The sequence below is a fragment of the Pygocentrus nattereri genome, chromosome 23, assembly GCF_015220715.1.
Source record: "Pygocentrus nattereri isolate fPygNat1 chromosome 23, fPygNat1.pri, whole genome shotgun sequence".
In the NCBI taxonomy this organism is placed as follows: domain Eukaryota; kingdom Metazoa; phylum Chordata; class Actinopteri; order Characiformes; family Serrasalmidae; genus Pygocentrus; species Pygocentrus nattereri.
The window spans coordinates 11600238-11672326 of record NC_051233.1 but is presented as its reverse complement, the minus strand read 5'-3'; the positions used below and the strand labels follow the sequence as shown (position 1 = coordinate 11672326).

At 39.3% G+C, this 72089-nt stretch overlaps 2 protein-coding genes across 4 annotated transcripts; one reads left to right on the top strand and one right to left on the bottom strand.

Annotated features, from left to right (window-relative positions):
* Window positions 1-6797: 6797 nt before the first annotated feature.
* timm8b (translocase of inner mitochondrial membrane 8 homolog B (yeast)) lies at window positions 6798-8788 on the bottom strand. The gene is made up of 2 exons (XM_017701652.2): window positions 8562-8788; window positions 6798-7521 (listed from the first exon to the last, which is right to left on the bottom strand). The coding sequence occupies exons 1-2, from the start codon at window positions 8676-8678 to the stop codon at window positions 7354-7356; spliced, it is 285 nt and encodes a 94-aa protein (XP_017557141.1). The 5' UTR covers window positions 8679-8788; the 3' UTR covers window positions 6798-7353.
* Window positions 8789-17409: 8621 nt separating this feature from the next.
* bco2a (beta-carotene oxygenase 2a) lies at window positions 17410-42729 on the top strand. Of its 3 annotated transcripts, XM_017701785.2 has the most exons (13): window positions 17410-17562; window positions 23005-23094; window positions 24343-24529; window positions 30926-31137; window positions 37655-37770; window positions 37901-38003; window positions 38138-38266; window positions 39647-39807; window positions 39990-40157; window positions 40595-40732; window positions 41145-41327; window positions 41863-41973; window positions 42142-42729. In XM_017701785.2, the coding sequence occupies exons 1-13, from the start codon at window positions 17556-17558 to the stop codon at window positions 42259-42261; spliced, it is 1725 nt and encodes a 574-aa protein (XP_017557274.1). In that variant the 5' UTR covers window positions 17410-17555; the 3' UTR covers window positions 42262-42729. The 3 variants fall into 3 exon arrangements, with proteins under 3 accessions (XP_017557274.1, XP_037389048.1, XP_017557275.1); XM_037533151.1 differs by lacking the exon at window positions 17410-17562 and having other exon boundaries at window positions 22938-23094; XM_017701786.2 differs by lacking the exons at window positions 17410-17562; window positions 23005-23094 and adding an exon at window positions 25581-25786 and having other exon boundaries at window positions 24393-24529.
* The last annotated feature ends 29360 nt before the right edge of the window (window positions 42730-72089 follow it).

Below are 72089 nucleotides of genomic sequence, written 5' to 3'. Positions count from 1 at the left end.
GTCACGAGAAAATGTAAGAGTGTATGACCATTTCACTTAGGAAAACCACTGACATACAAAAGTACCACTTAAGCCATACTCAAAGGTAATCTTAAGAGGAAATTTAAATCAGGGTATTTTATGCCACCAGGAACTGAGCTGAATCCATATGCTGCTTCTAAATTCCTCTAAAATTTAAGCTGGTGCTCTGAAGGGTTACAGAATCATCTCAGAGAGTTTCTGCTATATGCCCATGAATTCACATTCAAGTTCCTTGAGGATGACTGTAAATCATACCTAGGGGTTACGTAATGACATTCAGAATTATGTGAGCTTAGAAACATCTGCTGAGCATATTTTGCTTGCAGAAGTGTTCTACATTATAATAGTGGAGGCTCCATATTTTTGTGTGTATAATTCGCTGTGTCAGTCACTGTAAGAAAAGATCAAGATGGTCTACCCTGATCAGAAGCACAGAAAGCTCTTACTCAAATTTGGTGTATTAATGTGGGGAAAAAACAAACCACAAAAGGCAATTGTTATTTAAAGCTTGTACCTTTTATTTTATCCTGTCTCCACTCTGCCCATTTTCTTTCCCCTGGCCCCTAGGGGGAAATGGTAATTGTGCAAGCAACTGTTTTCATCTGTATTATAGAATTTAACTTGCCTACGACTGGCTACCAACATCTCAGCTGTAGTGTTTTGTTCATTCAGTAGGTCTAATAACACTGGGATATCTCTCTACTACTCCCACAGTTAACAGTCCTTTGATATTAATCTGCACTTCTGCTGTAGGATAGATATTTTCATCACCATGAACACCTCATCTCTACACTCCCTTTGTGTAGGGTTTGAGTGAAATGCTTGGGCTTGCTCCTGTGTCTACTAATGCCTTAAGACCGCGCTTGCCTATTTTTACTTGAATGACTATCACCATTTATGGCACTTTCAGCATCACTGTTGGGCTTAGGGGTGTAACACAACTGGCTAGTGCTACTTTTGGTCATTCTGCATCCTCTGCTTATGTGCCCTTCTTGTCCACAATTATAACATTTAACGCTTCTTTCTGCATGATGTGTAACGTTGCCACTTTTACCCATAAATTTAGATTATTCTTCTCCCTACTATCACTAAGGGTATCAGGACTTCTCGGAAAAACACCTCTAGACTTCTGTGCTGTCGTCCAGCTTCTACCTACATAGTCTCTGAACTCCCTCTCGGCTTGCCTGGCTGCATTGTACGCCTCTGCAAGTTCAGCCGCCATTGCCGTGGACTGTGGATTGCGTTCTATGATCCGTGTGCGCAGGTCAGGATTCATTAGATTGAGATATTGTTCAAGGATAATTGTGTCCCCAATCTCAGCTTTTGACTTTTCTTCAGGCCTCATCCACTTTTCACAGTCCTTTCAGCTTGCAGTGCAATTCCTTTGGTGTGTCCTCATCCTTGATACTTGCATTTCTGAGTCTATACATTTCTCTGTTGATTTCAGATTTGCTCAATATTGTTACTTTTGCCTTGCTGTACACTTCAATATCTCTGGTGTCTATAGAAACATATGCCTCTCTAGCTCTTGCTTCAAGTGCAGGAACTAGATGAATAGCCCAGTCTTCTTCTGGCCAATCTGCCGTTTGAGCTATTCTCTCAAACGTTAGCCGATAATGGTCTATGTCATCTGACTCTTTCAGTTCAGGCAGCGTTGGAGTTGATCTAGAAGGTCTTTGCATTAATATTACACCCCTCTGTCTTGTTTCAGCATGTGCTGCTGTGAGTGGCTGATCTTACAATTGTTGTGTCTGTTCTTATGTGCTGCACCAACTTTGCTTGCATCGCGGAGACTCCTGAAGTAGCGTGAACTGTTGTTGCAACGCTCTCCATCTTGTTGGCTTGCTGTTGTGCTTTGTCCCGTTCTTGCTGCCTTTGGAGGGAAACTTTGGAACATCGACGCGAGGTACTCCACGCTCATACATGAGGAGCTGGGTTTTCTTCTGAAGCCAGTTCGGGCATGTATCGTTCCTCTACGCAGCCCTCTTCTTCAGCGTAAGTGTCTTCGCTGGTTGCACGCTTCGGTGAAATAATTGAAGTCTTTTCTACTTAACGGTGTGCTTTGTTGTTCTCTCTCTTGGCTCTGTTGTTGATACTTTCTTCTTTACGGCTTCTGCTAGGCTCTGTCACACATTCAGAATGAGCTCCCTTTGCAGGCTCCCTTGGTTTGGTATTGGGGTGCTTTATCGGGTTTAGTAACAGCACTTCATGTATTACTGCTTCCGTTCTTCGTCGTTTTTTACCACTGCCGCCATTTGTGGTAGAGTGGACTCAAAGTGGCCTGGAGTTTACCATGTTGGCATGTTTGGAAGAAGATTGCACACATTATCAAAAATCCAAACAGCACTACAAAAGATCCATCACCATGGTACACACAAAAAATAATAATAAAACTCAAATTCATGACAGGCATTTTGTTATTCTTCCTTGACTATTCTCAATTAATTTCCCTTTCTAGCTCTGGGTGCATATCAGACTGAAGTGGACTGAACCAAAACTAAATTCAGGTGTTCATCTGGTAAAATAGTCACATTCCTATTCACAGTACATACATATTCAGCATAAATTTCAAGTAAACATATGTATAAATGTCATTCATAGCCAGTGTTCAATATTTGCCATTAGTTTACTAACAGTTTTGTCTTTCTTTCTCCCCAGTTAAGTAACTGTCTCTTCACGTTAATTAAAATAATAGGCTTTGTCATGCCTTTGTCCCTTTTAGACCTGTTCATGGCTGTTGGTGATGTGGTAAACCAGCTAGCATCATCACACAGGCTGTAGTCCATTTGTTTCTCTGCATACTTTGTTAGCACCCTTTTATCCTGTTCTTCAGTGGTCAGGACCCTCACAGAGCAGGTATTACTATCAAAACAGCAATAATGCATCACTTAATCTTATCGAACGGCCTACTTTTAAAACATTGATTTAATTGGATCATTGGATTATGGGAGGAAGCGCTTAAAGGAGAAGTAACATTCCAAAATAACAATCCACTTTTAAACTAGCAAAATTGAGAAGAACTGTCAAGAATTGTAGTTATACTGTAAAAACCACATTTTGGTCCATACTGCCAACCTGACCGTTGGTGAATGGGGTAAGAAATATTGAGGAGAAACAGTTGAGCTACAATCTGTGATTGTAGATCTACACAGTGCCCCTTTACAGTAAGTGGACGTGATAAAATGGACAAGACATGACTGTCAACAAAATAACAAAATGACTGGAGATACAAGGTAGCTGTAAGTAATAAAGTGGCCAGTTAGGATATGGAAGTTATGTGGCTATAAGAGATAAGAAATGTAGGCCTATGTGGGATCATGAAGTTTAAAGGGTTAATAGGCTCACGTAATATTTCCCCAAGATTTAATTTATTGGTAAGTTCTAAGCCAAGAGTAAATATAATATCCCTTCCTTTTTTATTAATACACATATGATGTAATTTCCCCATTGCTGAAATCATCTGCATGCCTCTTCTTCTCTAGCAGCCTTGAATTCCAAGCAAAAATACAGGTCGGAGTCACAGCAATGGAATCAGCCAATGGGAAGGCATGTTATAAACACAAACCAGTCTTTTTTTTTTTCCTAAAGAAATAACTTCAAAATAGAGTCCTGATGAGATGGGATTTACTGATTCGGTTCTTTGTGTACAAGTTGTACAATCTGGCTAGCCTCAGAAATGCACTAAAACAGCACTAAATCCAGACAAGGCAGCTGGGATTGATCAAAACCCAACACAGACAGATCATTAACAGGTGGTCAGTGCTGAACACCGACAGTTAACCTTTATTGCTGTACTTTTGGCTTTTTATTAAGATAAATTCCCCATGCTCCCATTTCATGAAACTACCATCTTTAGCCACAAGGTGGCAGTATCTGTTTTTGCTTACAGATACTATGGTTTACGCTTTAAAAAGAACAGCTGGTAACTGGAAAAGCTTTGTACATGGATATGAATTGATGTATTGTCTGAAGGTGGCCGTTCAACCACATAGATTTTGAAATGTTTTAATCCATTATAATCAAGTTTAATAATATTTGCAAACATCTGGGTTCATTTTTTGGCTTAATAAAAGCCAACTTTTCACGGGTGTATTAGTTCAATGATTCAACTAATGCAGGGTTGACAGATTCAACCACTAAGAGAGGCTGATTAAAAACCTCAACAACTCCAAGAGTTTATTTTAATTCTGAGTAACAGTTTATTATAAACTGAACTGCTGAACTGGCCGTTGTTTATTCAAAATACAATATTAACAGCAAAATATAGGCCTTGAAATATTACATAATTGCATGAATCCTGTTTAAAGAGGAAGTCTTTTAAACCTTCCTATTTGCTTGTTCTAGATTCCTGGCACCTTTTCTTGATCTTGCGGGCACTAATGTGTTAAATGGCTGCTCTAGTCACATTTGTTGTTAGCTGGAATGATTGGACCACAGGGACCTTTTAATGTAATAACACTGTAACACTGCCAAACTGTGCTTTTTTAAAGAGTGCTATGTTTTAGAGTACCAGAAATACAATCAAATAATATTATGCCATGTACTAAATGGGAGATACAGATGCTTCTAGACAGATGTGCTGCATGATACCATTAAGCTATTAACATCCTACCAAGCTCTGTGGCATGTACACAATTTGGATTAAGAGGAAAAGACCCAAGTGAAAGAAAGTTCATTATTGTGGTACAAGAGGACATTTTTGTCGAAAGCATGTGGAATGAGTCTGAAATCATGCGACATATAGGAAAAACAGAACAGCTGTTCCTCAAGTAACTCAGAATGTCAGTGTGAGCAAGAACAGTACATCCACAACTACACAGAGAGGGTTTCAGAACTCATTACAAAGATGAAAGCATGTTTGAGTTCAGTGGTGTAAAACCATAAGCAACTGGTCTACAGAGATGTGGAAACGGTGATAGTCAAATGTATTACCTTCCACTATATTCTCAAGTAGGTGTGGGGGCTTATGGTGTACATCAAGAGAATGGCACAGGCCTGAGTGCTTGATACCTACAGTGAGGGGGTCCAATAGCACTGCTATGGCCTGGGGGAATTTTACTGGAATGGTCCGTTACTCCCCTCAGAAGGAAGTCAATGCAAATCAATGCAAAGTTATTCTGATTGATCACCTTTACCCTATGATGACATATTTCTATCCTTCTGCGAGTGATCTCTATTCACAGGACAGGAGGGGTCACTGAACAGTTTATATATGCTATGGCCTTTACAGTAAACAGATGTGTGCTGTTGATTTTCTAAGCGAGAGCAAGTTAACACGTCCTCTACAGGCAACATACATATCACTGTTGTCAGAAGAAAATCTTGTATCTCCAAAATGGCAACTTTACAGGAGAGGGAAACTAAATCCCCTTAAGTTTAATGTAAGTAAATGGAACCAGACTTTTTTTCATGTCATTTTTGGCTGTTCTTTTTGGTCCATTCTTCAAATTTACACAATATAAAGGGCTAACCCTAACCCTATGATAAGGTATGTCCATCCTGTTGGGAGTGATCTGTTCCAGGATGACAGTGCCCCGTTTCACAGGACAGGAGGGGTCACTAAATGGTTTGAGTATTTATTTAAAGCAGATGCTATGGCCTTCATAGTCAACAGATCTCAACCCAGTTAAACACCTCAACAAGCTTTAGGACTGACGTGTTAGACAGTGCTCTTCACTGCCATCATTGAAACACCAATTGGGGTAATTTCATTTAGAACGATGGTTGAACACAGTTCCACAGACTTGTAGAATCTATGCCAAGGCGCACTGACGCTGTTCATGTGATCCTTGATGGCCTGAACATCTTAATGTAGTTTTCTCCTTTAACACTTGTATGCAATTGTTTTGATGCCATTGGTCAAATTACATGTGCTGTTGAATTTCTAAGTGAGAGCACACTTAGAGAGGGAACACAACACTGTTGTTAGAAGAAACCTCATATCTCCAAAATAACAGCTTTAGTAGGAAAAAAAGCTACTTAAATTTTAATGTAAGTCAATGGAAACACTTTTTTTTCCACGTCATTTTGGAGCGTTTCTTCAGATCCATTCTCCATGAAATTTACACACAATATAAAGGGCAACGGTGACAAATTTTTTATGACAAAAAAGGATATAAAAGGTTTTCTTATGACAGCAGCGATATTTTAATGCACAATTACTGTTTATTTACTATCTTTAACATATTGGGGAACAAATGAAACAGAATGTGGCCTGTGCACAAGGTTCATTTTTTTCAGATGTGAAACAGCAAATAGAAATTGCAAACTAAAATTAGAAATGTAGAAAATAAATGTTAGTTTCCTGTGTATTGTGTGTATTTTCACATAGAAAATCAAAGAAACATGTAATTTGGTATATTGGTGGGGGGCTGCTGTTCAAACTTTGCATGTGACTGCATTATGCTCAATTAAAGTATAATGGGCTCCATAAATGCATCTAGATAGCTGTATTTATTTTAGGGGAATCCAGTGATTTTTTTCAAAATGTCAACATTATCAACATTACATTAAAAAGAAAAACAAAGACACATCCAGGTTCACTGGTCATTCCGGGAATGTGAGTAGTAAACATGGCAACCCCTGGTTTCTATCACCCCCACTGTAAAGAAATCAGAATCGTTAAGTTTCTCTAAAGTTTACTAATTCACATTAAACTGCTCTCATTTCTTTATCTCAACGACTAAATTATGCAGCAATTCTGAAAAGTCACTGAAATTCTCCTTTTAACCCACACACTTTAGAAAGTGAATGTAATGATAAAAATCAAGACACACTTGACTAACCATCCGTTTATTACATACAACTGATTTGCATGTGTTTTGTACGTGATAATATTTCAGAAAGAAACATCATAATGTGTTCACAGTTTTCTAAACTCTAATACAGGAAAGTTTGCCTGCTTGAAAATTATAATCACTGTCATTATCGATTAACCTAAACACAAATATTCACTATAACCGCAAAGTCCACTGTTTTCCTGCTGGGGACATCGGACATAAATGAACGAAACACGAATTGGAAGATCTACAACCAACATGGCATGGTAGGGAGGTGCTGTGTAGTGTGTCCTTTCCCAAACACTGAGGCTCAGGCAGAACATTAGACCTTCATTCCCATGACGAAGGGAAGCAGAGCCTGAATCCCAGATGGTAGAACTATGTCAGGTTTGAGGAGTTATTTGAAATACAACCAGAGCTTGAATCTCAAATGCCTCCTTGTTGCAAATATAATAGATTATATGTTTGTTGTAGGGAGCCCCTTTGAGATCCAGCCCCCATTTGAAAAAGTGTATAAACAGATATGCCGCCTCCAAACAGTCCTCCAGGGGGGTCAGTGCGTGCCCTTCTGGACCATCTGTGAGAAGCGGTTGGTGATGGTCAGGGTGGTATCAATGAAGCGCTCCACGCAGCTCACCAGACATGTCTCCGTCCGCGAGTCCAGCTTGGCACTCGGCTTATCCATGCACTTGTCCCAGCAGACGTCCGTGAAGTTGTGCACCTGCGAAATGGTACCAGTTTTCAGTCACTGCAAAACCAGACAGGACAGGGACACAAAAAGAGCTTTGCAGGGGGTTCTGGCTTGTGTGTGTGTGTGTATAAAGGGCCTCTTCATTAAAAAATTTTTTTCCCACTTTCTTGAAACAGAAAGAGTCTGATGTAGTATGTAAGCACTGTTAAAGTTACAAAACATACCATTGGGGGCACACCTGGTTTGTCTTTGTTTTGTTTATTTCGGATGAAGCCGACTCCGCCAAAACCAGAACGAATGAGGCACAATACAAAGCAATCAGCACAAAGATCATTTACATACACCAGTCTTAAAAGCAAAGTAACAAAAACAGCCTATTTAATGTTACACTATAAAGAGAGGCTGAAACAGTCATGTAAAGTTAGTTTTTCTTTTTTTTGTGCTATGTAAACACATCCAAACATCACATGTGGACCTCTGGGGAGAAAGAACTGTAAGATATGGACCCTTTTTTAGTGTTTTATTTTCCTGTTACACTGAACAGTGGAGGTTAAACTATAAGTTAAATAATATATTTTCTATTCTGTTTTGGTATTGTGTAACAAGAAATTAACTTTTGTTTATTCGCTGTTTCTTCTGTAAGACGGTTGCATAAAACTGATCAGATCAGAGAATATGCACAGTAGTCACTACTTGAAAGCAGAGTAATAACAAGTTCCCTTTTTAGCCCAAACCACAGCATAACGTAAGCTAATGCTGCCTGTGCCCACACGGCCGTGTCTCAATGCCACCTCTACTGTACTAAATAGTGTGCACTTGGCTCAACGGGTGGTTGATGTGCAGTTCAGTGGGTTCAGTAACGTTGACTATATAGTTAAATTACAGGTTGAGACGCAGACACCCATCATGCCTTGAGAGAATAGACAGACAGAGACTCCAAGGGAGAGAGGGAAACAGAACAAGAGACGAACAGAGAAAGGCTAATAGAAAACGGAGAGAAAGACAGACAGACAGGGAGGGAGGAACAGAAAGAGACCTTTAGACTGAAAGTAACAGCCGTGTCCACTCACCTGAGCCTGAAACTGGGCTTTCTGTTGCTCCACGGCTAACAGCCGCTGAAGCTCTGCCGCGTCGGCTTTTTCTGAAGAACTGGCGGACGGCATATCAAAACTACTGAAATCAGCCATTTCTACTGAAACGTTATAGCGCAGTTATGTCCAGTACAGCGCGAAGGGTAAAGTCCGCACACCATGCGACCGCGAACGACTTCTGCCGCATGAATATGACGTCACATCGGACCTAAGGGTTTGTGGAAAAAATAATAAAACAAAATAGTTTTTTAAAATCTGTAATTCGACAAATCTAACATGAAAATGAGAATCATAAAAAAAACATAACATTTAAAAATATTGCTACACGGTTGCTTTGGGCGCTCCACAGTTTTACTTTGACCTTTCCGCACATCCAGCACACCAGGTGGCAGAATTGAGGAAAAAACGAAGCTGCTCGCGTTTAGGCTCGATCCCTATTCAAGCAGGAAGCCCTTCCTTACTTCCCTTCCCTGCTGTTTCATGTTACGTAGCTGTATTCCAGGACATAATCCTTCAAGCCCAGTTAACTGAACTAAAGTAGAGGAAAGCTTAGCTGCATTCAAACGCTGAGGTTCGTCCACGCGTGCTTGAGGGACTTTCAATGCAGAAGGGAACAAGAGGACAGGACTTCATTTTGATTGGAATCAAGCCAAATTTTTCCTTGTTCGACATGGCTACAAAACGCCAGTGGGCGCCCGCGAGCGGGTTCCGAGTGAATTGGGGTGAACAGCTAAAAATGGAAGGTTAAAGTATTTTCTGACCCCCTTCCCAGGACCTTCCTTAAACTGTGGGGGAGTAGAGGGACAAATTACACTAGGAAGTAAATAAATCTCACCTGTATGTTTCCTTTTTGCTACAGCCAACGAGTTTAGAACGTTAGCGTTACTGCCACTGAGTGCCGATTGGCTGGCGAGCGGAGCAGCTCATTGGTTGAGTGAAGCAGTTTGTGCTGATGTCATGGACGTACATAAGGCGCCAGTAGTTGAGACATGCTCAAAAATATACCACCACTGTTAAAATGTTCTAAACCGTGATCAAAAGTTTTTTTTAATTAGCACATGAATAGAATTGAACTCTCTGCATTTTCTCCAGTTTGTGTTTTTATTCTTGAACTTGCTAGAGACATAGCAAACCTCCAGCACCACTACAGTGCTCCCTTAAGTTTTCAAAAAGCCTCAAATAAATACCCCTTTTCATAAAAAGCGCTGCTGATCTCTTAAAAGTCTAATGAGACTGCCATGTAAAGTGTTTATACAGCCTAACAGCACCACTGATGTTATTTATTATTGAGTCACTCTTTGAGGAGTACAGACCAAGTAAGCTTAGTGTAAAGTTAACCTCTGGTCAGTCTCTTGTTGGTACGTATTCAGAAACACTCTCCTGTGTTGAGGCTTGAGCCATTTCGACAGGCTGTTAATCTTAGACCTTTTTGGTAAAAAAAAATTTGTACTATCTAGGTTCAAGTATCTGTATCCCATCCATCCATCCATTTTTCTAATCCGCTTCTCCGTCAGGGTCGCGGGGGGGTGCTGGAGCCTATCCCAGCAGTCTTCGGGCGGAAGGCAGGATACACCCTGGACAGGTCGCCAGTCCATCGCAGGGGAGACAGACAGACATACACAATCACTCACACACTCCCACCTAGGGGTAATTTAGCATGTCCAATCGACCTGACTGCATGTCTTTGGACTGTGGGAGGAAACCGGAGAACCTGGAGAAAACCCACGCAGACACGGGGAGAACATGCAGACTCCACACAGAGAGGACCCCGGTCACGGAATCGAACCCAGACCCTCTTTGCTGTGAGGCGACAGCGCTACTCACCACACCACCGTGCCTATCTGTATCCCAAATACCCCAAATAATTCAGAGATCATAGTTGGATGGCCAGTACTTTAGTTGGATGGCCAGGGCCAGTACAGATGGTTAATTCCATTCACTTTTGAATGTGTTATGTTACAGTTTTAATGCATGTTATAAGAATATTATTGAACATGTAAAAATAATGTTTTTAGTTAAATATATGCTCATTCTAAAATAGACACCTGCAACATGTCCCAAAAACGTAATATATGTATATATGTTGTTATATAGTGGGGCAGTCGTATGCTGGAGTTTAGGGAACTGGCCCTGTGACCGGAAGGTTGCCGGTTCGGTCCCCAGCGCCGACAGTCCATGACTGAGGTGTGCTTAGACAAGATACCTAACCCCCAATTGCTCCCCGGGCGCTGTTGATAGGGCTGCTCACTGCCCCTAGTGTGTGTGTGTGTGTGTGTGTGTGTGTGTGTGTGTATGTGTGTGTGCTCACTAGTGTGTATGTGGTGTTTCACTTCATGGGTGGATTAAATGCAGATGTGAAATTTCCCCATTTGTTTGATTAAAAAGTGTCACTTATATGTATATAATGTGTACATATTTATATTGTCATGCCTTGGACTAACTCTCAGACCGAAACGGACTGCATTACCCAGACTCCTCCAGGCAATCATGTGACTGCTCAACTTCCTTTTCACTCGGAGTCCAAATCGGACTACATAGCCCACAATCCCAACAGGGATCATTTGACTTCTGACAATGTTATACCTATCAGCACTCGCAATCACCGGATTACTAATATGCCTCACCTGTGTTTGTGTATCACATGTGTACTGCAGACAGTTTATAAGCCCAGGTTTAAGTATGAGTCAGTGTGAGGTATTGCTTCCTGGTAAACAAACTAAGCGCTTTTTCTGATTGTATTTTGCCTGTTATTTGACCTGTGCTTGTTTTCTCATTCTCTGTTTTTGCTTGCCCTTTTTGTACCTTTGGCGTGGATTTTTGCTCTGTGTTTTTGTAACCCTTTTGCCTGCTTTGTGACTATATTTTCTGCCTGACCCTTTTGTTTTTTGTTGTGTTCTGTCCACTTAATGTTATGATCACCCTTGTGATCCTGCTCCACCTTTTGGCTTTGACCCATGCTTGTACTACGGACTAGTAGTAGAAACCTTATTATTCTTATCCGCACACGTCTGGATTCTGTTAACATGCTTATATATATATATATATATATATATATATATATATATATATATATATATATATATATATATATATATATGTATGTATATGTATATATGTATGTATGTGTGTGTGTTATGTGTGTGTGTACATACATACATGTGTTATGTGTGTGTATGTATATATATATATATATATATATATATATATATATATATATATATATATATATATACATATATGTATGTACACACATACACACACATACACCATACACACACACATATATATATATATATATATATATATATATATATATATATATATATATATACACACATACACACACATAACACATGTATGTATGTACACACACACATAACACACACACATATAAATATATATATTTAGGTGCCAAATACAACAACTAAGTTCCCATATGATTCCACAGCTGAAGACTAAAAAATGGCCAAAAAAATCCACTTTTTAAACTGAGGTTATGGGTGTCTTCAATCTCTGAACAGTTTATATGATTAGTTATCTACTTTATTAGTACATAACATCCCATTTTTAATCCATTCCATTCCAACCACTACTAGAAAAAAAAACGTGTTAAGTTTGCTGCAGAAGTTTTGTCTACTCCTTTTAGGACAACGTGGCTGATGATTAACCTGAGGAATGTCGTGGGACCCTATGTGGTCAGCTGTGGCATCCTGACCCTTCCACCAGTGATGATGAAGACATACGCACTGTGATATACCAAAAACCTAAAGAAAATGTTTTGGCCTCTAGCCTCATAAACGTTACCCACTTGTCATGCAGCCGCCTCATCCCTTATCATGCCTTTTTCTCAATTAAGCTGAAGTCGGTTTCATTTTTGTCAAGTTCTTGTTCGAATGTTCCCTGTTCCACCTTAAATGGTGCAGCGGTTACATTCTGACACCTTAGACACTCTAGGCTAGCATCGCCATTGAAATAATTGCCACAGCAAACAGAACAAAACAGTCCTCCTGTTTCATAGATGACATTCTAAATATGTTTTGGCCTCTAGCCTCATAAAAAAGTTACATTAATTTGTTATCCTATATTTCTCCACACCTCCAAAGTTCAGTCTTAGAAGTTGGTTGCACATTTTATATGATGGGGGCTGTTTTGGTGGTCTACCTGGTCTTGCACAGTTGAGATGAGCTTCTCTACATCTTTTAATAATTTTTTGATTTCACTCCTTTTTAAACTTACTTCCTTTTAACTTTCCACTTCATTACTGAAGCAGATTATCGTATAATCTCCTAAAAAAATGTGAACTTACTTATTGGCTGATTGGACTGGAATTTAAACATGGTAAGAGTGGGCACTTTGATTTGTAGATGCTGGTATTTTGCTGTGAATCCCACCAGGAGGTGCTGTAGTCTGATACTTCATGGACATTAAAAATACAGCTGCACATTCTTGGACCAGCTGCAGTGCGATGTGTTTCTATCATGCTATCACTATGGTAATATACTGCTGTATTATATAGTAATTTCAGTAAGATTTAATAGACTAAGCATTCTGTGAATGTGAAGACAAGCGCATATGGTTGTCCATGTCTCTGGCTCAGCAGTGTGTGAACGTTAGAGATGCCTCTCTGGTGAATTTTGCATCATTTGTCATTTCATTTGAACAGAATGTATTTACTATGTCAGATCACTTTGTTTTTGCATTTTTCAACAGCTGAAGTTCACTAAAACAATGTAATTTAAAGTGCAATTAAAACTCAAGCTTGTGTTGATTCATATTTATAGGAAAAGAAAAATGACAGAGAATGTTTCTTTTGTGTATTTTGTTTGTGATGATAACTGCATGATAATATTATAAAAGTTTTTTAATGTGAAAGTAAAGTGTTTTAACGTGAAAATGTTCTCCTTGAAATTCCTGGCAAGATGTAACTCTGCTGAGCACTCCAAATCTCATAATACACATCGATCTGGTTCATTCTAACTAATGATCACTATAGCCAGCACACAAAACAAATGCTAGCTAACCAGAGAACTTACAGTGAACAACTATTGTGCTTTACAATGAAAATCGGTTCTAAATATTTTTGGAGGTAATATTCATGGCAGTCTTTTGCTCCTTGTTGGGGGGCCAAAATGTGTAACTTTACATTTTCACTAACAGCCCATACTGATTATTTTCACCAATAGCCGATACTAATCTGAATGCCCCATTCAAAGACACAGTAAGTGATTCTTGAGAACGATTGTTGATATTTGAACTCAAGAGAAAAACAAATGCACCCCTCCCTTCAGAAGCTCTGACCCCTGCGCCTTCATGGCCATAAAACTCTTCACAAACATTGTAAAAAAGTTAGCCAACTGTTGTCACAGTGGCTACTGCTAAGCTAATCAGCTGCTCTTAGCTACCACAAACAATGGGAAAAATCAATAATAAGCTCTTGGTTCTGAAACAGCAAAAATGAGTTACGTTACCCACTTGTCATGCAGAAACAGAGCAGCCGCCTCATCCCTTATCATGCCTTTTTCTCAATTAAGCTGAAGTCGGTTTCATTTTCACTTTCAGCCCTTGCGAAAGCTGTAAGTCATGAGCTGGTACAGTGTAACCTAGGCTAAGATTAGTGCTTAGATGTTAACATACTAACAGAAATGAATCTTCATAGCTTTGACAGCAAACTTTGTTAATTACAGCTCTATACATTCACATAAGTGAGTTTACAAAGTACACTAATGGGAGCCAAATATGTAATTTACTTCAGGTAAAATGTTTTTCTTTAGTGAAATGAATATGAGGCTGAGGTTGGCTTCCTATTCACCAGCTTCTTGTTTGACCATTCCACCTTAAATGATGCACTTATTACATTCTGGTGCTTCAAATAGCTCATATGTTTTGCATCCCTGATAAGTTAAGAGAGATATCGGCCAATCACTGATTGCAGGTTTGGGCTGAAAATCGACTGATACTGATACACAGCTGATCGATCCTTCCATCTCTATGCCAAGTGGTGCTAATGTATTCTTGGTGGTTGCTAAGATGCTGCGTAGGTACCCCAAGTGTTTGCTAAAGTATTGCTAACTGGTTACTATGCTACCTCTGGTCATTCCTAAAGTTTTGCTAGGTGATTGTTGAGGTGTTCCAGATGGTTGCTAGAGTCTTACTTACTGGTGGCTGTGAGATCTCAGGTAGTTGCTATGGTATAGCTGGTGCTTGCCAGAGTGTAGATAGGTTTTTGCTGTGGTATCCAAAGTGGTTTCTATTTGTGTTTGCTATGGTATCTCTGGTGGTTGCTTAGGTGTTGCTAGGTGATTGTAAGTTTGATTACCACTGGTCAAAGTATATGTTTATATGTTTGTTTCTAAATGAAAACAAACATTGCAATGAAATCTAACATGCTCATCAGTGCCCAAACTTTAGATATGACTAAATTTACCAAATGTAAAACATTCTGTAGTTCTGTTTCTTATTTTTGTATATTTTAATTTTAGGTGTCCATGCTGCTAAATTAACATTACACCTTGAAGCCTCCACTGAGAAGCCTTCCTTGAGAGTTCACAAGGCATTGATTGGAGTCAGTAGGAATTTCAAGATGAATCTCCTGTAAAAACAATAGCTTTATGATTTCTGAAGCTGACATGTGTTATGTGTCATGCTTATTTGTACTTTATCATGTCCTTCATCTGAGGCCTGCTAACCTTTTGAAAAGGATGAAAATATGTCACTGTCTCAGACCAGAACTTGCTCATTCAGGTGCCATACAAACACCATCTTTGATGGTTTCTTTTTGTAAATATATCCTTGTTCCAACATGTTCCAAAAACGCCTGTTTACCATTGTGTTACATCACCTTTCCTTTTAACAGCACTTAATGAACGCCTGGAGACTGAAGACACCAATCGATCCGGTTTTGAATGTGGAATTTCTTGCCATTCTTCAGTTATACAAGTTGCCACCTTTTTTATTTTGCACCTTTAGAGGGTGAAACACATAAAGCTTGCATTTCTTGGCAAAGTGGCGAGCCTCAACCCATCCTTGCTCATAAAAGACTAGGCCTTTTCTGAATGCTTCTTTTACATGCAGTCATGCCTATATCACCTATTTTAAAACGTGTGCTGAACATTAACAGCATTTTTAATCTTAAATTGCCCTGTTCCAACTTTTTTGTAACGTGTTGCAGGCAGCAGAAGGGTTTCTGGAGGCGAGGTATGCAGAGTTGTGCTGTATGCCTGACCCCCTCTGCCAAAGGGATCTTAAATGTTGTGCTTTACTGTTGTTAATGCTGTCTGTTAGTTTGAGGTGTGTGTATGTGATGTGTTATTTTGTATTAGGCTGTGGTGTTTTACATAGAATGAAATTGCATGGTCATGGTGGCCTCCCCTGAGATTTTTGCTGTTATATGCTTAATTTGCTGGTGTTAATAATCATGGTCACTCCCATGTCTCTTTATTTGCCAAGATGCTACATTTGGTGTCAGAAGTGGGATAGTACCCACTCTGTGGCAGGGAGTAGAATAATGCTTTAATGAACTTCAGGGCGGACAGCAAGGAAGGCAGAGCCTAGTGAAAGTCATTTGCACTTCTCATAGCAAATGTCGTGGCCTGTCCCATATCTCCTTCTTCACCAAGACATTACAATATTTACTAAAAACAATTAAGCTGATGGGTTGAAACACTGCATATTGTGTCTTTGTACTGCTATTTCATTGCATGTTAATTTACAGATCACTGCTTCCTGTTTATATTTGCATTTCAATGTCCCAGCTTTTTTGTAATTAGGTTTGTAAACCCTGAAACATTCAGAGAAACTATACTTCAGTGAATGTAAGGGTACTTTGTCATAATATTTCTCAATTAAATGTGTTTGGAGCCAAAAATATACTTAAATGAAAGTAAAAAGCATCCATATTTAAACATCCTGTACCGATCAAGTTTGCACAAGTATTTTCATTAGTATTTTTATTTTTGAATATTTTAGAATAAAGGTGGCCATCAAAACTATAAAATAATTGATGTGGAATTATGCAGTGACCAAAAGCAGTGTTGAACTAGTCAAACTACTGTTTATTTTAGATACTTTTAGAAATGAGCCTTCTTTGTCTTGGTCATTCTCTCAAGCAGCTTCATGGGGAGCCAGGTGTTATAATTTTTCAGCAGGACTAAGGAAGTTCCACATACTCTGAGACTTTGTTGCAAATCACTTATGCTTATGGGAGGTGGCATGTTTCAATATTTGAATTCAAATTTAATTTTTTTTTTAAAGTAATTTTGTACATAGGCATCAATAAAATTCTTGAGGATCAACAGAAACAAAATAAATGAGTTATACTCAAATACAGCCTTTTGTTTTAAGTCAATTAACACATAGTTGCTGTTCAAAAACAGATTTCTCATATTTTTTCTTGGTTATTATTTTTTTACATCATTTGAACACTGTTGGCCAATGGAAATTTTCCAAAATCACTCTGAATAAACCCTCCTGACATTAATTTACAAAAAAAGTAAAGCATGTTTTTTCCCTCTCTTGGACAGTCACTACATTGGAGATCCTTGGGTTTTTTTTTGGGGGGGGAGGTTTGGACAGTGACGATGTTGCTGTCTTGTCTCTAAAGATAAATGAGGGTGATATAAAGTCCTAATCAAACATGTAGGCTTATCAGTGTGCAAAAATGCAGCACATGGTTGTTTAGCAGCACTGATTTCAGCTCATCAACCATAACACTATTCTACTCCCAGATGAGGACATTAAGGTGTTTTTTGTCACATTGAACGCCACCTTGAGGCCAGTGGAAGTCAATTCACTAAGCTGACTTGACCTAAATACCTCTGAACAGCAGAGCAAAGCAGAGGTTTTGTTTTACGATCAGAAAGTGCACTGGTACTGTAGACAGTAGCACAAACACAGCAGAGACAAAGTCCAGCTTGCCTTTACTGTTTTCCTTTCATCCACCACACCTTCATATCGGAGTTTTAGCTGCACAAAAAAATGAAAGGTAAGCATGTTTTCAGTTTTTTGCAGTCTCCCTCCAGTACTTTTCTAGCCTGTGCCTGCAGCTTTAATCAGATCTTTTTTCTAACGTGTTGCAGGCAGCAGAAGGGTTTCTGGAGGCGAGGTATGCAGAGTTGTGCTGTATGCCTGACCCCCTCTGCCAAAGGGATCTTAAATGTTGTGCTTTACTGTTGTTAATGCTGTCTGTTAGTTTGAGGTGTGTATATGTGATGTGTTATTTTGTATTAGGCTGTTGTGTTTTCCATAGAATGAAATTGCATGGTCATGGTGGCCTCCCCTGAGATTTTTGCTGTTATATGCTTAATTTGCTGGTGTTAATAATCATGGTCACTCCCATGTCTCTTTATTTGCCAAGATGCTACATTTGGTGTCAGAAGTGGGATAGCACCCACTCTGTGGCAGGGAGTAGAATAATGCTTTAATGAACTTCAGGGCGGACAGCAAGGAAGGCAGAGCCTAGTGAAAGTCATTTGCACTTCTCATAGCAAATGTCGTGGCCTGTCCCATATCTCCTTCTTCACCAAGACATTACAATATTTACTAAAAACAATTAAGCTGATGGGTTGAAACACTGCATATTGTGTCTTTGTACTGCTATTTCATTGCATGTCAAAGATTTACAGGTCACTGCTTCCTGTTTTTATTTGCATTTCAATGTCCCAGCTTTTTTGTAATTAGGTTTGTAAACCCTGAAACATTCAGAGAAACTATTCTTCAGTGAATGTAAGGGTAGTTTGTCATAATATTTCTCAATTAAATGTGTTTGGAGCCAAAAATATACTTAAATGAAAGTAAAAAGCATCCATATTTAAACATCCTGTACCGATCAAGTTTGCACAAGTATTTTCATTAGTATTTTTATTTTTGTCCACATTTTAGAATAAAAGTGGGCGTCAAAACTATAAAACAATTCATATGGAATTATGCAGTGACCAAAAGCAGTGTTGAACTAATCAAACTACTGTTTATTTTAGATACTTTTAGAAATGAGCCTTCTTTGTCTTGGTCATTCTCTCAAGCAGCTTCATGGGGAGCCAGCTTTTATCATTTTTCAGCAGGACTAAGGAAGTTCCACATACTCTGAGACTTTTTTTTGCATATCACTTATGCTTATGGGAGGTGGCATTTTTCAATATTTTACTGCAAATTTTACATTTTTGTTTGGAAGTAATTTTGTACTTAGGCATCATTAAATCTTTTGAGAATTAACAGAAATGAAATGAGTTATCCTCAAATACAGCCTTTTGTTATGTCAATTAACACACAGATTTCTCAGTTTTTTTTCTTGGTTATTATTTTTTTTACATCATTTGAACCCTGTTGGCCAATAGAAATATATAATCACTCTGAATAAACCCTCCTGACAAAAAAAAGTTAAGCACGTTTTTGCCCTCTCTTGTATGGTCACTACATTGGAGATCGTTTTTTTTTTGGACATTGACGATGTTTCTGTCTTGTCTCGTCTCTAAAGAGTATGAGGGTAATATAAAGTCCTAATCAAACATGTAGGCTTATCAGTGTGAAAAAAAATGCAGCACATGGTTGTTTAGCAGCACTGATTTCTGTTCATCAACCATAACACTATTCTACTCCCAGATGAGCACATTAAGGTGTTTTTTGTCACATTGAATGCCACCTTGAGGCCAGTGGAAGTCAATTCAATAAGCTGACTTGACCTAAATACATCTGAACAGCAGAGCAAAGCACAGGTTTTGTTTTACGATCAGAAAGTGCACTGGTACTGTACACAGTAGCACAAACACAGCAGACACAAAGTCCAGCTTGCCTTTACTGTTTTCCTTTTGTCCACCACACGTTCATATCAGAGTTTTAGCTGCACAAAAACATGAAAGGTAAACCTGTTTTTAGTTTTTTCCAGTCTCCCTCCAGTAGTTTTCTAGCATGTGCCTGCAGCTTTAATTAAGCTTTAATCAGATCTTTAATCCTTAATTATTTATCATTTGCATATTCATATAAAGTCATTTATCTCACTGGTGACTGCTGATCTGTTTGTTTATTTATTCATTTATATATTATTTATTTAATAGGGACGGATACATCAGTATAGAAAGTGACAAAGATTTCTGTTGCCAAGTATCATAACATTTATAGCGATACACCAGACAGGCTTTTATTATGGAAAACCAAAGTATTCTTGACTTTTTTAGATGAAGGAGTTCAGTGCAGTATGCAATCATTGTAAAAGTTTCAAAACATCCAAACAGTCCATATATGGAAACTAAGTTGTGAAATTTTGACTTCACTGTTTTTGTGATTCACAATGCTTGTTCATATACACTATATGGCCAAAAGTCTTTACTCACCCATCTAAATCATTGAATTTAGGTGTCCCAAATACTTCTATGGTCACAGGTGTGTAAAACCACCAGGGTATGCTCACTGCTTCTACAAACATTTGTGAAAGAATGGGTCGCTGTCTGGAGCTCAGTGAATTCCAGTGTGGTATTGTGGCAGGATGTCCAGTCATGAAATTTCTTTACAACTAAATATTTCACAGCCAACTGTTTATAATCTCTCAACTGATTATAACAAAGTGGAAGCAATTGGGAACAACAGCAACTCAGTCACAGTGGTAGGCCACATAAAATGAGCAGGGTCAGCGGATGCTGAGGTCATCACCTTTCTGTAGAGTCAATTGCTACAGACCTCCAAACTTCATGTGGCCTTCAGATGAGCTCAAGAACAGCGTAGATAGCTACATGGAATGGGTTTGCATAGCTGACCAGCTGCATCTAAGCCTTACATGACCAAGCACAATGCAAAGCGTTGAATGCAGTGATGTAAAGTGCTGCCACTGGAATCTAGAGCAGTGGAGACGTTCTCTGGAGTGATGAATCTGGCATCTGGCAATCTAATGGACAAGTCTGGGTTTGGCGGTTGCCAGGAGAACTGTACTTGTCTGACTGCACTGTGCCAAGTGTAAAGTTTGGTGGAGGAGAGATTATGGTCTGGGGTTGTTTTTCAGGAGTTGGGCTCGTCCCCTTAGTTCCAGTGAAAGAAACTCTTAATGCTTCAGCAGACCAAGAGATTTTCCCTTCTACAAACATTTCCCTAAAGGTCCATAAAGACATGGATGAGTGTGTTTGGTGTGAAAGAACTTGACTGGCCTGCACAGAGTCCTGACCTCAACCCGACAGAACACTGAATGAATTAGAGCGGAGACTGCAAGCCAGGCCTTCTCGTCCAACATCAGTGTCTGACCTCACAAATGCGCTTCTGGAAGAATGGTCAAAAATTCCCATAAACACACTCCTAACCCTTGTGGAAAGCCCTCCCAGAAGGGTTGAAGCTGTTATAGCTGCAAAGGGTGGGCCGACATCATAGTAAACCCTATGGATTAAGAATGGTATGTCACTCAAGTTCATATGTGAAGGCAGACGATTGAATACTTTTGACAATATAGTGTATCTGCAAGTAAGTCCCTTCGTCTCCAAATTAGTGATGCTCTTCTTAAATTTGAGGACAAAATATTATGCCTAATTTTTTATATGAAATTTAATTTCTCTGTGAGCGCTGGTCACTGAATTATGGCCAAACAAAATCTGCTGAGCTTATTATAATTTTCTCAACACTCCAATCACTGCTTATTGTTGCTGTCCACAATTACTTCAATATTCAGTGCCTAGTGTTAGGACTCCAAGCTCCTCAGAAGTATCTCAGGGTTTAAAGAGATTCAAAAAGCAAAACTACACAGCGAGCAGGGAGAGGTTCCCAGCTGACCTCAGTACAGCTGTGGCTTGGCCATAGAGTGAACTGCCTGCTTAAAGACGTCGTCCACTGGTGGCAAAAAGTAAATATACTGTCTGAAACGAAAGTGTGTGGATTATATGCGTCAAAATGCAGAGGAGCAGCAGCGCTAAGGACAGATACAGATTTAACACAAATACAGAGAAGAACTAATATTAGTGGACTTCAGAGACATTATTGTAATGGTCAGCTAGTGAAATGTTCATGTATATGTATCTTCATGTTTTATATTGTTAGATGTTAATGTTAAAGTCAACAAACAAATACTACTTAGGGGTTATCTAACCTGTTTGCTGGCATTTATAACAAGTACAAATACTATTAAAAAGTGATGCATTGAATTTAATTTGTTCAAATGTACTTCATTTCCACATTAATAAAATCTTTTCTGAGCATTTTGTCAATCTGTGCTTTATAATAGAGTAACAGTATTTTGTTAAAAGGTAACACAAAGGGAACATGTGAAGTTGCATTTTCCAGCCCTGATTCTGTGTAATCTCTATTCCTGTGTAAGTTCACTTGTAAAGTAGTAGAAAAACCATGAGATCTAATGCAGTAATTTAGGCACTGTTTCAGTGTAGTTACGCAGACTGTTTTGCAGAGCTGATGGTATTACATGATGTGAGATGTGGGGAAAAAAGATGGAAAGAAGCAAATTTGCATGTTACAGCTCTGATACCCTTTAGTTTCACTGTAATTCCAGTGTGTTACTGACTTATTATTTACTAAGAACTAGAACATCTGCATGAATTTTCTAGGCAAGTCCAACTCGTCTTATTTTTTTAATGACTAACAAATGTGTAGATCATTTTTGGGTAAATTCAACTTGTTACCTTTATTTTACCATCTTATTACAAATTTGTCATCACTACAAACATCAACTTATTATTCATTATGAACTGGAAAGTACGCAAGTAATATTTTTATTTTAAATACATTTAACTTCTGGACAGTTACAACTCATTACCACAATACTACCATAACATTACCCTCTTATTACTGATCTGTAAAGTGCTACCCATTGAGGAATGTTGTTTCTTAAACTGCTGGATTATTTGCTGACCTGTGCTGACACTGCTAGGCCTATTCTAGATGCTCTTTTATACACAAGCATGATTGCATAATATATTTTGTAAACATACCACAATGTTCCTAGTGTAAACTTTTTCAGAATTTGTTGCAGGCATCATTCATCATCAATTTCTAGAATGAGTATAAAAAACAAACAATGAAGTTGATATGGTAAAACTTTATACATCTGTGTAGTGTTTGGGGTTAAATACAGGTGTAGTCAGTGTTGTCTGTTGATATTTACATATCACAGTCCTGTCATTTTTGAATTGAGGTTTGTATGACATATTCATGTCGATCTCTTTTTGCTGGTGTAATTGGTTATTGTGGCCACACAGTGTAAATATTAAGGGACCACCTCTTCTTTTCTACCTGTCCTACTCTCTTCCATCTCTCTCTCTCTCTCTCTCTCTCTCTTGTGCACTGTTGTATAAGGCTATAAGGCCACCCCCCCCCCCTCCCCTCTGCTGTCACTGGGTAATACTCGATAATGGTACAGGCCTGTCACTCTAGGAAGGGGAGGGTTCTGCTGCACTCATAATGCGTGCTGTATTTCAGTGCACTCATGCTCTTTCTCTCACCACAGCACACGCACGCATCCTCATTCTCCTCTCCGCCCGATCTCTTGGCACCTCATCGTCTTGCACCATGCTCCATGTGAAGTCTCAAGCCCCAGGTAAGATGATTCCGGGTCTGGTCCATCTGTCTCTGTTGTTTAGTGCAGCTACATTTGTTGTTTGTGCGGTTGTCACTTTATATTTAGGCTTTAATTTTTAATTAACAATTGGATACGCTCTATGGTTTATTTATTTGCTTTTTGGACTATGTAGATCCTGCCTGATTCCATGAGGCTGCAGTGTCGCCAATGTGTGTGTGTGTGCTGTTAGGGTGCCTTTGTTTAAAGGCTGCTGCTGAGTCAAAAAGAAATCTTAAGCTTTTAAAGTAATGGGAGGCCATGCTGTAGGGGAATGAGCAGACAGTTATGTGGAGCACTGGGTTTGACAGCTAAGTACGTGCAAATCTGCAGAAACCAGTCTGAAAATCCCTTTAAGCTAGCTGTCAGTGTAGATCAACTGACATCAAATAAGTAATGCACTGAATATATAGTGCCCTGTGATGGACTGGCGACCTGTCCAGGGTGTATCGTGCCTTTCGCCCGAAGACTGCTGGGATAGGCTCCAGCACCCCCCCGCGACCCTGACGGAGAAGCGGCTTGGAAAATGGATGGATGGATGGATGAATATATAGTCAATAATGTACTAGGGATCAATAAGAGCATGTTAGTGGCCAACATCAATAAAAATTCTGAAAATTAATATGATTGGCTGTATATTTGTATTTTAGATTGCCAGTAGCACTCCAATAGTTTAACTTAAACAGTGCGGACAGATATAATAGTCATGTCTCAATAGTCACATTTTAAATGGTAATAAACAGCAGAAACTCAGTCTTAATAAGGGGTAACTCGGGGGAAGAAGGCCCCAGGGTAATGTTACCCAATTCCCAAAATTTCTCTACAGAGCTGGGTGCACTACTTTTGTCTATGTTTATACTTAAGTTTGTGCATAAAGCCTTTACTAGGTCCTTAGGCTGATTAGTTTTAAACTATCTTTTTAATAAATTTGGTTGCCCCATAAGTCCTCAAGTCATGTCTAAACTAGCAACAGCTAATTAATGCTAACACATTTAGTAAAAAAATGACAAATCATTTAAATTAACTTTTTTTCTCTCACTGCCTTCTTCAGTTACTGCCGCTCCACAATCCTCAATCAACACACCAAGATGCTAAACTTATCACTCACAGAGATACCCACTACTTGATCTCAAATGAGCGCAGTAACACTGAGATTAGTAACTGTTCACACTGATTTAACAGTCTATTTTTTCCCCAAATCCTTTAACAGCCTGTGGTGTTTCTCCTCAGTTGGCAACAATCAGCAAACAAATGGCTTCAAAGAGCTGCATGGCCTCCAGTGCATAGCTCCTTTGGTGCAGACAGTGGAGGAGACTCCAGAGCCTATCCCTGCCAGAGTCAAGGGCACCATCCCTACCTGGATCAAGGGAAGTCTACTCCGCAATGGACCTGGAAAGTTTGAGTTTGGAAACCAACAGTGAGTAGAGTCTCACTACAGCCGATGGTCTCAGGCTGTTCTCGCAATTTCCCTACCATAGCTTTCCTCAAGCTTTGTGCTAGTAGGTGCCTAGGAATGTATTACTTTGTACTGTATTACACCCAACACTCTGCACTAGTTACTGTAAGCATATATGGGCTATATGGATAATTCTATCAAATTGGTTCAAAGTCAGAATTTGAAACCCATTTCAGACTTTTAATTAAATTAGTATTTCAGGGGTTCCGGTTATGGTGGCTTGCTGAGAGGATGCGTGTTAATCTGCTCTGCTACCTCGTCAACTAAATCCTTTGTAAAAGTGTTTTTTTGGGACGGTTGTTTATCTCAAACTATCAGAAAACAGGAGGTAATGCCAACGACACAAAAAAGCAAGCCTAAGCTGCAAACAAACTCTTCAACCTAAGTTGCTGAACTTCGCAATGCCGACCAACAATCCTAACTCTACAGTTAGCATTGAAGCTATGGAGACCAAGCAAATGGCTAATGCTAGCAAGGCATCCGAAGGCACAGCACCAGGGATGAATAACTCTGTGGTTACAGATGGCTCGCAAGCAGTTTCTGACACTATACTGGCAGCTATCGACAAGATGAAGTCTGAGTTTTCCATCAGGTTTGATGGCATATTAGTGGCCATCGAAAATGTGAGGAAAGACGTTACAGACTGCACAGAATGGGTCACACAGGCAGAGGCGAGGATTTCAACAATATAATGATTACCAAAGGTAATGTCACCAACCTTAGGGTTGGTTGGTTTACCTGAGAGAGCAGAGGGCTCTGATGCATGTGGCTTTCTAGAGAGCTGGATACCAGAGGTTTTAGGGTTGGCACCTTCAAGTACAAAATTCACAGTAGAGAGGGCTCACAGAGTCGGTCCAAAAATGGAGACCACCAATTCCTCAAGAACAATGATAATGAAGTTTCTGAATTATAAGGATGAAGAAACAGTGGTGACAGCCAAGATGAAAGAGCAGATCCTCTATAAGAACCAACCGGTGCGATTTTACCAAGACATGGCGGCTGGTGTGCACAGGAGGCGAAAGGAGTTTGACAAGGTGAGGTGACGGCTTCGGTCACTGGGGCTACGGTTCAGAATGATTCCTCCTGCAAGACTACTGGTGACATACAAGGGATGGCCACACATCTTCAGCAGTCCTGGAGAAGCTGAATAGTTCATCGGGCAGCTCAAATAGGGTTGAAGAGTTGAGGAGAATTCGGAAGTAAATGCTAAATCCGTGGGTAAGTGAAGTTAATGACTATTTGTGAGCTATCTAAAGAGGGCCTATAGGCTCCAAGTGTAAAAAAGATTTGGGTCAGATGTCATCCATGGAATACTTGTGTATTCTGGACTATTTTCAAAGATTAAGCAGTTAAGCATTATGTTGTTATTGATGAAATTGACGTTTTTTTTTTCTTGTTCAAAAAGGACACCTAACAATATTTCTCCCAATTTCTATGTGCAATTTTTTTTAAACAATGAGCATATTTGTCACGATTGGCCCCTCCCAGACGTGTCCAAGTTTTGGTTTAGCCCATGTGCATTTATTTTGGTTTAGCCCCCACGTTTCATCACCCAGCCCCTGATTGTCAGCACCTGTTTTCCACCTGTCCGTCGCTTTCCCGGTGTATTTAAGCCCTGTGTTTGCACCTTGTTTTGGCTGGTCTTTATGTAACGGGAAGCGAGGAGGCGGATGCATACGTGCAGTGAGATTTATTAAGGCTAAATCTAAAATCAGGGTCATAATGGTCCAAAGTCAGAAGGCCAACACGGATAGATCGGGGGGCAGACATGACAGACAAACCAGAATCCAACAAAACAAGCAGAGCAGAACAGAACAAACAGAACATCCAACACAGCAGATAACAGTTCAGACAAACAATGACCAGCACTAGACTAAGGTGTCGCCAAAACAAGGGGCCGGACTAGGAAACCAAAACAAATGCACATGGAAGATCAAAACACAACATGAACACATGGACAGGACTGAGAGGGGCCAATCGTGACACATTGCAGGTGAATAAGCTCATTAAAGACCATTTGGGGCGATATATTATCGCCCATGGAACTCTCCTTAAGGAGGAATTAGTTTGGTAAATATTTATGCCCCAAATGTAGATGATCCCATTTTTTTTACAGAATCTATTTCTCACTTTATCTACATTCTCCGGAAGTTATGTATTAGCAAGTGACTAACCGTACCTTAGACCCAGTGAGAGACAAGAGCTCAGGTGTAGACCAATCACACTCATGAAGTAGGGGGGTAATACATCATTTTATGAAAGAATTAAACCTAATAGATAGTGATGATGAAGTTAGCGAGGAATGCGCCCAAGTGATGAGGGGCATTCTGAAAGGTGGGGATACATACAGTTTCTCAGAAGGACATTGAGTGGGAAGCTAGATGTCTTCAAGGGCCTCTTCTATCTCTGCATCTTCCACCTGATAGATGATATCTTAACCTCGGGGGTTAGGATTCTCTCTGGCTCTTTCTCTAGGGAAGTGTGCGCTGATTGGTATCTTCTAGAAAGGGCATCAGCTTTCGTCTTGCAGGAACCTGGTCTGTAAGTTATGCTAAATTTAAATCGGGCAAAGAACAGTGACCACCTCACTTGTCGTGGGTTAAGCCGCTTGGCTGTGCGAAGGTATTCCAGATTTTTATGATCTGTCAATATGATGAATGGATGATTAGCTCCCTCTAGCCAATGCCTCTATTCTTCTAGTGCTAATTTCATAGCGAGTAGTTCTCGGTCCCCTATCTGATAGTTCCTTTCTGGCCCTGTCAGCTTATGGGAATAAAATGTCACTGTGTGTAGCTTGGCTTGGACTCCATTTCTTTGGGACAACACTGCCCCTACACCTGTCTCGAAGGCATCAACTTCTACTACGAAAGGTTTATCTGGATCAGGGTGTGTGAGAATGGGGGCCAAAGTGAAGGCTGTTTTAAGTTTTTGGAAATCTGTATCTGCTTGTTCATTCCAGACAAGCTTCCTCTGGTTTTTCTTTAGAAGCACGGTTAAGGGAGATGCTATCATACTGAAATTTCTGATAAACCTTTGGTAGAAATTAGCAAATCCTAAAAGAGCTGTAATTCCTTTACTGAACTAGGTATGGCCCAGTCTACTAAGGCATCCACCTTACTGTCATCCATAATAATTCCTTGCTGGCTAATTACATACCCCAAAAATGAAACTGACTGTAAGTGAAAGTCACATTTCTCATCTTTAAGGAACAAGTTATTCTCAAGCAGCCTTTTTAATACTAGGCGCACATGCTTGACATGAGATTCTATGAAGGGAGAGTAAACAAGGATGTCATCCAAGTAGGCTATTACAAATTTTCCAAGCATGTCCCTTAGCACATCATTAATAAATGCCTGAAACACTGAGGGGGGCGATAGAGAGCCCGAAAGGCATCACTAAATATTCATAGTGCCCCCTGGTGGTTAAAAATGTGGTTTTCAACTCATCACCAGCTTTGACCCTAATTAAATTGTAGGCATTATGGAGATCCAACTTCGTGAAGTACCGAGCTCCTTTGAGCTGCTCTAAGGCTACGGGAACCAGAGGAAGCGGATATGGGTAAAACTTGGAAATTTGATTTAGGGCTCGATAATCTATACAGGGCCGGAGTCCCCCATCTTTCTTCTTTATAAATAAAAAGCTGGGAGCTATAGGGGACGTAGAAGATCTGATAAAACATTGTTCTAATGCCTCATCAATGTAGACATCTAATGCCTTCTGCTCTTCTTGCATCAAGGGGTAAACTCTCGCTTTAGGGAGGATAGGATCTTCAACGAGATCAATTGTACGTTCTATCATATGGTCTATGAGGTGGTAGTTTAGTGGCGTTCTGCTTGTTAAATACTTCTTTCAAGTCACTGTACTTGGGGGTGGGGGGGGGGTCTGGAATGGGGAGTCTGATGCAGGAAGTCGAATTCTCAAAAAACACTGAGCACTGCAACAAAAAGCCCAACATTTATCTGGGTCTCCCTCAAACTTATCAGGCTGGTTGATGTTAAGGGGTTCCTTTGTACCAGAAGCCACGATCTGCTCCATCAGGCTCACAGTCCAAAATTGATTAGTCATTTCTTTCATGCTGTTGACTAGTTGCACCAGCTGCGCTTGTTGGTCCACCTGCTGATGAGTCAATGATTCCAGTGAATGAGTAATAACCTTCCAAAACTTACTTGTGTATACCCCGGAGTTGTCCTTGTTCTGTGATAGCCTTCTTAAAGGCTTCCTGATCCGCCATCTGCATATTTGGCGAAGTATTCTGTGATGCGGAGAGAATTGCAGATGGACGCAGATAAAAATACCAACGTGATTTATTACAAATCACAAATGTCAAAGGGTAAAGCAGCAACGTAGTCAATGTCCAGGCTAGAGTCAAAATCACAAATCAGAAAACACCATCTAAGGTACCAAAAGGTAAAAGACAAAAATCCAGGAGTCAAAGCAATCATTTATTGAGGGATTTCTTCCACCCTCTCTAAAAGTAGCTTTGATTACCTTGTTGCCAAAGCCTGGTAAACTAAATAATAAATGTGAGAATTTGAGGCCTTTTGAATGCAGATGTAAAGGTACTATGCAAGATTTTAGCTAGAAGGATCGAGGAAATAATACCAGTGATAATTGCAAAGGATCAGAACAGTTTTATGACACTCTTTCACTGTCTATGGCAGTATGTCCACACAAGAAAATACTGGGAAGCAGTGAAGGACTGTATCCAGGGCATCCTGTATATACAGATACCATTGGACCCAAAGCTCTTCCTATTGGGTTTATATCCAATGAATTACAAAATCAGAAAAAGTCATCAACAGTTTTTAGAAATTGGTATATTATTAGCTAAAAGAGTTTTTGCTGTACCATGGAAAAGAACAAGTGCGCCAGGTGTAGATAAATGGTTAGGTGAATTATCTACAACTTTGCCCTTAGAAAAAATTTATTATGCTATCAAAGGTAAATATTCATCCTTTCATAGTATTTGGGGTCCATTTGTCGACTGTCTAGAGAATACAGATTTAACTCAGATGTTGTAAGATCCTAAGACCACATAAGTAACCCTCTGCAGCTTAAAATATTTAAAACCATTTGTTTTCCCTACCCAATGCTCAGAAGTAATGCAAGTAAACAATGATTTGATCATTTTAATACTCTTACAATGTCCTCAACTTACTTACAATTTATATATATATATATATATATATATATATATATATATATATATACACATTCTTTGTCTTATTTTTGTTCATGGTTTGTTTTTTGGGTTTTTTTTGTGCATGTTTGGATATGTTTATAATATTGTGGTAAACATTACAATTTGTTAAAATCAATAAAGACAAAGAAAAAAATAGTATTTCAGCTAAAATTTTGTTTATTTCAATAAAATAAATAACTGAACTTTATCATTTGTAACTACCAGTGCAAAAATAATGCCTCTGAAATGTTAGCAAATGTTTCAGAAGTGACAATGTTAGCTCAAAACCACTAGCCAGTACTTGTACAGCAAATAAAGCTTTGAACAGTTGTGCACACATACAATAATTTTTCATTATAATAAAATCAAAAACATGTTTCAGTAGTGACAGTTCTTAATGTTATACACTGATTTTCAGACTTTGAGACACATTTACTTGAAAACATTGGAATCTAACTGCTTCCCATGTGGCCACGAGGGACAGAGATGCAGTTTTATTTTCTGCTCGAAAATGCAGAAGTAAAATAAGTCTATGGTCTAAAACTTCATGGTTTGGTAATGACATGAAAGTGTGGGACAGAATTTTTAAATTAAACTTTTACTTAAAAATTAAACTTAGAATAAATCTAGATATTTCAACCTGTCTTAAAAAGAAATACAAACACAAAACTTGAAATTTTAGGGCTAATGACATACACCTCCCAACAGAAACTACTCTATAAATAATGATTTTGTATATGTTTAGTTCATAGTTTGTTTGTTTTTTAATACGGGACTAAAGCTGTAGAATGATCAATATATTATGCACTTTTACTAACCAGTTTACACTATTGTAGTTGGTTACTTTGTACTTCATTTCCCCCAACACTATGTGCCAGTTAGTGTAAACATTTAATATATTGACTATATAGAGGCAGCCATGGATTGGAGGTTAGGGAACCAGTCCTGTGACCGTAAGGTCCCCTGAGCCTACAGTACGTGACTGAAGTGCCCTTGAGCAAGGCACCTAACCCCCAAATGCTCCCTGTGTGCAGTGCATAGGGCTGCCCACCGCTCTGGGCAAGTGTGCTCACCACCCCTTAGTGTGTGTGCATTCACTAGTGTGTATGTGGTGTTTCACTACACAGATGAGTTAAATGCAGAAGTATATGTTTATATTTCTGCTCTCTCCTCAGCTACAACCATTGGTTTGATGGGATGGCTTTGATGCACCGCTTTCAGATTATGGATGGTCAGGTGACCTACAGGAGCCGGTTCCTACGCAGTGATTCCTACAACCAGAACTCTGAGAGGAATCGCATAATGGTGTCTGAGTTTGGCACACTGGCTTTCCCTGACCCCTGCAAGAACATCTTCCAGCGCTTCCTGTCCCGCTTCGAGAAGATAAGTGAGTGTGGTGGCAAGACAGGAGGTGGCTTAAAGGAACAGTTTGGCAAACTAATTTAATTTACCCAAGTTACCACTTTCTTTGCAGGCAGTTAGTCAGGCAAGACATGTTAGAAGTCTAGATTTGGCTTCTTTAGTTTAGTATTAAAGCTAGGAGGCTCACATCGCTAACAAACATTACAACTCAATAGTCACCCAAATAGCACATCATTTCTGCAAAAAAATATGACCAACACTTCTCTAAACCTGCCCCACATCCAGATCTGGCTTCAGGTTGTACAGACTTAGTTTAACTGTGCTTTAGAAACAGCAGGGCTGGTATTCACAAAACAGGTCTGACCTTGCATCAGATTCCTACTGGATAAGCACTCCTACTTCAGAGGTGGTTTGGAAATACAGACTTGTCTAAAGAGGTTGCATGTAGTTCTGTTCATTTGTATAGTTCACAATAAGTCATACGGTGTCTTAAACATCAGCACGTCTGCCAAACCTTAACGAAGATCTTCAGTGGGGTAAAAGTCTGTCATAAACTGGTGTATACTTTTTTGGGAGGCCTTTATTGGTTAATTAAGTTGTTATCGATTTGTACATAGCCTTGCTTTTATTTTGTCTCTATGTGGACTCGTCTGGATCTGAATGTTTCGTATAAATTGCATTATTATCCCAAACAAGGACTTAGTTACATGTTTTTGTTTTCCCATACATTGACACAGGTCCCCTTGATTTTAGTTGCATTAACAAAGGAAAGATGTGTTGCTGCATCAGTTAGATTACATGCATTGTAATACACTAATGAAAAAGGGTTGTTAGGCCCATGAATTACTATTACTTCAATTTGACTTGATCTCTTTGTTTTTAACATTATCTATTCATTTACTTTAATGGCAGGTTAATTATGACATATCTGTTGCAGTAGTTCATGACATCTGTGTGCCTGGTGGTAATATGATGTTCAGGGGAGGCTTTGGGGGTCTTATTTTGGCCTTGGCTATAGGTGTGGCAGACAGAGATTAGGCAAAGCACTGGTGTACTGGTGTATTCCTTTAAAGAATCACTTCTAGACTACTCTATCATAGCCAACACACTGCATTTTTGTTGAGGACACATTCCCCACATGAAACAGCTGAAAAGACAGAGTCTCTTCAGCTAGGATTCATAATATGATTCAGTTCAGATTAAAGCCGCATGTTGTTCATTATGGTAAAACGAAGTCATAACGGAGTGTAGTAATCTTGCTCTGCACCTCATCCAAGTCGTCAGAGCTACAATGTTACTGTGGAATTAAATACTGAAATTTAATTGCCAAATATCAAGGCTTTGATTCAAGTGCTGTACACAGTTCCCATTTGTTGCTAGTTTATTTCAACATAAAGGGCTGCTCTGATATTTTAGCATATGAATCTCATGTTTAATTTGTCAGTCATTTGGAAAGTGCAGTAGGCTCATAGACACTTCATAAACGCCCAATGCCATTTCTTATTTTAAGCCCTATCCCTTGTTTTCGAGTGTGATCTTGCCCCCTGGAACTGAGTTACAGAGTTGCAGTAGAAAGATAAAAAAATTACTAAATTAAAGAGGCCATGACTTCATTAACAGGCTACTATTGGTGCTCTGTAGGTGACCCTGCCAGTATGCAGTGACAGCAGTGGAATGGTAAGGTTCAGCAACCTCACTGCTCCTCTATTATTAAATTTAGGTCATCATATGCCTGGAAAGAGGGGGTATGGGACAACTATTTATAATTGCCCACCCCTAATTCTTGTGAAATGGAGCTGAAGTCGACTATTCGCCAGCTTCTTGTTTGAATTTTCCCATTCCGCCTTAAAATGATGCAGCAGTACTGATACCCAAGGTGCCAGATGGCACGCATGCTAAGCATAAAAAATGACATGAAACTAAGATAAAACAATGGTCGTCGTAATTATTGATGTAGAATTACTCACATTTCTTTGCTCGCTTGTACAGCCATTGTGCCAGGTTTTTCTTTTTTCCTTATAACACTCAGTTTGAAGGACAATGTTGCTACAACACTTCACCCTACCCCTCTCTCTCAACAAAAATCCTGACACCCTACCCCTAAGCATGAACATCAAATAGAGGGGTAAGTGATGGGGCTAATGCATTTTACATCTTGTCAGAGCATTTTGTTTGGCTAGTTGAATAGCCTCTAAAGCCAGACACTGGGTGATTTAAGAAATCTTGTTCTTTGGTGAGTCCCTCTGCACGTTTGAATAGACCCCTGTGTACAAATAAAACCCATGATTTAAATGCTTCCACTGGACGAAAACATTCAGTCCATGATGCATGAAATGTACTCCCTACGGAAAACTCTCTCTACAGATGATCTCAAATAAAGCTGTTTGATTCAAAACAATACATTGCACACAGAGTACTGAGCAAACACACTGCGAAACTGGGCGAAACTGCGAAAGGTAGTGATGTACATGCTAAGACAATACAGACTTTCTACAGCCTATTTATAAAGATCATCTAAAATGTTTCTATAAAAATATGTACATGGAAATAATGTTTATACACTATAAAGTCATCAGCATATACAGTAAGAAATGTGGACTTTTTTCACCCCTGATTTGCCAGGCTATGTGTCTCTGGCCATATTGAGGAAGCACATTGATTATGCTTTTGTGTTTAAAAACTGGCTAAAATCACAGTGTATTCGTGGTGACCGACAGCTTTGTATCCAACCCCCATTACCTCTAAGTGAGCAGACCCTCCTTCACAGAAGCATGCACCAGATTTACATCACATGGTTGCACTGGGTATCTGAATGTCTGAGTGGGTATCCGAGTATGAGTAAGGGAGTGAGCTGATGCTTGATACCAGTATTGGTATCACTGCATCCCTGTGCACTGGCTTCCACTACTAATAAAACATCTCATGTTTCAAGCCTTCAAGGACTTGAGGCTAAATTCGATTAGGTTTCTGATAGAAAGACTTATTCCAGCCATAGTGTTTTCAAAGAACACTAGTTTTATTTTCATTTCATCAGTCAGCACAAACTGAGTGAAAACAATAATTATACACTGCTCTCTAATTGGGAGCCTGACCCTAAATGGCTACTATTTCTGGATGCACAGCTTCTAAAAACACTGAATATACTTCCAGAAAGCACAGAGCAGGAATCAGCAACATGCTGCTCCAGTACCACATGTGACTTATTTCACAGCCCTGTTGCAGCTCCACGGTACTTAGATAATTAGATTTTACGGTAATTAGATTTTCAGTAAAAATAAAATAATCCCCCTTTTCAGTAAAATAAAGCTCTGCTGAAAGTTCTAACACAGTCCTAACACAGTGTTAACAATAAATGGTCAGAAATGCTGGAGTATTGCATAACTGTTAATTTACCAAACTTTAAGCCTGGACTGCGTAGACTGCTGGTCACAACAGCACAGACGAGAACATGAACAAGAAGCCATAAATGTGAAGCTAACTTGAGCCTTGTAAGAAGTTAATAGTTGAGAGTTATTTTACAAGAAACGTAGAAAGAAAAGTTTCCTGCTAGAGATGTGAGAAAAGCAGCTAAAGCTTAGAGCAAAACAAGTCTGCATGTTTTTTATCCGACACTAGCACATTAGCACATACAGACTTTTTTACAGGCAAGACAGTAAAATAGACTCAAAATATTGTAGCTCCCGAAGTGGTTTGATTTTTTGCTGAAAGGACAAAATGGCTCTTCTTAACATTTGGGTAGAGACCTTTTTAGTTAGAGTGCCAAAATTGGTGTGGCCTACTGTAAATCAAGGGTGACTGGGTGATTCCACTATCACTTCATGATGATGTTAGTAGTTAATCTGACATGTTAGGTCTTCAGGTCAGCTCCTAAAGTCCTAACCAGCCAGAAAGCTGTATCTACCAAGTTGAAACACAATAAGTATGACGATTCAGATGCTAAATTTTTATTTGACAGAAATACTGAGGCCACGAGGTTCAAGATTAGTCTTGAGATGCAATTAAAATCTGTCTGGTGAAAAACAAAAAAACAATTCACTTGAGTGGAAAAGGTCACAAGAACAAAACTGAACAAATTGAGCTAAATACATAACAGCCTGCAAACACAAGCAACAATCCACATCATGGTAGTTATTTTTGCTGGGGTTTGGCCAAGAGGTCATGAGGGTTGCATAACCCTCGCATGGAGGAGGAGGGAGGAGGTGAGGTATTCCCCCCCTTAATTTCCTCTCAAAGATCTACTGCATCTGCAGTAGAAACATTTTACACATTTTCCTGTAAAATTACCAAAAACCTGTTGACTCAAAACAGTTATATTAGAAGACAATAGGCATGGGGTCACACTTTAATGGTCCCTTATAGATGATCTACAGATATTTAAATTATTAACAAACTTTCTGGTTATAGTTGATTATCAACAACATTATGGTTAGGGTTAGGATTAGCATTAGTATTCGGAGTGGGTGTAGGTTTTGGCCTCGAGTTTAGGGTTAGGGTTAGGATTAGGGATACATTTAATCGAATCTTTCAAATTCAAGTTTAGTTGTATTTAATAGTCATTTATTTGAATTTTATTTAAAGACATTCAAATAAATATTAAGATCAGAATGGCAAAAAAATGTGATCTCAGTGATCTTGACTGCTGCATGATTGTTGGTGCTGAAGGGCTAGTTTGAGTATTTCTATAACTGCTGATCTCCTGGGATTTTCACACCAAACCTTATAAAGGATTCTTGATCTGTTTTACCTGCTGAAGCACTGAAGACTTGTTGCTGTGTGTACGATGAGCCTTGAGGTCTTCACCATAAAGCAAAGCTAAAGCAGACTGGAGCAGTTTTGTTTTCACAATGCACAAATTAATCGAACCACAAAAACAAACTTAATGAACCACCTTGAGAAGTGGTCTCAGTTTGGTTCATTTTTGGGACCATTTAGAGGGGTCTGAGTTAGTTTGGCATGTTCACATATGCAAAAGAAACCATGACTCAGCGGTCTGAGTTCTGAAACAGCCCAAGTGTGATAACCACTCTGTAAAGTTGTAGTCAGCAGAAAAGCATCTCAGAATGCACAACATAAGCCCTGATGTGGATGGCCTACAACAGCAGAAGACCACTTCAGATTCCACTTCTGTCAGCCAAGAACAAAAAGCTGAGGTTGCAGTGAGCACATGCTGAAAAAATGGACAGTTGAAGGCTGAAAAAATATAGTCTGGTCTGATGATTCTCAATTTCTATCTGAGGCACATGGATGGTAGGGTCAGAATTTGGCATGAATCCAATGAACAAAGCTGTCTGGTGTCAACAGTCCAGGCTGGTGGAGGTGGTGTAATGGGGTGATTTCTTGGCACAGTTTGGGCCCATTAATACCAATCATCATCACTTGAATGCTGTAGCCTACTTGAGTAATGTTGCTGACCATATGCAACCCTTTATGGCCACAATTTCCATCCATCCCATCCGTCCATTTTCTAAGCCGCTTCTCTGTCAGGGTCGCGGGGGGGGGGGGGCTGGAGCCTATCCCAGCAGTCTTCGGGCGGAAGTGGCCACAATTTACCTAATCTAATTGCTGCATTCAGCATGATACACCATGTCACAAAGTAAAAGTCATTTCAAAATGGTTTCATGAACATGACAATGAGTTCAGTGTTCCATGTTCACCAGATCTGATTCCAATAGAACACCTTTGGGATGTGGTAGGACAGAAGATTTGCAGCATGAAAGAGCACCTAAAAAATCAACATGGAGCAAAATGAAGTTTCCAACATCTTGTGGAATCCATGGCACAAATAATTGCGACTGTTTTACAAGGAAAAGGAGGCTCTACCCAGCATTAGTATAAGTGTTCCTAATAAAGTGCTCGGTTAGTGTACATGTGAAAACGCGTTTGGCCATTTTTCTGGGATAAAATGAGAACAATTTAAAATAAATTTCATTTCAATAGGTGCTCATTACGTTTTCAATACATATTAAAATTATTATTAACACGTTCAAAGATTTTTGTAAAATGTAAGATTTAAGTTTTAAATTGAAAGATGTAGCATTATTGACTCAATAGAAAAAAAAACACGCTAACATACGGTGCCTGTGAGTCTAAAGGCTGAAAAAATAATTTAAAGTGAGAGATGTCAGATCAGATTTTGCAGGAGCTTTTGAGATTGCGTCATTTACGACATAATGTGAACACATAAGCTCCATTGTCCACTCACCTGGTGAAATCAATGGCTTGAAATTATGTAATTTGATATGATTATGTGATGCGTTATCTGCACTTTTCATGTAGGTTTCAAACAAATAATGTTGCCTGAAAGTTTCACCATGTACAACCAGCCTTGGATGCTGAAATATCATTTACTACTAGTGCAATTTGAATTTTGTTGTAGGAGAATGAAATTTTAACAATTTTTTCTAGCTGTATTTAAATTACATTTCTGATAATATGCGCTCATAAAAACTGTGAAGCTAAAAAACTAAAGACACATATTACCATGACCACAAATGAATATTATTTGGCTAATGCCCCAATTCTGTGTTCTCATCCTCATACAGAGCCTACAGACAATGCAAGCGTGAGCTTCATCAAATACAAGGGCGACTACTATGTCAGCACAGAGACAAACTTTATGCATAAAGTGGACGCAGAAACTCTGGAAACAAAACAGAAGGTATGTACCACTGTCTTCACTCTCTTTTTTTTTTGGAAAGGCACAAAACTTTTTAGATGTCTGGATCTTATCACCACCACTGTGAATAATGAAATACTCTTTCCACTCTGATCAAATCTGTTCATTAAAGGTGGACTGGAGCAAGTTCATTGCAGTCAATGGGGCCACTGCCCACCCCCACATTGACCCAGACGGTACAGCCTACAACATGGGCAACTCTTATGACCAAAAAGGTGAGGCTGCTCACACATGTATATTTACATTCTCTTGTATACATTCTCACCAAGCTTTTCTGTGATCACTCTGTGACCATGCATTTCTCTCTGTATAAAAAGTGTTCAGCTGGTCTGCTCTGTGTGTTCGGCAGGAGTTTTGTACAACATTATCAGTGTGCCTCCAGCTAAAGAAGGTCCAAATGACACACTGAAAGGGGCAAAGGTGCTGTGCTCCATCAGCCCCACTGACAGAACCAGACCTTCCTACTACCACAGCTTTGGTAACCATACTAAACCAGCATTCTTGTCAGTGACTTAGACATTTACATTATATTTCCAAAAGTATTCGCTCATCTGCCTTCACACGCATATGAACATGAATGACATCCCATTCTTATCCATAGGGTTTAATATGATGTTTGCCCACCTTTTGCAGCTATAACAGCTTCAACTCTTTTGGGAAGGCTTTCCAAAAGGTTTAGGAGTGTGTTTATGGGAATTTCTGACCATTTTTCCAGAAACATGTTTGTGAGAGCAACCCATTCTTTCACAAATGTTTGTAGAGGCAGTCTGCCTGCCTTTTGGCAATACGTCTCTTTTTCATCTTACATCTTGTTTGGGAAGTGTATATCTTTTATCATTTTTATCAACTAAAGGAATTTTCATTATTTGCACCTTTCAAGGCTAAGTGTATTTATTGATGCTTAGTGAATGGCTTAGTGCTAACCTGCTGCTCTCTTCAATGGCCAGACCTGATTAGCTTAAAACACACAAAAATTAAGGTATTGAAACATTTTTCACAGAACAAATTATTTGATTATATGCCATTTAAGGTCAGTTCATTTGCATTTAAATACGTTTTCTTTTCATTAAATATATTTATTTCCACTTTCCCATTGGTTCATACACTCTCAGAAAAAAGGTACAAATGTCTCATTGGGACATTGTCACAACCCCCATCACAGTACCTTTTGTCAGGGAACACCATTGTACTATAATCCATTGAAATGATATTTTCTAAGATGTATTGACTCCACAAACTCATCTCCAGGATTTTTATTTTACTGTTCTGTTTTAAAACATTAGGTTATGAAATGGTACAAATATGTACTTTTCACCTGGAAAACCTTAAAAACACTGTTGTACCTTTGAGGGAACAATGTTCATGAAATATGAACTTACACAGCACCTATATTTATAGCAGTGAACAATACTGTGCGAAAGTCAGAGACAACCTTTAATTTAGTCCATGACAGATTGCAAGTATTTTAGATATGTCGCCCTCTATGTTGCATTCGGGAAATTCAGACAAACACCAGAGAACCTTTTTAGGCCTGAAGTAAGAGTGGGCTAAATGTAAGGTAAAAGCTTACTGTTCATCTGAAGGTGATGATTTCCCTTGCAAGTAGACTATCTCATGCCTAATCTTTTTATATCCAATATAATTAATAATTTGAACTTAATGAAGTATTTAATGACTAATAATTTGAATATTAGTGAATTTTCTCCGATCAGATAACTCAGATGTTCATATAGGCTATTTTTTGTTGTGAGCTTCTGCAATTGCTCAATTTCAATCTTTGATTTCAAGTAACGAATGTTGAAAAAATTTGTATGATGGCAGAACTTACTGGTGTCATGTCCTTGTTTTTCCCCACCAGCCATGTCAGAAAATTATGTGGTATTCATTGAGCAGCCCATAAAGATGAATCTGTTAAAGATGGCGACGTGCAAGCTGAGGGGAAAAAACTTTAACAGCGGCATCTACTGGGACCCCAACCAGGAGACTGTCTTCCACCTCGTCAACAAGCAAACTGGCATGGTAACAATGAAGCGCCTGCTGGGGGCTCACTGGCGATTGAAATTGATGGAAGTTGTGTAACAGTGCTTCAGGAAACTGGCCTTCTGGGGTCATGAGTATCATGGTTTGAATTTATTTCAGACTTGCAGAGATTTTACCGAGTTACCGTTAGAAGTTGTTTGTTCCCCTTTGCTGTTTTCTAGGTGAGCCCAGTGAAGTATCACACCAAGGCTCTGTCCACCTTCCACCAGATTAACGCTTTTGAGGAGGCCGGCTTCCTCATGGTAGACATGTGCTGCTCGGATGATGGCCAGGCCATCAACACCTTCCTCATTCAGAACTTACGCAAGTCTGGAGAGGCACTGGACAAGGTTCATTAATACTCGCTCTTTTCCCCTCTCACTCACTTTCTTCATCTGTCACTTGCCAATCCTTTCTCTCTGGGCACAACCACAACAACCATAAATTCTTCAACACATATGTATAGAACTGAACTCGACAAACTCCCGTGTGAATATTCCCTGCAGCAGCTCCAGTGTACAGCATTTGAGAACACTGTCATTGTGCCATTCTGTTCTATTCTATCTACCTACTTTTTATGTGACTGCCGTATTTCATGATTATGACCAAAATATCTGGTCAGCGAACAGAAGTTTCCCTCATTACTGTTTTAGCTAGGTTAAGGAACATGTGGTTACTTGTTAAACCTGTCTTAAAATTTGGTACAGGCAGTGAGTCCAGCACCAACTGCGACTCGTAAAGGTTCGTTATAATTGACAGACACTACCAACTATTTTGAATTTCTCAGGTGTATAACAGCTTGGCCAGGACGTTTCCTCGCCGCTTCGTCCTGCCTCTAAACATCACTAGCGACACTCCACTAGACCAGAATCTCAACACACGACCCAACAGCTCCGCAACCGCTGTCTGCCACAGCAAAGACAAGGTAAATTACAGAATACAGATTATGTTTGCAGTAATTTACTCTTATTTATAACCTAGTGTGGCATTACAAGTCTGTGTGTGTGTGTGTGTGTGTGTGTGTGTGTGTGTGTGTGTGTGTGTGTGTGTGGCTAGCCCACTGTAAAATGGATTAAATGCCAATCACTATCTTTCATACCAACTATAACTGAGTCTATAACTATAACTATTACAAAACGGTGTTGCTCACCTTTACCACTGGTCCAGGATTGTTTACATTAAACTGTAATTTTTTTTTAGATTTATTAAATGTAACATAGTAATTGCCTTTTCCACAGCTTATCTTTACTACTAAAACAAAACTTTTACTTTAATGCTGTTGAACCTCAGTACAATTATGTTATTGCATCCATTTCCAATTCTGCTTTCCTTTCCAGGTGTTCTGCACATTTGAGGATCTCCATAGTGATGACCTGCTGGATTATGGTGGTTTGGAGTTCCCCCATATTCATTATAACAGGTTCAACACCAAACCGTACCGCTACTTCTACGGTTGTGGTTTCCGCCACCTGGTGGGAGACTCGTTGATCAAGATGGACCTGGATGGTAAAAAGCTCAAGGTCAGCTCATGCTTCTGAATCAGGCTGGCAAACTGATCTATGTAAACTAATGAGAAACTTACCAAAATACATGTATTTTTAACGTGTTATTAATTTTGAATGATATTTGTGTATAGACAGTATCCAGAGAGGGGCTGTAGCTTCCCCTTTTCAGAAGCCAAACAAGGAAAAATGTCCATAATGGATAAAGTTAGTAGCTATAGGTGTAGGCTAAAACAAAGAACTTCCCGTTTAGCCAATCAGATCCTCAAAAACCTCAAGTTCAATAAAAAACTACATCCACATCCTTAGTGTGATTTTTCACACAGATAAATCACATTTAAAATGAGTAAATTGAGATGTTATGAGAAAAAAAATTCTTGTGCTTTACAGATTCTCATGAAGTTCAATGGTATTTTTGCACAAAGTACAAAAGAATGCATTTGTGGGCAGAGCATGGTTTGGGCTGATTGTTTAAGAGCAGTGTGGACACTGGCTGCACTGTTCAGTGTAATAACTGAACCTTTATAATTCTTGATCTGTGTTTGATTGACAGGTGTGGTATCAGCCGGGCCTGTACCCGTCTGAACCTGTGTTTGTGCCCTCACCTGATGCTACGGAAGAGGACGATGGGGTCATCTTGTCTGTCATCCTCAAGCCCACTGAGGTATGACACTGACACAGTACACAATACACAAAAATACCTAAATTAGTTGCATTTAATAAAATATCCTTTACCAGAATTCCATCAGTAGGGTACAAACCGTCCACAGTTAAGACCTCTATGAATAGCCTTTTCTGAAGGTGCTCACACCCCCGCCTTTTGGTTTTTTAGGATAGGAGCACGTTCCTCTTGGTTCTAGACGCCAGGACGTTCGAAGAGCTGGGAAGAGCCGAAGTGCCTGTCAACATTCCATACGGCTTCCATGGAACCTTCCAATCTGCAGAGAACTAAGTAGAAGTAGTATGATTACCACAATAAGCCCGTGATGACCACATGCTGCTTTGACCATGGCTACACTGGACTGTTTATTATGGTTAAAGATACTCCTCACTGATTCAGTACTTCAGAAAACCCATGCCAAAGATTTGCACAACCAGAACACAACACAGTGGCAGGAATAAGGGATCATGCTGAAGGTCAGAGTATAATTCAAATAGACGAGGGTGGAGGTGAAGGAGAGGAGAAAGCAATATTTACTCTAATTGTTTTATATGAGATTCTGCCAAATGCATCTTGTTTTACTGTTTCACACTAAAACTAAACTCTTTGTAACATTTTTAATGTGTTATTCTCTGAATAGGGTTTAATATAATACAAATGTGTTAAATATCCACACATTACCCCTTAATATATTAGCATTAATGTACACATTTTTAAAGAAGGAAAGCATGTTTAACTGCTTTATATATAAAGTTTGCCTATTTTTTTCCAAATTTAAAAGTGCTATATATATATATATATATATATATATATATATATATATATATATATATATATATATGCAGTGTTTCAGTTATATATAATTACTATTAAATATTTCTTACCAATTTTGGAGTCATACTTTTATGGTCACTGCACACCATATGTCCCAAACTTCATCCCAAAATTCAAAACCATTGTTTTTAATGGAGGTGTGCCGCACAGTGTCACAGTGCCACTTCAAAGCTATATTGAAACTACAGAAAGCCTCAGTAGATCACGTTTGGCTTGAAATTTACCCAAAGAATGTAAGGAATGCTAAGTTACCTAGCTTAGCATTTTTCAAATCTTTCAGCTTGAAAACAGCCAGTTTGTGAAGTGGTAGTAAACTGATGCCAAGCATTATAAGAGACACTGAACACTTTATTTTCTTATATTTATAGGTGTGCAAAAAAGGACTTGAACCTGGATATTATCGGCACACCCTGCCAACTTTCTGTAGCACTCTGCTAAGTGACACTACGCGACGCTACTCAGCATAGTGCGGCGCATCCAGTGTGCAGTTGTCTTAAAGGGGACTACCGTTACCGTATAAAAAAGGCCTTCTTTAACAATAAGTTCTTTATAGGGTATTTAGAAGTACATGGAATGTTCACTAATGCTTTTCAAAGGTTGTAGACTTTTTCTTGATTTCTGTTTCTATAGAATGATTTCTATTTTCCACATGAGGCCTTTTGATTTGTCAATGTTGTAAGTCATTTTACACATGAAAATCAAGTATTCAAGCAAATGATTAATCGACATCACTTATATATATCTGTGTGATATCTGTGTGATTGATGAGGTGTGACAGAAGAGTTTTGTGAAAAAACTTTTTTTTTACTGCATAAAATAAGGTTTAATGTCATTAGTTTTACATTGTGTCATTGGTGTTATATGATGGAATTATTAATCAAATATTGGTTTTATTTAACAATAAACATTTCAAGGATCTCAGTAATCACCTTATCGTGGTGGCGTCTCATTTGTCATAACATCATTAACCGGTTATCATTAACTGGTTAATAACCCATTGTCATTAACATCATTAACTGTGTTATCTGTGCAATTTACAAGGTCAAATTTTAAAAGATAAAAGCCTGAATTCTCAAGTACAGTGGCTGTAGCACCAATGTTACTTAAAATGTTGCCCATACATGATTTAATTGAATATTTTTAAATTACTTAAAATAAATAAGCTGTCATATCTCTGTGCATTGGTTTTAGTGACATTTGATTAAGTAATTTCATAAAGAAAAATGGTAGATTAAAAAACTGAAATGTGAGGCATTTTCTAAACTAGAAAATCTAAATCATCCTAATCTGTGAATGATTCATATCCAGTAATTCATGGATGTGTTGGGGAAGACCCAGGTCACGCTGGCGTGACTATATCGCCCAGAATCCCCCTTGGAGAGCTAGTGGAAGTGACTGGGGAAAGGGAGGTCTGGGCCTCATTGCTTAGGATGCTGCCCCCACGACCCGAACCCCGGAGAAGTGGAAGATAATGGATGGATGGATGGATGTTCCAGCAAACAGTACCAGTTTTATGGTACATAAAACATATGACACACTATATATACATTTTGGGACACCTACACCTACAGGAGCCTTTATGACATCCCATTCTAAATCCAAAGGCATTAATATGGAGTTGGAACCCCCTTTTCAGCCATGACAGCTTCCACTCTTTTGGGAAGCTTTCAATGAGATTTTGGAGTGTATCTGTGGGTATTATTCCCTGTTCATTCAGAAGAGCATTTGTCAGGTCAGACACTGATGTTGGACGAGAGAGCCTGGCTCACAATTTCCGTTCTAGGTTATGTCAAAGGTGTTTGATGGGGTTAAGATCAGGGCTTTGTGTGGGTCAGTCAAGTTCTTCCACACCAAACTCATCCGGCCAGGCCTTTATGAACTTTGCTTTGTGCACTGGAGCTCAGTCAGTTGGAAAAGAAAAGGGAAAAGATTTCCCTTCACTGGAAATAAGGGGTCTAGGTCAACCCCTATATAACAACCCCATAACATTATCCCTCCTCCACCAAACTTTGCATTTGGCACAATGCAGTCAGGCAGGTTACATTGTTCTGGCATTTACCAAACCCAACTCGCCCATCAGACTGCCAGATAGAGAAGCGTGACTCGTCACTGTCACAGAGCTGCTCAGCCAACAGACTCTGGAGATCCTTTAGGATCTCTCTAGAGCCATTAGGTTCTTCAACTCTTCCCAATGAGAGCAAAAGATAAGAGAGAAGAGGGAAGAGGAGAGATGAGGACTGAATATCTCATGCTAAATCATAGGTTTATTTTATCCATCTGCATATATGGGCACCTTACTGTACATTCAACTGTACATTTCTGCACACCTTATCACACATCTTGCACATGTGGACACTTCAGTATCAATATATGCATATTTGTTTAGTATTGTCATCATATGCTGTTAGCTGTGCCTCTTGTACATGCATTATTGCACTGCCTTTTAATCTCAGGTTATAGGTGTTGCAGATTTTTGTATATTTCTATTTGTATATATGCATGTATATAGTTTTTTTTTGCATTTATTCTCCTTTTTATATTGTTTCACCCTTGCTAATATTACTGTCCTGTGTTGTGTGACTGCTATTGACTGATGAATTTCCTTTGGGAACAATAAAATATCTATCTATTTATCTATTTATGTTTCCACTGCTTCAGAGTCCAGTAGCAGCGCACATAACACCACTCTTTCTGACACTTGGCATTGTGCCTGGTGAAGTAAGCTGGCATGCAGCTGGCCATGGAAACTCATGGCTTAAAGTTCACAGTTTTTGTGTCCTGATGCTGACGGCAGAGAAGGTTTGAAACTCTGCAGTAAGACAGCAGAGTGTGGGTGACTTTTCTGCACTATGTGCCTCAGAACTCAATAACCCACTCTGTAACTTTACATGGTCTAACAGTTTGTTGCTGAGTTGTTGTGGTGCCTAAACACTTCTACTTTCAATCATACCACTTACAGCTGATTATGGAATATCCCAGAGGGAAGACATTTCATGACCTGAGTTGCATCAGTGGCATCCTATTACAGTATCGCACTCGAATGCAGTGAGCTGTTTAGAAAGACCCATTTTTCACAAACTCTTGTAAAGGCAGAGTGCCAGGGTGCTTGATTTTACACACCTGTGGCAACGGGACTGAATGAAACACCTGAACCGAATTATTAAGAGGTGTGTCCCAATAATTTCTCCATGTAGTGTATTTTAAGTCATTAAAGCTATTTAAAAACATTTCAATATCATAGTTTTATAAATTACTGTTCAGTATTGATATTTTTGTGTTATCAATTGACATCGTGTACAAATTTGTGTCTTAATGCATGAACATGGAAATGATAAGAAGCAAACTGGGAAGATGCAGGGGATGCTGATACTATACTCAACATACAGTGCTGTACAAAGGCCTATAGGTTAAATCCATCCATTATCTTATCAGTATCATAAAAACAACAAAGGTTAACAGCTTTCTCTGTTAATCCAAGATACAATAAGGTAGTGGTTATTCCTCATGTGCGTGCATAGGATGATGGCATTTGTGATGGGCAGCCAAGTGTGTGAAACATAAGATGGAGTCCAGCAAAGTGGGAGAATTTTCTTTTTTAGAGTATATAGGTTGTTGGGAAAGGGCTTTACACATTGAAGAAATATCGGTGCTTTATAATAGTTAATGCTTTTTTATACTATTAGAGAAAATGTGCTGTATCCAAATGCATATACAGCATTTTGAAATGTGTCTCTTCACATGTAGGAAGTGAAGCACTTATAACAGTAAAGAAGCAGTGCTGTCATCACTGCCACCAGAAAGAAACCTAGAAACCTCTAGATCAAGAATTCTGTGGTTATCTATGATTTAAACAGCCAATTAGAACCCATAAATAAATTCTGTTTATTTATGTCAGAGCTGGCCCTGAGAGATGGAAAGATCAACCTGCTGTATGAAGATATCTGTGGTGTGGTTTGAGTTTCTAGCTCATTTCTGAGTCTTGTGCCAGATCTGTGCTGTATAACTGGGTTCTGTTAACAGTGATACAGAAGGAATATGTGATGTATTTTCTAGCCCTGATTCTGTGTAATCTCAACACATATTCCTCATCTGTTTCTGGATAACACCACTTGTCGTTAGGTGTGCCAACATGTAAAAGCAATAGAACCATCATGGGTGATGATAATGTCAGTGACTTAATCGTCAGTTCAGTGCAGTTAGACACGTTATTGTAAAAAACTAATGTGAGATGCAGTAACCAAGAAACAAGACGGAAAGAAGTAAGTTTGCATTTTACAGCTCCAATAGCATTAGTAGCACTGTAATTACAGTCTGTCATGTCGCATTATCTGTACATCACACTGCATCTGACCATTTAAAGACAAGCAAGAAATTAAGTAGAAACAAGTGAAATAGTATTTACAGGACGAATCTGAGTAAAACAACAATTAAATACAATCACTAATTTAATAGTATTGCTCATGTTTCACTTTTACTGTAATAGTTGCTAAGTAATTATTTTGTATCAACTTTATATGTATAATTAAAATTTGTTACCTTTATTTTTTTATTATTAACTAATTATTACAGAGCCCTGCTGGTGATATGCCACATAAATAAAAATAAAGTGTGGCCATGACTTAGTAAGGCATGGGAATGAGATAGGTTGTGGCCACAGCTTAATAAAGCATGATCTCATTCCCACACCTTCGTGGCCACAACTCAATTAACTAGGTCCCATGCCTTCCTAGGTTACCTCCTCTCATTAGGATTCTTCTTCTTTCGGCTGCTCCCTTTAGGGGTCGCTACAGCGGATCATCTGCCTCCATCTTGCCCTATCCACTGCCTCCTCTACTTTTACACCAACTATCTCCATGTCCACCTTCACTACATCCATAAACCTTCTCTGAGGTCTACCTCTTCTCCTTCTACCCAGCAGCTCCATCTCCAACATTCTTTGACCAATATATCCACTATTCCTCCTCAACACATGTCCAAACCATCTCAACCTGGCCTCTCTGGCTTTATCTCCAAACTGCTCCACCTTCACTGTCCCTCTGATCTGCTCATTTTTAATCTTGTCCAGCCTTGTCACTCCCAACGAAAATCTCAGCATCTTCATCTCCGCCACCTCCAGCTCAGCCTCCTGTTTTTAGACAGAGCCACAGTCTCTAAACCATACATCATAGCAGGATGCACTACTGTCTTGTAAACCTTCCCTTTCACTCTTGCTGCTATCCTTCTGTCACACATCAGCCCTGACACCCGTCTCCACCCACTCCATCCTGCCTGCACCCTCTTCTTCACCTCTTTTCTACACTGTCCATTGCTCTGGATGGTTGACCCAAGATATTTGAAGTCATCCACCTTTACGACCTCTACTCTTTGCATCTTTACCTTTCCACCTGCCTCCCTCTCATTCACACACATGTATTCCGTACCTCCTCTCATTAGGATCCCACACGTAAATACAGCATGACCACGTATCATATTTATGTCACTAACAAGGCTCTATAAATTAACACTACAATTATTCATTACAATTGTAGGGGCAATGTATTATTATTAGTAGTAGCAATTATTTAATACATTTATGTATTTAGTAAAAGCTAGAAAATTGCATGTAATTTTAGTTAGTGCAACTTACTCACTGTATTATTACCATATCACTACCTGTTTATTACCAATCTATTACTTCTTTTTCTATATCAATTGTTCAAGCTGTACAAGTGAAACTGAACACCTTCAGCAACAGGATCCCCTTAAAGCAGTTGAAATCACTGATTTTCTGAGTTTCTGGGTACTATTGAACATACAGTTTACCAGCTAGCAATGGGAACACACAACAACACATTGCGCCATCTGCTGGTGGATCTGAATGTCTAACTCCAAACCATGCAAAGATAGAACTGTCCTTAATATGTTACAAATGTGATCAAATGAGCAGTGTTATAAGTGCATGTTTTAACAGGCTCTGTATGACCAGATCATATGAAACAACCTGAAGTAATTTGTAGAAAACAAACCCGTAATGTTAAGTCAAACACACTGCAGTTTCCGCTCTTGTCCACTAGGCGGCAGCAGGCGCTTGCAGCAGCTGGACATGAGGCCTACTTTATTGAGGTTTACCCATGATGGATAAAATTACAGACACTACAGGACATGCCAGCTTTAGATACTTGAACTAATGTAATTGGCATTCATTTAGGTCTGTTAGGTATTATGTGTGTGTAAATGTGAGCCTTCCCAGCTCTGCTTTACAGACTGTTGGCTTTCTGCTAATCCCCGCACATTAAACAGCACTGAGAAAGGTAGCATGAGATACATCCAACAACACACTCTGGGAATGTGAATGCTTTGGGAGTAAGTGTGTGTGTGTACATTTATACCTTTGCAAAAAACAAAATTTCTTCCTTTTCTCACACAGAATAAAGAGGAGCCAGAGTACTGAGACAGCATGAGCTGAAGTGCCATCCAGCAGCAGCATTCAGCTTTATTTCTTCACAGGTAATGCAAAGAACAAAATGAACTGCCATGGATGGAACACTGTTACAACAGGCCTATGAGGAATTACACTTCTATAAACTTCTGGACTTGGACCTCTCAGAAAACTTTACCCAGAATCTGTACCTGTTTATACCTCTACTCTCCCTTTATGGATGGATGAACAAATGAAATGAATGAATGAACATGGATGGATAGATGGGTGGAAGGATGGACAGATGGATGGATGGATGGATGGAGGAATGGACAGATGAATGGATAATTTGAGGAATTCCACCTTTTATTCACTTTCAGATGCAGACTTTAATAAAACTCTTAGCTGTATCTATAACTGTTTCTATATTTGTGCAAAACAGCAACATTTCTTTTACTAAGTTATGTTTGGGTTTAAAATTAGGTTTAGCACAATTTTGTTACAGCATTAGTACGTATCAGAGTCAGTGCACACATCAGTTCAGTGATTCAGAAGTAATAAGTCTAAGTGTGGGTGTAAATGATTATGTATTGAATCTTTGTAATGTGATGGAATACATGGCTGTGTTTGTCTGATATTTTTGGGGATATGTGGCTGGTTACAATTAGGAAAATGTACAAAATGAAGTCAATCAGCCAATAGAGGTTTTGCACTGCAACTACAAGGCTAGTGTAGTTACTGATGCATGATGTAGCATTGTGTTGACAGAGAGCCTATATTATTACACGCTTAAGACAAACCATACCGAGTAGGTAAGTAACCTCAAATAGACTTGCTTATGTGGTGTCTGACAATATATGACACACTGTGAACTGTAAACATGCATATGTGTTCTTTTCACTGGAGGCATCCCCTCTCCTCCGTTTGCTCTTCTCTTTTTTCTTGAATGGTGGACAGTAGACTGAGGAGACACTAACTGGGACAGGGATGACTCACAGGCTGCTGGGCTAAAGCAGCAGTAAACAAATAAACAAATAATCAACACACATCCACATTCACACACACGGCAGCTGGCCTACAATCCTGTTCATAAACACTGAAGTCCATGTGAGATTTCTTCCCCTTAAACTTCATTCCAGTACGCTGGATACACTGAACGAATACACTGAAAGCTCACTAGTAGTTCTTATGAATGAATGACTATATGAATAAACCAATGAACAGATGAATGGAATGAATAGACAGGTGGATGGAAGAGCAAATTCATTAATGGATCCATGGACGGATGGAAGAATGAAAAAAGAACAAACAAATGAATAGATGGATGGATAAATGAATGAAGAAATAAATGAATGGATGGATGGACAAAATATGAAAGAACAAAAAAAGAATGAAAGAGAATTAATGGAGGAGTGCTTGAATACATAAAGCTACGAACAAGCAATTAATTGGATGTACGGATGAAAGAACAAACTAATAAAAGGATGGATGAGCGGATGGATAAAAGAAAAAAGAATTAAAGGAATGAATGAAATGAGTCAATGGATGAAAGAACAAATAAAGAGGAGGTACAGACATGCTAGATGGATGGATGGATGAGTGAACTAATAAATGAATGACTGAATGAATAGACAGAGGGGTTAATGGACAGAGGGATGGGTGGATGGATGAAAAATGTAATTAATAGTTTGATTGACAGATGAATAGAGAAATGAACCAAATAAATAAACATATGCATGTAGGTTGGATAGATGAGTCGGTGGGTGGATGAAAAAACATCAAATGAACAAAAGAACATAATTAATGAAAGATGTGTTGATAGATGGATGCATGAACAGATTAATTAATTTACATATTAATGAATGAACTGGCAGGCTGGATGAATGAATGAATGAATGAATGAATGAATGAATGAATGAATGAACCCACAGCAACTAAACCCTAACAAAAGACAACTGTGTGGTCAGTTCATAATGTGTGTGTGTGTGTGTGTGTGTGTGTGTGTGTGTGTGTGTGTGTGTGTGTGTGTGTGTGTGTGTGTGTGTGTGTGTGTGTGTGTCTGTGTGTGTGTGTCCATGCCCTTCTGCCCTGTAAATCCCCCGAGACACCTGCACTTGGACCCTCCCTCTGCTGCTCCTCCTCTTCAAACAGCCGCCGACACTCACAACGGAAGCAAAAATCTCCCGAGAGAACAAAAAGACCAGGAGCCGACAGACAGACAGACAGACAGAGAAACAGACAGACAGAAAGTGAAAATACAGATTGAGAGAGTTTCTTGTGCGCCTGTGACTGTGTGAATTACGCTCTCGATGTTTTACACTTCAAACAGTATCCTGAACACCGCGGAAAATAATGAGATTCTGGATGAATTCTGTGCTTTACTATCAGGTGCTCCGCTTTGTTGTCCACTTTGACAGTGAGCTGATAATTAGCAGACTTCTATGAACATCATTAGAGTTTCATCACAACTCCAGCCTTCTTAGAAACATCTTCGAAAAAGTCCAATTCAAATTTCCAAGAGGAAAAGGTGATGTGAAAGTTTTCCCTTTTCTCCAAACCCATACTATTAAAATATTGTGACATGTTGCAAACGTGATGTTTTGACATTTCTCAGCAGGTAAGAAAACATCCTCGACTGTGACTGGCCATTAATAATCCTCAAGCTGTGTTTGACATTTAATTTATTCTGAGCTGGACGTTGTAGTGACATACAGAGCGTGGTTTTGGTCACATTACCCATTTAACACATAACCATAGCTTTAAACCAACCCTGTCTGCAGTTTATACCCAGGCATGGTGGATCCCTCCACAGGAGGTACTACACCTGTCCACTGTGGCACAGGACACTGCAGTGCTTCAATGGCTTTACACTAGTTGGAACTTTGCTGTGAGGATTTGACTGCATTCAGCCACCACAGCATTGGTGAGGTCAGGTTCTGATGTTAGATGATTAGTTCTGGATCACAAATGTCACTCCAACTCAACCCAAAGGTACTGAATGGAGCCTCATCACTCCAGACAACACAGCTCTGCTGCTCCACAGCCCAATGCTGGGGGGCTTTAAACTCCTCTTGCACTGAATATGGTGGCCCCAGGTGGACGCCTGTGCCAGCAATAAGTATTTGAATAATGTGTCTGGATACTTTCAGAAAAGCACCATGTAGTTTGTATAAGAAATGTAAGTAGCAAAACCAGCATGATGTATTTAGTATTTAGTATTAGCCATTTTCATCATGAAGGGGCATTAAAATTGCATTCAATCTACATGTAATTAACTAATCAATCTACATTATAATCCCACTTTTGATCAGAGTACTTCAAAAAATGGACCTCTTGACCAGTAAACATACAGCTTCTGTCTATATTGTTCTTTTAGACATTCGTGTCCATGTAGAGGGACTGTCCTCAACACAGCCATCCTAAATCTCAGAATTCTGTGGGACAAATAAGGTGAATATGAATATATTCACAAAAAATAGAGATTAATGACTAAATCTTTTGTCTATAGGACAGTATTTACACATTTTTCCATTTCCAAACATTTTTTCTGAATGGCTAAAGCAGGAAATGACCAACAGCAGTAGTTTGAGCTGTTTTCAGTTTAAAAATACAGCAATGCTATATTATTCAAATCATAATTTACAAATCATTTTTTCATTGTGTCTTTTCTTTTAATATTAGTGTTTATTTAGACAGTGGTAAATAAACAGATGTGTATAACAGTTTACAGACACTCTCATTCCTCTTAAGAAAACAGGTTAGTAGTTAAAATCATCAGTGCAAATTAAACTCAAATCAAACTAACTAAGTGAAATGAATAGATATTTATGTAGAATCCAGTTAATTGGCTATCCCAATACAGTGTTACCTTTTTTGTATAAAACAATATTAATAATAATAATAATAATAAATAGAAAATGTATAAATCCTTACTTGACACTGCTGGGCCCTAATAAGCTCACTAACTCATTCTCATGACATGTGCCAATAGAGTTTGAACAGAAGCCTAATATCAAGACGAAACAGGGGTGCAGCACAGGCCGAGTGAAAAGGAATAACAGCCTGTCCGTTCTCAGCTTTGCTATTCACACTGTAAATTCAGAATGCGAAATCTGACATTATAATTACATTTTTAATCACAGCATTTTGAAGTGGCCTACATCATATCTAAAACACTGTAGGTAAAACACAGATCACATCGCTTACATTCCGCATTCTTTACAAATATTCAAGTGGGCTAACAGGGAGGGTTTCTTTTTCAGTTTGTATCTGCTTGGCTCTTCAGCAACTACCGCATGACTGGTGCACATTTACAACACATTCACATGTACAGAAGCTACATGATCCATAGTTCTGTTTACTGCAATATCTATGGCTTTGTAAAAATAATCACATAAATAAATGCATAAACAACTGAATAAATGAAAAAATACGCTTACTTGGATTAAGATGGACTTTTCATGTGGCTATAATGTTTATTAAAGACAAATGCTTATTCTGTTTGCACATATATAGAATAAAAAGGCTTTAAACAGCTTTTTCTGGCTTTGGACACTACTAACATTCATATTACCTATTCAATTCAACCTATGCCATCCATTTTACAACATGCAGAGGAAAATATTTATGTAGAATTACACAGCTGTTCTATGTACATTTCTATACCTATACAGTCCCACCCAAAAGTTTGAGCACCCCTAGTCAAATGGCATGTGTTGTTGAGACAGGTTAGCACAGTCTCTACATATGAAACATGGCTTTTTCTACTCATTTCACTACATAGTTTCTATTTATTTGCAGAATTTAATATTTTGGGACAAAAAGCATAAACTATGAATGTGCCATGACTTTTGCACAGGTCACATTTATGTCCCCCAGTCCCACAATATGTTAAATTCAGCAAATACGCAGTCCTTGTCCAGTAAAATGCGCAGACATGTGTTCTTTTTGACTGTTAACATATTTTCACTAAGAAAATCAATAAAATCATGTAATAACTGCAAGAGCACCAAAACCTTTGCATACCACAGTATTATTCATTTCTTAGGCAGGCATCCATGTTATTACACATTTATTAACATGTTATATTTATTACATGACTGTAATATAATGAATGTTGTGGGTTTACTAATCATATATAGTGTGCTGGGTATACGATTGTGCAGGCTTATCATTTCTTTAGATTATACAGGAATGTTACAGTACTTAATTTTTCTGAGGTAGTTCTCAGGTGGGCATAATATTTTAGTGCCCCTCCTGTGTGATGCTTATAGTGAAAGAGTACAGCATGGTAAGGCCTCACAGAGACCCCTCATGTTACCTCTTCGACACATCTACTCCAGACTTATTGTAACCCATAAAACATGGCTAACATATTAATCAAGTCCGCTGGTGTGGCCCGCGCTTGCTCTCTCTCCTGCTGATTCCACAGTCCTCTGATTGGATAATGGAGCGGATCGGCACAGCCAATAAGAGAAGGCCGCTTCCCTGCTCTCCTAGCAACAGGACCATTTGTTTTCAGCACGACAGAAGCTAACGAAGCTAACATTAGGATGTGATTAATAGTGAGCTAATGGTCTTATCGTGGGGGCAGGGACGTGCTCGGCTTTTCCCTCTTTTCACTGTCGTTCCCTCAGTGCTCCTGCCCGCCTGCTCTGCCTTTTAAACCACTGTGCTGACCCCGTCCCTCCTTCTTCTTCCTTTTCCTCCCTCCCTTCCCTCTCTTGCTCTCCCTCATTTTACACTCTCCTTCTCACTCTCTGGTCTATTTTTTCGATCTCACCTCCCTCTCGCTCTATTACCTCCCCTCCTCCCTCATCTCTCTCTCTTTTTCTCTCCCTCACTCTTGGCTGCCTGTGTGTCTCTGTTAGGGGTGCATGCAGGCAGCTCCTGTTTCATACTCTTAAAGGAACAGTGCTGTTTGAGTGAAGGGCCAGGCTCAGGGGATTCTGGGTAACAGCATGCACTTGTTGACCCCGGCAAAGAGAGGGAGAGGAACTGCAAGGGGAGCTGCTGTGGAAGGAACTGTCCCACCAACCCCATTCCGCCTTTCAGTGTTGGAATAAAACATCAGATGACTTGCACACCACAGTTGTTTAGGAGTTAGAGAGATTAGATCTGAGGCCATCATGTGTTTAAGTTAAACACAGGCTAGCGACTGCAACACAATGTTGAAATCGCAGATTGCAGTACCACATTCACAACACTTGGGACCACTGGGCAGTTTGGGTCTGGACTTCAGAACCGAACACAAACATAGCTTGAGAATGTTCTGTGTTTAATCCAGAGTTGAACAAAATTCCGTCCCAACCAAAGATGTTCACAAGAAATGCAAGTCTCCAGTAACTGGGGTCAGTGTAAAAGGGTACATTCATAGAGGTTTTTTCCTGAGATTTTTTTGTTCGGCCATTTACAATATCTTTAAAATGTATATGTGTAATGTCACATATACCTAAATGTGACATTAGTCTGAACAGATCTCGCTCCTAAACTGCACTGCATGTGCAAAAGAACAATGCTTCACGTGGCTCATCCACACGTAAACAATTAAAAAGGAATCAGCAGTAAGAATCACTTTTGGAGGGTTTCATTTCATCTTCTCCAGCATCACAGGAGCTACTAAGAAGTACATATTGGATACGTATCAGATTTCAGCACTACATCTGAAAGAGTCCCAAATCGAAATTGAAAACATCGAATGTGTTTTCCCCACGACCCTGAGGAAGAAGCGGCTTAGAAAATGTGTGTGTGTGTGTGTGTGTGTGTGTGTGCGTGTGTGAATGTGTTTTTGTACATTCAGTTTTGTTTTTCACACTGACACACAGATGATACATCTGTGTCACATACAGAGAAAAAAATATCGGATTTGGGCCCCTTTAACCTGCTGTTTGAATAAAGCCTTAGCCAAGTCTTGAGTCAATCCAAGTCTTGACTAACTGGAGTCCGAGTACAAGTCGAGACTTGAGTTTCTGGCATGCAAGTCTGATTCAAGTCATGAGTAACAAGGGTAAAGGTCTGATGCAAGTCTTGAGTCTTTAGGGTGAATCCAAGTCAAGTCTTGAATCTGTGAGGTGCAAGTCCAGGTTGAGTCTTCAGCCTCTGATAAGTGAGTCTTGAGTCATTGGTGTCTAAATTGAGTCTTAAGTCTCTGGCATGGATGTCTGAGTCGGGTCTGGAGTCACTGGAGTCCAAGTTAAGTCTCAAGTCACTGGAGTCCAAGTCAAGTCTTGAGTCTCTGGTGTGCAAGTCTGAGTTGAGTTTTGAGTCACGTCTAGTGTCAAGTCTGAAAAATCCACACCCAAAAAATCTGTCCCTGACATCCACAAGTAATGCAAGTCCAAGTCAAATCTCCAGTCTCTCTTTGTATTGTGTAAACATTTCATGAAACATTTTTGTGTTTGTAAATTTTCATTGACAGATTTCTGCAGATGTTCTGCACAATCAACCAAGCAATGGAACAGCGCTTCATTTTTGAAGGGCAGTTGCTGGTACACAGGCACAATACACAAACAATGCAATAATAATAAATAGTACAATACCTGTGTGCAAGTCCGAGTTGAATCTCAATCTCTGGTGTGCCAGTCCATGTTGAGTCTCTGGAGTCTAGGTCAAGTCTCAAATCTTGGGTGTGTGAGTCTGAGTCGAGTCACTTGTCTCAGGTGAACAAGTCTGAGTTGAGAATAAGACTCTGCTGGGCGAGTTCGAGACAAGTCTTGAGTCTTTGGGGTGCAAGCATGGGTCATATCTGAGTCTTTAGTACAGAAGTTTAGCTTAGTCTCATTATTAACTGCAGGTATTTCATTTTAAAAAGTAACTCCCTACTAAAAACCTGACAGAAGAACCTTCAGTCAGAAGAACAGAAGGGAATACTATGTGGAGTAAATGCAGGGTTTAAAGGAATGAGCAAGCAAAACAGCTTGGTTAGTTAGTCTTCAAGGGTTTTTAGTAAAGGCAATGGTTCTGTTTAAAACCATGAGTTCTTAACAGAATGACTTTCATGCTTAAATGGTTCTTTACATGTTGAAACGGTTCTTCAGATTGAGGGGGCAACGTGTTGTATATGGCTCTACATTGAACCTTTTTAAAACTGTTCTATGTAACACCAAAAAGGGTTCTGCTATTGTTAAAAGACTGACATCTGTTCTGTTATGAAAGCACGTTATTCTAAGCGATATTAAACCTCATGCCGCTGTGAGCTGAAGGAGGCGGTGGCAAAACTCATACATCTCAAACATGCAAGGTTGGAACACATTTACCACATTAAGGTTGGAAGTCCAGATTTTTACTTTCTCGTGTTCTTTCTCTGGTTGAAAGTTACAAGCCTTGAATCCAAGTCGAGCCACACACTCACATGCTGTTTTACTTTTATTTGCATCAAGGCCTCATGGACTTTGGTGCCAACAACTGACCTCAGCATGACAGATTAAAAACTGTTTATCCATTAATAGAAATCTGTTCACATCAAAAAAAGGATACTCAGACTTCTTTACCAAAAGTACAAGACAACATGACTGGCCTTGCTCTTTCTGGGTGGGTAGGATGGCCTTCCATTTCACCCTTAATATGATGGTAGCCAATGTGGGCGTCTGTTAGCTGATGAAACTAAACTGGCAGATAGTGTTCTCTTCCAAAGGCATTGAGCTGTCCAGTGATGTTAGTGGGCAGTTTGAAGAGATGTAATAGCTGGCTTAACATGTCACAGAGTACGTGCTGGTCTTCAACAGCTTGGTGCCATCTCTAGATCAGTTTTGGACTTGATGTGAAAGATGGCATTAATAAGTGTTCACTACAAAAAACCTGTAGACATCAGTCTTGGCGTGAAAATACCTAATTTTTAGTGCTAATGAAAGCATTTTGCAGTTTTACATTATTCGTAACTTGTAGCTCATGTTGACAAGGGGAGAAGTTCAATGCAAATGCCTATTATGGGAAACAGACTTCTTTTCTTAGAACTACCACATGTTTGATATAGTATTGTGAAATTTTGAAAACAAGTAGAAAAACATCCAAAAAGTAGATCCAAAGCTATTGAGATACAATACAAATTGATTGTAAAGAAACTGACTAACTACATTTAAACAGCACAGCAAACTGACAATAACTGCGCACTTAGGAGAGTTAAGGTAATAAAAGTTGGGAGAAGAAGCATGCTGGACAAAATCTGTTAAAAGTAGAAGGCTGGCTATGAGCAACCCAAATGTGAAGCATGAACACAAGCCAATCAAATATTTGAGAACTGATGTATGAACCTGACATGGGCAGTCCCTTTGGTTTCATAGAAATACCTTAAGCTGTATTGAAAACACACTGATGGTAGATGCACTGCAGACATGCAATACTTATAAACTTAAAAATCCTTGAATCTTGTGTTGTTGAGACACGGCATTGTTTTTTCCCTCAGTCTGTTTCAATTACAGCATGAGCCAGCCACAGTATTGAGCTTGTATGCTGTCAGATCCATCAGAACCAGGCAGAGCGTGCTTCCATTCACTCCTACTACTACGACAGACCCCTAGCTAGCCTGGTTCTTATCTAAAAATAATCTCCACTAAAATATCCCCGGCTCAGGTCTAGATTCAATAACTGAGGACATGCATTAAATATAGACTCGCAGAGAGAACAAGGGCCCGGTCTGAGACGGCCCTGATGTAATATACCTGACCATACTGGCAGCAAAGTGCTTTATATCAGGCTATAACTGGATCTGTATAGTCCCCCGTCTCTGCTATTCCATATCACGTTAATACATTACTGAAAAGTCCTGTGTTTTGCATGGAAAGTGTCCTGAGGGAAAATTTACAAAGTAGGACCCACACATGTTCTGTAACCAAGAATAAGAATGATTTTGAATAGTATACTTTGATAATCATGATTTCAATTTTGAATGTCTCCTAAGTGTGTATGATTACTGTTTTTTAAAAAGTTATAGTAGAGGTAAACAGTGAAGACGTAAATGGTATAAGAACAGTAAACAAGCAGAAAGCAAGCTGTTACAATATCCCAGCAAAAGCTGCTTAAATGTTTACACCACCATAATCTTAACTGTAACCAGCTGTAGTTCTGGTGATAATGTCATTCATTTTAATTATTAAAATTTTTATTTCAGCTACATGAACACGGACAAGCCTGGCTTCTATAGCAGTCCTGTGTTACAGTTCATCCAAACTGATGCATTTACGTATTTGACAAAGGCAGCTCATCAAAGCAGAGACAACATGGCTGGATGTCAGGCCAGAAATCAAAGCATTTTACATATTTTAATAGATTTTTTACTCATTCACTGTTTTCTGTCTGAGGTGTGAAGTGATCCAGTTCCAGTATCACTGCAAAGCAAAATTTGTCTCTTCAATTTAATATATCCACAAATTTTTATTCCAAAGTGATTACCCATTGTCCAAGTGCAATTAATAGTCTTTATTCATTTTTATTTTATGTTGTGAAAATGCAGGATTTTTTCATTTTGAGAATAAATATTTAAAAAGATATTTAAAGGACTTTTTGACTTTTTTTTAAATAATAGCCAATAGTCAAACAATTTTAAAATGCTTTTTAGATTTAAAAGTACATTCAAAATAAAATATTCTTTATGTATATTATTTAATTTAATTAGTTGCCATTATGTGTCTTGACTAATCATTAAGGGCCAAGCATTTAAATGTAAACATTCTCCCCATTCAGTTATAATAGTGTGTTTATCTGGACCTTTGAAAGGAACAAATTATTCCAAGCATATACACTACTATGCGAAAGCCTTGGGCACCCAAGACACAATTTTTAAAATCTATTTATTGGTGTAGTATGTGTTTATTTGCTGAGAAAAGTGATAAGTGACAAGGGGCAGTCGTGGGCTGGAGGTTAGGGATCTGGCCCTGTGACCGGAAGGTTGCCGGTTTGATCCCCAGGGCCGACAGTCCATGACAGAGGTGTCATTGAGCAAGACACCTAACCCCCAACTGCTCCCCAGGCGCCGTGGATAGGGCTGCCCACCGCTCCGGGCAAGTGTGCTCACTGCCCCCTAGTGTGTGTGTTCACTAGTGTGTATGTGGTGTTTCACTTCACGGATGGGTTAAATGTGGAGGTGGAATTTCCCCGGTTGTGGGATCAAAAAAGTATCACTTACTTGAATATATTTGAATAAACAATTTGTGTAGTATGTGTTTATTTGCTGAGAAAAGTGTTATTTGAATAAACAAAATTTATAGAATATTAATTATGATTATATATATATATATATATATATATATATATATATATATATATATATATATATATATATATATATATAATAGTGATTTTATGGATGTTAGTGTGTGTGTTTAACCATTTTCAAGCCTCTCCTCGAGGAAGCCTAGTATTATATGTAGTTCATATAATATATGTATTTTTGACTACTATATGTAGGTTTGACCAATCAGTGCTTCAGTAAATTGTGCTCATGATGTAATTGATGATATTAACAAGTCTCTATGGTGGCTGTGAAGGTGTCAAGAAAAAATATGGACCCAAGAAATTCTTGTTACTTTTTATTGTTTTGATGTTTATTTGAATTATGAATACGACTTTATTCTAATGTATATTTTGATAAACTCACTGCTGAGAGAAATTGTTTACAAATTGGCTTAGATGCCTAAAACCTTCACACAGTACTGTACATTACAATGTTGAAGGAAAAAGTGGTATAATTTCCAGTCCACATTGAGTTTAGGTTAGCAATGGGTGTAGCACAGTGGCATTTAGCTATAAACAGGGTTGAGTAGTGTTGGAATAAATGTAACAGCAATAATTAACCAGGTCACTAAAAAGATACCTGTATTCCGTTAGAGTTATAAATACAAGGCAGCAATCAGACAATACAAGTACAAAAATATGATTATTAACAGGATTCCATCATCACTCAAACAACAAAGGCAAACTAATGTGTAATCTGTGGTGGCACAGCCATGTCCAAGCTGAGTGGGCAGTTTGGTCCTTTATGTGATTACACAATAATGATCATTAAAATGCAATTTACCTGAAAACATTTGCAGTCAATAATATAATATTGAAACTGCATTAAGAGAACGCCAAGCTAGAAAGATCTCCTCTTTGCAACAACATATTCTCACCTACTGAGCTCATTCTGTGTCAACATGCCTTTGAAATGTATTCAACCCAATTTCATTTCCATTTTCACTGACTTTCCAAACTATCAAGCATCACATCAAGGCAGGTTCATCAATGAGCTCAACAGAAAAGGATTTATCTGAAAACATAGTGGTCAAAGAGTTTGTAGCTATTCTTATGTTAGAAAATGAGGTGAAGCAAAGCAGCATAGCTACTTATGGTGTATACTGTCTTCATACATGACCACAAGACGTGTGGCCAACCTCTCTGGTTCATAAGTCTGTTTGACAAAAAATGTTTGTGTCCAATTCCTCAGCTTCTTTTTTCAATTTGTCAGTCAACCTTAAACGGTGCAGCAGTTACATTCTGGTGTCTAGATGCGCCTGAATGTTACAGAACCACTGTTTAAGGTGCAAATAGAAGATAATTTCAGCTTTGTTTCATAGACTGAGAGCTGTGTCTGAAACAGGGAGTGGGGGAGGCCCATTATACAGATTCCAGTTGATGCTATGTAGAGACTTCTTCTGAATTATGGAGGGATGCTAAGCTAGCTAAAAGCCATTGTTAATATTAGCTAATGCTACATTCCCAATCAAGGCCCCAGTCTGCAGTTTACTGGCTGGCTAACATGAACCAGCTCAGACCGTCAAATGTATACCAGCGATTTTTGTCATATTCTTTTTTTTAAACAGGGAAGCAGAACATTAAATAATCCCCTGCAGAATTTAGATGAAATATGACACGATAGCAACACAGGCTACAGAACTGTAAGAGCACAATTATAGCACAGTGGTATTATTGGCCCTACTGTGGGATATCTTTGGCACATTATTCTGTTTCAATTTTTATGACATGAACAAAATGGCAAATTCAAAATTTTGCATCCGCACATTTTCTCCTTAAATAAAATTGACCGTCGAAGCAACGTTTGGGGCTGCACATGGCCTTCGATGAGGCATGGGACAATACTTTTTTCAAAGGCAAAATGTAATCAAAACATTAACCTTACCCTGCTCCACTGTTTCTCTTAACTGTAGGAACTTTGCTGATCTGCGCTGTACAGACGTCTACTTACACAACTATAGACAGTATTTGATTGATGTCACACTTGACGCGCTGCCTTATTGTTGACATACTTCCAACAGCGGTGCTCACAGAGCCACTGCTTATAAAGCATTAGTTAATGAGGCATCCAGGCAGATAAAATATGCTTTTACAGAACCTGACTGTCTAACGCTAGAGGCTAAACGGTTAAGCCAGCTTCAGCCATCTCCCAATCCCAAAGTCTACGTTCAATTACCCTTGATTATTTTCAAGTGTTGAAAATTGATCACAATTTATCTACAGCAGGGTTTTCAGCAACAAAAGCCAAACCACAACATCTTATGTCCATTATACTCAAGTAACATTTTACCATCTTGGCTGTAAATATGTCTCAGTATGTGCTAATGTTCTAACATAGGCTACAAAATATAATATAAACGGGAACGCAGAGTTGCTTTGCACTGCTTTAAGCTTTAGCTCAGCTAGCTAAACATCTGTTCTTGTAATAGTTTCTTGTAAAATGTCTTTTAATGTTCAACATTTTACGAGGCTGAAGTCAGCTCCTCATTCGTCAGCTACGTGTTCAAATTTTCACATTCTACTTTAAATTTCAACCTGAGGCACCAGAATGTAACTGTGGCACCATTTAAGGTGGAATGGGAAAATTCTAGCTAGAAGTTGGCAAATGAGAAGCTTCGCAATTTTTTAGTGTTTGACAGTTTCTTGCTGCAGATCAAATGTATCAGGAAACCAGCTGAGTGTTAATAAATGAAGTTTAAAGTCCATTCATCTCTGAATTATGGATGGTCATCTTAAATCTTTCTGTTTGCCTTCTCGTTAGCGTCTAGCTAGGTGAGATTGTTGTCAGCATTGCTGTGACCAGCAGTCTGCGTGCTGATCTTCAGGGTTAAAAGGTGAATTAGCAGTTCTACATTAACTCCAGCATTTAAGACCCTTTATTGTTAAAACTGTGTTACAACGATCAGCAGAGCTTTATTTTACTGAAAAGGAGGATTATTTAATTTTTACCTCCAATTCTAACTTTACTGTGGAGCCACAACAAGGCAGTAAAAGAGCCGTATGTGGCTCCGCTGCATGTTGCTGACCCCGAACCAATCTATGGAGGCAGTTGACCCTTCCACTGACAAAATTATTATATGACTCTGGTGATTTGTAGGCTTTTAGCTCCTGCGACGTGTAGGCTGATGCAGTATTTCCCTGCTAAACAAAAAGACCATCAGAAACATAAGGATTAAAAACTTTCTAATGGGACTGGCTTTACGGTAACCTTTAGAAACTACTAGTTTGTCTGTAGGACACCTTTACATCATTTGCAGGCAATAACATATAATTCAGATTCCTTTATTGATTCCAGGGGGAAATTGCAGTTGTTACAGTTGCAGCCATTTATGTAAAAGAATAAACACTTTAATAATAATGTAAGACAATATAGAGAAATTTGCAGTATGTACACGAGATTTAAGTACTTATGAATATAGTAAAGTGGCGGTGAATGTGAAAGTAAATATGAAACATATTTTGTTATAAAACTGGTATAAAGCAGTGCAATTATTTAAATTATTTAAATTAAGTTAGTGTCCCTCTGAGTTATTGCACACACAATTGTTATTATTGCACATATGAACAGTTTGGTATTGAGTTTTGTGAATCACACACCGAGGGAGGAGTTATAGAGTTTGATGGCCACAGGTAAGATTGACTTCCTGTGGCGCTCTGTGGCGCATTTTGGTAGAATGAGTCTTGCACTGAATGAGCTCCTGTGTCTCATCACCGTGTCGTAGAGTGGGTGGGAGCTATTGTCCAAAATGGCCTGCAGCTTAGACAGTGTCCTTTTCTCCGACACGGCCGTCAGCAAGTCCAGCTCCACACCCGCAACATCACCAGGATTGCGGATCAGTTTGTTGAGTCTGTTGGCGTCTGCCACCCTCAGCCTGCTTCCCCAGCATGCAACAGCATAGAGGATAGCACTTGCCACCACAGACTCATAGAAGATCCTGAGCATAGTCTGGCAGATGTTGAAGGACCTCAGGCGCCTCAGAAAATAGAGACAACTTTGGCCCTTTCTGTAGAGGGCGTCAGTGTTCTTGAGCCCATGGGGACTCAAAGAGAACTGTTTTGGTATGGATCAACAGGTCTGATCAATCTGTCTTTTATTGAAATCTTGATTTAGAAGTTGATCATTCTGGCACAGGTAGACAGTTACATGAACAATGAATTCTGTAGTTTTGCTCTTGATCATTTTCAAGTGCTGAGATTTATTCATGAATGACACTGATGACTGCAAAGCCTAACTGTTTATGTCTCATATGTCTTTATCTCACATGCTTTAGCTTGACAATGAAAGCAGTTAATGCCAGAATGTTAACAGGGCTTGCATAACTTCTAAAGCTAATGTCACGTTCACTCATTAACCCCATCAAACATAGACACGTAGCTATTACTGACTTCTGCAACTACAACGACTGTGATGGCATAGTTGAAGGTACAAAAGAGAGAATATCACTTCACCCTTCAACAGACCACATAATTATATGTTTATCGAGATGTACATGCTCTAATCTCCTGCAATGTGCATACTGATGCAGGTAATTGCAGATGTTTGGGTATGTTATTGGAGACAATAATGCATAATTGGGACTCAAAGATTACTTGTCAGTTTTCAACACTTCCAATCAGACAGATTTTTTTCTTGATATCTTGATTTGGGACTCACAGCCAGCACTGAGTGCTCATACACATTATCATTAATGCTGCTCAAAACATCATCGGCTGCCCTCTGCACTCTGTGGAAGACATCTCCAGCTCCTTGTCAACAACTGTTCAATCTGCTGCCATCTGGAAGATGATACAGGTGCATTAAAAGTCAGGCAGCAGTTTTAAGTGTTCCATCAGAACTCTCAATTCCACAAATACTAGTTTTGAAGAGCAGTAAACACTGGAATAAGCACATAAGATATGAGGACTACTGCCACCTGTTGAGCTTAGAGTTTTAGTGAAAGCACTTTTTATAATAATAACTTTATATTATTATTACATTTTAGTACAATATTTTATTGTCTTAATTATTGTATATGTTTTACAACTTGTTTGTCTATCATGGGTTGTGTTCTGTTTTGGCTTGAACTGATTAGGAACTGTACTCTTAATTTTGTTATATATTTTATACAATGATAGTAAAAGCCTTCAATTCTTCTCTATTCTATTCTGGTCAACAATATGACTACATGCTTATTTCCAGCATTTGCAAATACTATAATATAGGCAAGCAGTTGACCGTGGTGAACAAAACAGTTCATAAATGCCAAAACCTTCACAGTCCTCAATCATTTGCCCTACAGCTGCAGCACTACTGCTACAGCTAGTGCTGTACATGGCAGGACTCTGGTTAACTAGACTTTACGCGCCACAGTGTGTTGCATGTGTTTAAATGTTTGGCATTTAAAATTTGTGTTTTCCTCTCCCTAATTGTGGAAACTACAACATAGTAGGCTAGCTGGTGGTTGTCAATCACAATAACAATGTCTCCGGGACATAATGCCACATAGTACAGTTTTAGTAATTATGTGTAACCTGTAGTATATCAGTTTTACTGTTTTACTTGTTAAAAAGTACCTTATAGAAGTTAGTTTGAGCTCATTTTTACTTAAAATGATTTTAAAGACAAAAAGTAATAAAAAAGTAATTTAGATTACTTTAATATAGCAATCATTTGGACTTTTATTTAGTTCTCTGTATCTGAATACATTTGTTAAGGGATCCTGGTGACAGTCACACAGAAAACACAACTACAGAGACACTGTAATGTGTCACCAGAAATCAGACGCTCATGGAAAACACAAAGAAGACTTTACTTAAAGAAGTAGAGGCATACAACGTAGTCAGACAACAGGCGTGGGTCAGTTTCAAAAGGCAGAGCAGAGTAACTAGGGTGATCATAATAGATAAAGGCAAATCCAAGACGTAGTCAACAATACAAGCGAGATGTCAAAAACAGGAATCCAAAAGGTCAGGCAGAAGCACAGAAGTACCGTTCAAAAAGGCAGTTGAATATAAACAAACAAAGGGTCACACGGAAAATACAACAGAATAAACGCTCAGTAGTTTCTCAAATAAAGCAATACCTCGCAACTAAATCTGGCTAAAGCCTGGGTTTATAAACTAAACTCTCTTAGTCATATGACACAAACACAGCTGAAACATGAGTATTCAGGAGAACGTGAGTGCTGATAGGAGCGTGAGGACCGCCCAGGAGTCATGTCACTTCTCTGGGAATTCTGGGTATTGAGTCAGACTACAAGGAAGTAACTCCATCATGTGATCCCCCAGTGGACTCTGGGAGATGTAGTTCATGTCCTCCTGAGGACTGACAGGATGTATAAGAGTATCCCACCTATCTCCTTTGGTGGAGGTGGCGTCACATCCGGCGTAGCCTTGTCCACAGACCCTGCAACAACTGGTTTGAGAAGAGAAACACGGAAAGAGTGTGAAACACGAGACCATGGTGGTAAATCTAACCTGTAAGTCACATCATTTATCCTTTTCACTATCTTAAAGGGCCGAATATATTTGGGCTGGAGTTTTCTACTTCTCTCAGCACAACGGAGGTCCCTTGTGGCCAGCCAGACTTGGTCTCTGGTTTGAAAGACAGGGATGTGACTCCTGTGCCGGTCTGCTTGTTCTTTGCTCTGCTGCACTACAGTCTCTATGCGTCTGTGTGTCCTCCCAAACTTGTTCACTTCTGTTCATCTAGGCATCAACTGCAGGAACCTCTGTAGCTGAACCGGTCCACGGTGCTAATGGTGTTTGATACCCTAGAAAACACTGAAAAGGTGTCATCCCTGTGGTTAGGAAATTCTGAGCGATCTCGGCCCATGCCAAGAAACTAGAAAAGTCCGAAGGGTTTTGTGACAAGTTTTTTTCAGAAACTTGCGTAGTTCTTGATTCATTCTTTCACACTATCCATTTGATTGCGGATAATATCCTGAGGTCAGACTAATTGACACTCCAGTATGCTCTAAGAACGCTGCCCATACCTGCAACATGAATTGGGGTCCTCTATCAGACATAATGTCCTTGTGGATGCCAAAAAGTCGAAAGACATGATTAAACAAAGCTTCAGTGGTTTGAAATGCACTGGGAATGGTCGGGAAGGGCATGAATCTGACACCTCGAGAAAATCGGCCTATGACCGTCAAAATGGTGGTGAATCTTTATGACTTTGGGAGGTTGGTTACAAAAAATGGGTAGGGGCATTAGTTTGCCTACAGTCAGGGTTTTCGGGGTTTTACACTAAGAGCAAGTGGAACATGAATTAACAAAGGAGTGTATGTCCTTTAACATAGATTCCTACCAATATCTGTGGGATAGCAGTCTATGTGTTCTTGTTTCACCAGAGTGACCAGATGTAAGGGAAGAATGGGCCCACGTGATAAGCTGGGTGCGACTCGGGTACATACAACTTCCCGGTAGGGCACTGACTTTGAAGAGTAGTATTGTTTAACGCCTCTTCTATGGCCTCATCTATCTCCCAACATCTAGAGGAGATAAAGATTTCAGGTGAAGAATATGTTCAGCCATCTTGGACAAAGTGTGACGCTGTCTTGTTGATGATCCTGAAATGGAATCTAGCAAAGAACAGGGACCATCTAGCTTGGCATGCATTCAGTAGCCACGCGTTATGAAAGTATTCTAAGTTCTTATGGTCTGATAAGACCATGAAAAGGTGGTTAGCTCCCTTGAACCAATGTCGCCACTCTTCTAATGCCAACTTAACCACAAGTAAGTTGTAAGAGTAGAAAGCTATGGGGTGTAACTTCTGAGGGCAACCTGTTCTCTGAAACAACACCGCTCCTATTCCAGTCCCTGAAGCATCGACTTCCACCACAAAAATGGTTGAGTAGGATCGGGATGTTTGAGTATAGGAGCAGTTGTGAAAGCTTCTTTTAAATGTTGGAAGGCTGTCTCTGCTTGGTCATTCCATCTGATTTTCTTTGGAGCTCCTTTTTGTAGAAATGTGAGAGGGGCTGCTATGCTACTGAAATTCCTAATAAATCTATTAGGAATGGTAGAAGTTGGCAAAACCTTTGAATCTTTCCAGCTCTTTAATAGAAGTGGGAGTGGGCCATTGAACAACTGCCTCCACTTTATGACCATCCATGATTACTCCCTGCTCACTAATTACATATCCTAAGAAGGCTACTGAGTGCAAGTGAAATTCACATTTTCCTCCTTTCAAAAACAGGTTATTGTCTATGCAATGATAATCTAAGCAGGTGATAATCATACAGGTGATAACCTATGCAAGGACATAAACCCCCGTCCTTCTTCTTAATAAAGAAAAAACTAGAGGCAATGGGAGAGGTTAAGGGTCTAATAAAGCCTTGTTCAAAGGCTTCCTGAATGTAAACATCTAAGGCCTTTTGCTCTTCTTGAGTCAACAGGTAAACTCTAGACTTGGGGAAGGTTGGGTTTTCTATAAGCTCGATTGCACAATCATAAGGTCTATGCGGGGGTAGCTTGGTGGCGTTTTTCTTATTGAAGACCTCCTTCAAGTCTAGATATTCAGGTGGGATTTGACAGGTGTCTTCAGCATTGGGACTTTCTATGGAGGTTGACAAAACTGAGACTGATGGTGGTGTAATACATGACTGGAAGCAGAAGTCAGACTATTTTATGATAGTGTGCTCAGACCAGGAAATAGAAGGGTTGTGTTTTTCTAACCAAGGAAGTCCTAATGTCAGTTCAAACTCAGACTGCTCTAAAACTAAGAATGACAAAGTCTATTTGTGAAGCTCCCTGGTTTGTAAACTCAAAGGTTTGGTGATCTTGGAAATGGTCCCAACTCCTACTGATCATCCATCGAATGGAGCCACCTTCAAGACAGTCTGTAGCTTCTCCACGGATATCTGTAGCTGCTCAAAGTTTCTCTCCGCCCCGTAATCTATGAGGGCTGAAAGGACAAGAGAATGGGGGATGGTATATATTGACAGGCAACAAAAACGACTTGGAAACCAACCCCTTTGTGGGAACACTCACCACATTATACTCCAAGTGTGGTTCAGGGGTTGGCGCCTTGTTTATTCATGGCTTGGCAGTAACGAACCTGGTGTCCAGCATTTCCACAGTATAGGCAAAGGTGATTTCTCAACCTACGTAGACTCTCCTCTGGTGAGAGTCAAGGAGAGACACACTGCATGGGTTCTGTAGCTTCTGTTGGTCCGTGTGTGCTTCTGACTCAAGAGAGTGCCCTTTTGGTGTTTTGTTCCATCTTGGGTTTATTGCGGTGATGCAAGAGATGATCTAGCTTGATAGCTAGATTAATGAATTGATCCAAGTTTAACTCATTGTCCCTACATGCGAGTTTATTCAAAATGTCAGTATTGAGTCCTTGACGGAACATGACTAAGAGGGCAGCCTCATTCCAGCTACTGCTGGCTGCTAGGGTTCTAAATTTGAGTGAGTAATCTACTACTGAGCGACTGCTCTGATGTAGTTCAGATAATAATTCCCCACTAACCTTAACCTCAAACACTGTCTTAAGGAATTGGGCATAGGATAAATGGTGAATGTGTGTCCAACTTGCCGTAGCCCATTCTAGAGCTTTATCCGCTAGCCTAGAAACTATGAAAGATATCTTGGCCTGATCAGAACTGGCTGGGGAATTGTCAAAGAAAACGGAACACTGGAGCAGAAAACCTTGGCACTTGTCAGGATCCCCTTCACATTTATTAGGTTTACTAACCAGGAAAGCTGTATGATAGCTTGCTACAGGAGTGGAAGGCGTAGCGGTGCTGACATCTGGTTCAGTCAGGCTCAGACTGCGCAGCTGACTACTCAACCCCTTAACACTGGTGACTAGCTGAGTGACTAGCTTGTTGGTCTGCTTGTTGGTGGGCTAGTGATTCTAGCAAGTGAATCATTCTCTCGCAAGTGAGAGAACCTGCTGATGTCGTCCGAGAAGTTTTCCTTGCTCCATCAAAGCTTTTTGAAAAGATTCCTGGTCCGCCGTCTGCATGTTCGGTGAGGTGTATTCTGTAACGTGCCACCCGAAATCACATTTGCAGATTGAAAACAAAAAGAAGACTTTAATACCCTCAAAATAAAGCTAAAAGTCTGTGCTTTATTCCATCGAATATGCTGTATTAGACAGATTATATGCTCTAGCTGACTCAATGTAAATTCAGTTAAGCTCAGGAATCTTTTTAAGTTTTCCACTTTTTAAGAGTTGCAGTTAAACAGTCCTGAAACTTTCAACATCCTTGGATAGAACCGATAGAAATCAGGTTGAAACATGGTGAACTATGTCTTTATTATTCAGTAAATACTATGAAACTAATTTGTTGTTTTGAGAGTAAGGAGTTACAGTCAAGGGCCCTTAATGCATCAGGGGTGAAACTTTCAAGGTACCCCCAAAAGAAATTAAATATGAAATGAAAACATACACCTGTTATAATTATCATAGTTTCTCATATAAAAGCATGGCCCCCATGTTCTGGAACATGAACATTTTGTTGCCAAGCCTTACCATCTAACTTCAGAGTGACCTGAAGGCCACAATCGTTTCTTTCTCTCTCTTTTTCTCCCTTTTTCCTCCTCACCTCTGCTCCAGAGGAATTCTGCCGCTGGGCTTTTTAATATTCCCCGGGCTCCGGTGCAGCCCGGCTAACACGAGCTGACACCACAGATTAACCACAGACAGCAGGAATGCCGCAGCGCCTTTGTGCCACGTGGAGTGCCGCCAACTCAACGCCTTCGGCCTGCCCAGGCCGCAGGAGAGCCATGAAACTGAAAGAAAGAGAAGAGAGAGAGAGAGAGAGACAGAGAGAGGGAGAGAGAGAGAGAGAGAGAGAGAGAGAGAGAGAGAGAGAGAGAGAGAGAGAAAGAAAGAAAGAAAGAAAGAAAGAAAGAAAGAAAGAAAGAAAGAAAGAAAGAAAGAAAGAAAGAAAAAAAATGGAGGCCTTTGTGCAGGGTTGCCTTTATTGTTATCAAAAGACTTAATTTCCCATAACCACCCTGAAGAGATAAGTGGGCACTGTTTGCAAACGGCTAATAATGACCTAAAGCAAACTGCAGGATGAAAAATCAAAAACTGAGTGAGGCCACACACATTTAGCTATTTTTTACCAGTTGTATTTAAAAATGATCTTGATGAAGCTCATGCTTGTTATGAAGATTTATTACACCATAGTTTGTAACATAGCTAGACTGCTTTCTACTTGCATTAGTTACATGCAGTGCCAACCGTTTCTACAGTCTACTTCATTTGCAAGAGCATGATGGCTAGCGATCCACTGTAAATGACACATCAGCTTAGTGTGATAATAACATTAAGACTCACAGCATTTCCCTGCAATTCTATTTTATAAAATTCTACAGTGTCTGCAAATACGACACTGTCGACTCATTGCGGGAGCTTGTGTGACCTTCAGACACATGGTTCAGCAGTTAGCTGGCTTGCAACAGGTTATTGATATAACGTTAGTGCTAAGCGCTCAAATGTCCGACACCTTATGTCCGTGATCTACTGTCTTATAATGAAGGTCTAATTAGGCAGTGTCATGATTGGGCCCTCCCAGTCCTCCATGTGCTTGTGTTTAGCGTTTGGTCTTGTCCATGTGCTTCCTTGTTTTGATTCTTCCCCGTTCTGCCCCCTTGTTTCTAGACTCCGCCCTCGATCGTTTTCACCTTAAACCTTCTTGTTAACCACCTGTTTCTTGTTATC

What these genes read in the sequence shown, in the direction of transcription:
- timm8b (XM_017701652.2), bottom strand. Translation starts at nt 8,678, where the DNA reads ATGGCTGATTTCAGTAGTTTTGATATGCCGTCCGCCAGTTCTTCAGAA. An exon ending in AAGCCCAGTTTCAGGCTCAG is followed by an intron (nt 7,522 to 8,561) that starts GTGAGTGGACAC and finishes ACCATTTCGCAG; the next exon opens with GTGCACAACTTCACGGACGT.
- bco2a (XM_037533151.1), top strand. Translation starts at nt 22,959, where the DNA reads ATGCGTGCTGTATTTCAGTGCACTCATGCTCTTTCTCTCACCACAGCA. An exon ending in TTCCTACTACCACAGCTTTG is followed by an intron (nt 38,267 to 39,646) that starts GTAACCATACTA and finishes TTTCCCCACCAG; the next exon opens with CCATGTCAGAAAATTATGTG. An exon ending in TCAACAAGCAAACTGGCATG is followed by an intron (nt 39,808 to 39,989) that starts GTAACAATGAAG and finishes GCTGTTTTCTAG; the next exon opens with GTGAGCCCAGTGAAGTATCA.